The following is a 72,089-nucleotide window of genomic DNA, read 5'->3' as shown; positions in this document are numbered from 1 at the left end:
TGTGTTTAAGTCTAGCTCTTGCAATTCTAAGATTCAGGTAAAGGGTTGGGGGTAACATTTTCCAACCTATATTTTGTTTCCCAATCAAACCCCAATAAAATCCAACTAGAACATTATTAAAGAGAACAAGAGAACTTTAATATGATGATTGAGATATAAAGTATAAAGGACTAACTAGACATAATCAATGCCACCACCAATCATTAAAGCTAATGGCCATTTTGGGGAACAGTCCACCTGGAGGGTCAAGAGGAGGACACACTTTTACAAATGCTCTTCCCATTGGGTCTTAGGACTTACTGGGTTTGACAGCTTTTGCGGGAGCTCAAGCCTCATAGGGCTTTTTGGCTGGTGGTGTTGGTAGCCCATGCTTCAGTGGCAGGAAGCTGAGGTCATAATTGACCAGGTAGCCATCATTGTAGACATACAACTTGTGATCTAAGGAGCAGTAATTGATGCCCTGCAGCGTTTCCAGCATCTTATCCAGCAGGATGCTGAGATGGTGCTCCTTCCCAGTGGCAGTATCAAAAGCATAGAAGATCTCCTCTTGGCGGGTGCTCAGTGAGCGTAAGGCATAGAGCACCCCACAGGCCATGAAGGCCCCTGAGAGGGCTGGTTTGTATTGGCTGGTGCGCCAGGTTTCTTCCACATCGAGGGTGCTGGGATTGAGGCGACTCACAACCAGGTTGCCCTTACTCTCTTCTGTAGCATAGAGCACCCACAGCCCCTTCTCATCACTAGCAAAATCTATGTCCTTCCAGGGCACACCAGCATAGGAGAAGCGGTTGTTGTAGGTGGCACCAGGCAATGGGCGCCGCAGAACCAGGCTGTTGGAAGAAAGGTCCACCTTGGCTATTTCACCTGTGCCATAGTAGTTAAAGTACATGGAGTTCTTGTACACAGTATTGCCACTGCCATCACCAAAGCCCATCTTCCGCTGCTCATAGTTCTTCAGCAGTACCAGGTCATCATAAGACTTGTACAGTCGGTAGTAGTCAAAGTACCTAGGCCAACAACCATACCAGAATCGTCAGATGACAGGAAGAAGCAGGGTAACAAAATGGTATTGAAAATGATCAGGCTGGCATTCTAATTAATAGTGAGGGACTTTGGACTCAAGCAGAATTGATTTTTAATATTTTCCTTTTTACTTACAATATGCTATGAGAATGAATAACTGAAAAAAATAACAGTAATTATAATAACATCAACAGCAGCAATGCCCAATAGGCACTGTACATGCATTATCTCATTTAATTATAACAAAGTTACTTTTGAATAGGTTTTATCCCCACAGGCCAGGCGACTAGGTCTCAGGAAGGTTAAGTAATTGGTTCCAGGTTAATCAACTCAAAAATAAAATTTGTTTAAAAAATTTACCTTCTTGTCAGGAGTAAGATGGTGCAAATAATATAATTACTAGAGTATTCATCTCAAAGTAAGCAATCAACAAGTGATAGCTATTACTTTTTCTTCTTTATAGATAATCTCCTTTGCTTATACTTCTCTGCCTCCCACCTGCTCTTGAGACATAGGTGTTCTGTAATAGGACAGAGTTCTGAAGCTGGGTTCAGGAAGATTTATGCCCAGAAGGTCACATTGGAAAAGTCCTTTACATTATTCCCGACTTATCAGTATTGTCATCTCTTAAGATTGGCCAGTAAGTCCTGACTTACAGAGATTTTGAGACAATTTAACAAACAAAGCATGCTCTGTCTACTGGAAAATAATTGTAGAAATTGTGAGCATTATTATCAGCAGAAAGCTTATCATTCTGAGATAAGCTTCAACTAGGATTCCTCAACCACTGGTTCAGCCCACGTTCAACCCTCCCTCCTATAACTGCCTTCTTAGGTGAGCCTATATCACATTTCTTATATGTGCTGATTTTAAAGATCTTGTCTATGAGCTGTGTCTGTCTTTCTTTCCAAGCTGCCAGTTTATTGAAGGGCTCATTCATCTACTCATTGATTCATTTAGCCATTCTTTCACAAATATTTATCTGCAACTATTATGTTGCCCACACTTTTCTATGTAATCTCATATGATACTCTCATATATTATTTATATTACTCTGATTTTATAGCTGACTGAGAGATTCTGAGATGTTAATTCACAAAGTCACTTATCCTAGCCCTAGCTGGTTTGGCTCAGTGGATAGAGCATCAACCTATAGACTAAAGGGTTCTAGGTTCAATACCAGTCAAGGGTACATGTCTGGGTTGCAGGTTTGATTCCCCAGTAGAGAGCATGCAGGAAGTAGCAAATCAATGATTTTTCTCTCATCATTGATGTTTCTACCTCTCCCTCTCAGCTCTTCTCTGAAATCAATAAAAATATATTTAAAGACAAAACAAAGTCATATATCCTAAGTGGTAGTACTGAGACTCAAACTTGGATATATTTGACTCCACATGTCAAGTTTGGTCAAGTCTATCCTCTGAACTTTTTCTGAGCAGAAGTTAGGATTATGAGGCCCAAATATAGAAGAGTTTGTTGTAGAAATATGATTAAGCTAGGAAGGGAATAAGCTCTAGATTACCAAGGGATTAAAAATTTCAGACAGTGAATTTGTGAAGGAAATTTAGGGCAGTCTGGTCCATCCTTAACCCATGAGAGGAGCACTAGGAAGTAACCTGTCGAGCCTAGACTACATTTGCCCGGGGGTATGTATGAAATAGAAGAATCTGTAATGAGACCACAAAGAGACCTGGTAGGATAGCATAGGGAACATTTGGAATGAACATGGCAGAAGAAGAGAAATCATCTTGGACTCACCTGCCATCTGTACGCAGAGGAGCCACCCAGTAGAGGGAAGAGGATGAGTTAGGTGCTGAGTCTCGGCCCCAGGCTCCTGCCTTGTAAGAGAAGCCTCTCCAATTGAGCTGCACCACAATGGGTCTGCTGACTTTCTGGAGCCCTCCGTGGGCACAAGAACCTAGAAAAGAGAGCAGGCAATATATGAGATAAGTGTGAGGCACATGACCCAGAGAGAGCAGAGTATGAAAGTGTAATAACCATGTGTGCATTTGAGTGTATGGTCATATATAAGCAGATCTGATTGTGCATGAATGGACTAGTGTGTATGTCTGATTATAGGTGTCTTTTCACATCTATGTATCCGGCTATGCCCTTGTGTAAGAGTGTAGCAATCTCGGTATACGTCCCTTAGTGATACACCCATGACAAATAAAAGACTTACTTTATATCAAGATCTTTACTGTCCACCCCTCAGTACACTATAGTCAACCCTACATGCCCAACCCTGTCACTGGGGAAATTCAGTCTGGAGCCTCACCTGGGGGCAGGAGTTTGTCGGGGTTTCTGGAAGTCTCTTCTTGCTCCTTTTCCCTCTCACATTCATTTATACGGCTCTGAAGGACATCCACTTCCTGGCGGAGAGCTCGGAAACTGCGCTGGTCAGAGTCAGCCAGAAGCTTGAGTGTGAGGCTGGCATTAGCCACCTGAGGAAATGAGATGCCAGAGATGTGGGTCACTGAGTGTTCTTAAGCTCCCACAGTTCTCAGCTTAGTCTCCCCCTCCCACCCCCCCAGAATGAAGTGATTTTGGGACACTGTCAAATTCGCAGTTATCTAGAGGCTAGAGAGGAGAGAGAGATTCTTAAATCTACCCACATACCTGGCTCTGGAGCTGATAGAGGATGTCCCCAGCTCTAAGCCTTCCCTTAGCTTTAAGCTGGGCCACCAACTCCTGTGCTCCCTCCAGCTCCAGGCGCAGCAGGTTGAAGGCTGGGGACTCATAGGAGACAGCAGGGGCAATAGGATTTCTGGCCTTCAGGGCGCCATTCACTTCTAGGATCTGGTTGTCATTGTCTTCAATGGTGCGTGCATACTCATTGACCTGGACATGGGAGGGAGGGGGATGGGATGGACAGGCAGTTCCCAAACCTCAACAGCTATGGCTCTTTCCATCTATTTACATGCCTGCCCAGTGCCTCACAGCCTACAAAATTCTCTCATATCCCTCACCTTATTTGCTTCTACTTATAATCCTTGAGGTGAGCATTACCATTATCCCTATTTCACAACTGAAAATAATAACATCCTTTCACTGCAAGAAAAATAAGTCTTTCCTCTACACTACACTGATTCTTTCTTTCCTTTCCTGTTTAGAGCCACACACTCCCATGAATGCTTTAATGTGAGTGAATGAATGACCTGACTTATAGATTCCAGTCTGGCCTAGGAGCTCCACTAATGACTATTCAAAAAAGTACTGCCCACACCACACTGCTGATGTGACATTTCTTCTTACTCATCCTTACTTACAGCATCACTTCCAAGCTCACTAACGTGGCCCACACATCTCTCCACCAATTGCCCCTATTTTAACTCTCCTTCCTCCTTTGCATTAGTCATCCCACATCCAAGCCTTTTCCTGTTCTCTATCCTCTTCCCATCTCCCAGGGAATCCATACTCACTAATTCACCCATTAATGTAGAAAGCACTCCCTATATAAGCCTCTATGTTACTACTCCTGGGATTCCCCAATTTTCCCTTTAAACTAAGGATTTGCCACAAAGATGATGCTGTGCTTCCTTCAGCTCCTTCTTTACCACCAGTGCTCATCCTCATGCTAGGTTCTGGAGAGGCTGCACCTGTGCTACCTCGTGTTCCAGCCCAAGCCACAGCCCCAGCCCCAGCACTCACCCTGAACAGCTCCTGCTCATACTTGCTCAGGAGCTCTTCAGCTGCATCCTGTAGCTGTTCCAACTGTTTCAAGGGGATGATATTGTTGGGCAAGTAAACCACACAATAGCAGAGGCCATCTTGTTCTATGGAGCCTGGCACACGTCTTACCACCTGCAAAATGATAGTTACAGATACATTAAGAATATATATTGGAGCACAATGTGCTTTTAGGCAACATGAGGCAGGAGAAGAAGCTGACCCTGCTCTGGTGTGCCTACGAAGTTGTTCTTGACCCTGCACAAGAGGTTGTTCTTAACTGTCTGGGCATTCTTCTGCCATCAGTTTGAGTGACTCTTTCCTTGACTTCTCATAACAGAAACCACAGTCTTCTCTAGCTCCTATTGCTACGGCCACCATCACCCTACCTCATATACTGGCTTGATCTGCAATTCCCACAACTGGAAGCTGACCTTTCTGGATGTTCTGTGGGACAGAGAAAAGCAACTCTGAAGAGACCTACTAGGGGATCCATTTAGGGGCTGCAGTTCTGGGCAGTGCCCCATTATAAAGATTTAGTAGATCCCCACAATTTTACTTTGTCTTAAAGAAGCAGGTTCAGAGGATTCCAAATTGTCAGATAAAAAAATATTAGCAGCACCACGGGGCACCAGAAACTAGATTGCTTTCACCATTCACAAGAATATGACCAGGTAGAACTTGTTGTCCACGTTTTATAATTTAAAACCCAGAGGTTCTGAGAATTTTTAAAAATAATATGCTGAGTCACATAATTAATAAGTGATCAGGTTGCATGTTGCCCCAAGGTCTCATGCTTATTCTACATCCTGTGCTGATGTACTAGGGAGCTGCAGAGCTCCCAGCTGAATTGGGGTGGGTGAGCAATGCAGGCCAAAAGGATGAGGGTGGTAGGCATTTGCTTTGCCTCAGCTAAACAGAGTGAGGGGAAAGGTTCTAGAAATTAAAAAGACATAATATTGGGGTCTCTTCTCTTTTACCTATTATCTTATTTATAAACCTACTAATTCTAGACCCAGATTGTTTGAATCTGCTACTGGCTCTGTGACATTGTGTGAATTACTTTACTCTCTGTATTCCAGTGCCCTTGTATGAAATGAGAAGATTCATGAAGAACAGTCAACAGCCCAGAATTCTTTCCACTCACTTTCACCCTTGATTTACCCTCTCACCCTATGCTCATCCAACCCCAGGGATCCAGAGCAGGCAGGGTACTTCATCCTTCTTCCATCCATCCCTGTCCACCTTCATTCTCTCCCAGAATCTGGGGTTCTTGAAAAGAATCTAAGCAATGAGGGAGGCCAGTCAAAAACACAGAATCATCTCCCTCCCTCCTTGTGATCCCTCCATCACCTGTACCTGAGACTGTCCTTGGATAACCAGGGGCAGCATCAATAGAGTAATCAGAAGAATTGGAGCCGGTTGCATCTTGCATCAGCTGCCAGGTTAAGACCTCTGAGTTTCCTCAGGCTTTTATCTCTGGTCCAAGTGAATAGTCTCACTAGGAGGAGGCACAGATTTCGACATCTAAACAAACTGAGGTTGGGAGAGGGTGTGGAGAAGGTATGGGAGTAAGGGGTGAGAGAGAAAGGTTGTGACAGACTGGTGCTGTCAAATAGGGGGTGAAAATGAGTTTCTCACTACAACAGGGTCTTTCTCATCCATCCCCATGCTGAGATCTGCCCTTGTCCTGCTTGGACACCCTGTCCAAACAGATTAAGAGGAACCTGATACATTGGGGGGGGGGGGGCTTGGAATGGGTTCCTTTCAGGATGGATTATAGTATTTTCTTCAGTCTTGAGGGAGGAACTACTCTAGGAGGAAATGCAACTCTACCTGCTTCATCTTGAGGATAGAGCCATTAACTTAACCATGTGCCTTTGGATGAGGACCAAGCTATATATCTTGGGGGCTTGCTACATTGTACTGGTTGGTTGATTCTGTTATGTGTCCTGCCTCGACCCTAGAAATCTGTCTCCTCCATGGTTATAGGCTTTTAAACATTTCTATCTTACCCCACTATTTAAATGTAGTCCCTATCCAAGCTCCTGATGCCAGCAGCCAGCAGTTTCTGTCCTTCAAAAAAATTCCCCTCTGGTTCTAAATAGCCATAGGAGCCTGTTGAACTTTCAATCCCCTGGCCCCCCAGCTGGGCTTCCTACAGAAAAGGAAGAGTTTGGGCCCTTGAGTCCTGGATAAGAAGTCACAGATTCATGTCTCTGATGCTGTTATGCCTCCTAAGTATTTCTCACACCTACTCAAATGCCAATGTGGATGTCAGATTTTTCTGTCACCCCTTATTTTTCCATTGGGGAATGTGGTCTTTGTAGCTTCACTGTCCAAATCCTGTGTTACTTTCCAACTTCTTCCTGCAGCCCCAACTTCAGATATTAAGGGCATTCAGCATAAAGGCCCTTGCTTACTCATCCCATGCTTTAGGGTCCCTTGCCCAGCATGCAATACCTGGTAGGGAAAGGCATATGAAACCTACACTTCTTTTAGGGAAAGGGTCAGAGAGCTTAGGTGAATATATGACTCCAGGGAGACATGCCCTGTGCTTTGCTGGGAAATAATTAATGAGATATTATACCTAATCTTGCTTTACATATTTGCACCCTCTGATTTCCTGCCCAAGACAAGGGATTTATTCTCTAATTCCTCTGGCCTGGTATGGCTTTAAAATCTGGGGTCTGGAAGAACCACATAGATCAAGGAGGAAAGAAATGAGTTGGAAACCTAAGCTGCATGAAATTGACTTCTATTCAGATTCCGTGTCTAGGTGGTTGCTACTAGAACTTAAGGGTAGAGGGTATGGGGGGAAGGATGGTGGGAAAACAGATTGAACATGAAACATAAAAACTGGTGCTGGGGTCATCTTCCTATTATTTGGAATGTGAAACTAGCTAGTGGTACTAATTGGAAAAGCAGGAGAAGGCTCAGTGTCTGAGCTAAGTGGGGAAGTATTTCAAGGAGCCAGCCATGGTATTATCCACTGCCTTTCCTTCCAGAACCAACAGCTCTCCCCTATTTAAGTATTAACTACCCATGTCAGAAACCAGATCAGTTTCTAGAGCTTTGCTCTATTTTATTCACATTTCCCCAGACCCTTCTGTCTTCATCCCTTCAGCAAACATGGAGTCCCTGCTTAGTGTCACACAATACTTTCTCCCATCTGCCCCTATCCTCTGACATCCTTCCCACTCCCGCCCCCACCCAGCTTTGATGTACCATAGCTCTGTGCACCTGAGTCATAGCCTGGCTGGTGTTGCTCAGTGGTTGAGTGTGACCTGTGAACCAGGAGGTCACAGTTTGATCACCAGTTAGGGTATATGCCCAGGTTACAGGCTTGAACCCCTGTGTGGGCTATGCAAGAGGAAGTCGATCAATTATTCTCTCTCATCATTGATGTTTCTTTCTCTCTCTTTCTCCCTTTCTCTCTGAAATCAATAAAAAAAATATTCTAAAAATAATCTTAATTCCTCCATTTACCAGTATAGATATCCATGTCCTGACTCAACTTGGTAGCTCTTTTCATTCTGTCTTTTGTCCATGGGAAAACTATTGGATTATGCAGAACTCAGTCTTGGAAAGTTCTGATTCCACTGAGAGTACAACAGAGCATCCAGTTTAGGCTGCAATAGAAGCAACTGGGTTCAGTTTAGATGCCACAGGAACAGAGCAATTGGTGTTCAGGTCAAAATGGTGGAGGCAGGAGGACCTTACCTATCCGAGTTTAAGTGGGTGAAAAGCAACCTAGAAGAAGGCTTTTTATGCTCCACCTAAAGACCACAGTTATGTCCTTGAACTTCATGAGATACAACATCTGGTATTTTAACCTGGTCCTGGGCACTGAGGAATCTGGGGAAGGTGAACAGAGAATAAGGTCTCTGGCTCTGGGTGATGCTACAAGCTTCTGTGTGTGCTCTAGCTTTCTCTGTGGCACTGCTTCTGGGCCTTCTCTCACATCCCTACACTTCAACTCTTTGCAGAGTAGGGTCAGATAATAAGCCAGGCTAGACTTTTCTATAATACATGGGAGTCTTGTTGGTTTAGAAACCAGAGCTTCCTTCTGAAGGATGAGGCTTCACCAAGTCATGGGGCCACTCTCACAATGGGATCCCTTGTGGGCTCCTTTGAAGCTTGAGAACATTCTGTCAGGACCACAGGGCGGGCTCAGCCTTTACAAAAGAAGGAGGATGTGTCAAATCCCTGAGAGCCTGAGAACATCTCTCCCAAAACCACAGGGCAAGCACAATGTACAGGGGCCTGGTAAGAAAGTTCTGTACTCAGGATGAGGGCCTTTTAGCACACTTCCTCTTGGCAAATTTCCAGGAACAACTCCCCGTTTCCCCCATGTTCTCAGCCCCCACCTCTGCTCTTTCCATTTCCTCCCATAGGCTAAATGACAGGGAGGAGAAAGAATCCAGGACCCATTTCCCACCTTCCAGCCTTAGCCTCTGTTCTGTGTTTGATTCTCTATAGGCGCAGCTGCACCCTTCTCATCGTCCACTTGCCTGCTTTGCTGTCCTTGCCCGCCCAGTCCTTCACCTCATCTCCAAGGTCAACATGGCCCAGCTTCTTCTGTATGTCAGGAGTTCAGCAAAGGACACATTGAGGGAGAAGTAAGGTGGGCTCTCTGGTCTCCCTGAGCTCCCAGGCACAGGACTGTCTCTGAGCTGTGTCTGGAGTCCTGAAGCTTCTCCGCGGTGCTGGTGTACTTCAAGGGTATCACACTATCGTGTACCCATGTCTATTGTCTATGATCAGGTAACTGATGTACAGAACAGATAGGGTCACATAGGGATGGGACCAGGAACAAGAGCTCCTAGATCCCAGCCCAGGACTAGTTCCTCTCCTGGAATTTTTGCCTAACTCCTAAATCAACAACAATTTTCTTCTTGACAGGAGAAGCTGCCTTTATAGCTCACACCGATTTGGCAGCTCTATTTGGCCTTGAGTTTCCACTCCCACTCTGAGGGAGCCCTCATTCTAGACTCCATTCATACTTCTTCTTCCTGATATGAGCTTTTGGAGCCACTGTAGTATACAGAACTGAATGAACCAGTCATAGACGGGGACTTGTCTCCCACCATCTGCTACCTCCTTTCCCTGGGGTTACAAGCCAGAGTTCATCACCTCCCTCTTCTTTTTTCATTGATCCTTCTCAGGGGACTGATCTCTGGCTCCTCAGAGACATTCTACTCAGAATGGCTCACATATTGTATCCTGCTTAAGGGACCTGAGGGAGAAGGTGTTTCCTTGAGGAAAGAGTAGAACATCAAAGGACATGTTAAATGCACCAGGAAGCATTATGGAGGGAGAAAAAAAAGGCCAAGAAATAAACTCAGCCAGGCCAGTGTGACTCAGTGGTTTAATATCAACTTATGAACCAGGCTGTCACAATTTGATTCACAGTCAGGGCACATGGCAAAATTCCACGAACAGCTCCCTGTTTCCCCATGTTCACAGCCCCCACTTCTGGCCCTGGGTGATGTTCAATGATTCTCTTTCATCATTGATGTTTCTATCTCTCTCTCCTTCTCCTTTCCTCTCTGAAATCAATAAAAGTATATTTTAAAACAAAAATGAACTCAGCAATATGGATTTGTTATATTATTTCGAATAAAATAGATTAATCATTTTAAACTTTAATTTAAACAGAATATGTGGCTGAAACCGGTTTGGCTCAGTGGATAGAGCTTCAGCCTGTGGACTGAAGGGTCCTGGGTTCAATTCCGATCAAGGGCATGTACCTTGATTGCGGGCCCATCCCCAGTAGAAGGTGTGCAAGAGGCAGCTGGTTGATGTTTCTCTCTCATCAATGTTTCTAACTCTCTATCCCTCTTCCTTCCTCTCTGTAAAAAAAATCAATAAAATATATATTTTTAAATAAAAATAACAAAATAAATAAATAAATAAATAAATAAATAAATAAAATAAACAGAATATGTGGTTCCCACCTTGATTTTGGAGGAGGAGGAAGGTGTGAGAGGGAAACGTAGTTCAAGGTTATATTTTTCTTGTTTCTGTTTATTCTCCCTTAAGCACAGGGGTTAAGATCCAGAGCAGGCTCTGAAGACTGATTATCAAGGTTGAAATCCTATTTCTGCTACACATAAATTGTGTGACTTTAGACAAGATACTCAGTTTCTCTATGCCTCAAATTCCTTATCTCTAAATTCAGGATAATAATAAATATGCCTACTTTATAGGAATATTATAAGGATAAATAAAATAAAGTATGTAAAGCATGAGAAGAACTCATCTAAAGGTTTTTCTCTACATATTTACAGAGATATGTATATCTATATTTTTTAACCAATGCTTGCCTTCTGCAGAAAAAATGAGCTAATGTGATTGTACTGTGAATCTTCACTCACTCTTGTGTATATCCTCCAAAATTAAGAGTTGGAAATAAAATAGTAAAAAGCATAAATAAATAAATAGCCAATGTGAATATACAGTCATATCACATTCTTAAATTAAATACTATCAGAATATTATTTTTATATCCATCTGTCTGCCTCTTATACCTATATTACAACTAGTTTGCAACAAGAAGTAGAGAATGTGTAATTAATTATTAGCTTTCAAGTGCCAACAATTGCATCAAGCCATACAATTTACAGACCTTATCTACTGATATTTTGGTCAGTTCCCTACATCCACTAAAGACTAGTTTTTGAGCTCCCACGTTTCTCACTGACCAACCCATGCAACCCCCTGAACAATCCCATCATCACTAGAAATGGTTTCCCCCATCAGTTTGGACTTGCAGATCTTTGAAACACTTGGTTTCTCACCCAGTCTCAGGCAAATACCCTCTGGTGACAGGTTCTGTTCCCCCTATTCTTGGAGCTCAGTTGTTGTGCTATTCTAGATAATCACAGAAATGAACTCCTCCTGTAAGCTTTCCTTGACTCCAAGAAGTGGTTGATTAGGCTTCAATTGAGCTTCCCTAATATTCTACCCCAGTCACTGCAAACTTAAAATAATCTGAACAAATCTACATATAAATTTATTTGTTTAGCCCCTCCTGGGGCTAAACTATAAACCTCTTGATTGTTCCCAGTATGTGTATTCACTTTAAATCTCTACATCCATGTGTGTGTTTTCTTTTATATAACAGGTGCTTTGTGAATGCTCCTAGACTAAAATTATGACATAAATTATTTGTAAATTTATTTTAGTAATATAAGCTCAAAAAAAGGCAGAAAGTCATTAAAAAAACTACAACTGCCTTTTTCTTCGAAGGCAAGTGTTATAAATCTGTTTTGATACTCACTTTAAATACCCTTACGTTATTCTCCTGAACTCAATAACTATATCTAATTGTCATTAGCATATGACATTAAGAATCTATGCAATAACAGGTCTAGGTACAAAGTACAAGTATCTGGCCAAGATGGGGCAAATGAGTTGTCAGAGTGAATGTGGCTAAAGATCTAAAGAAGGGTTAGATGTAGAAAATCTAGAAGAATATGAGGAACATATTCATGATCACTATTTTTTATAGAGTTAGTTCTAAATTCTTGGGATGGGGAGATAAGTCAATTCTCTTATTGATAGGATATATCTTACTAGCTTATATCTAATATAAAAGATGTGGATTCACAACAAGGAAAAGATATAAGATGAGGCAATTTATGTGTGAGAACATTACCTGCTGAATGTGGTATAATTATTCCTTTTGAATCTGAACCAAAACATGTAATTTCATTCACGATCTAACAATGGGACAGAATATTTGCAACCAGTCACACCAGAAAGAGTCATTGGAAGCTATTGTAGTAAACTTAAACTTGAAGGAAGAACATAAATAGTAAAGGGGAGGGAGAACTTTATTTTATTTTATTAGTTTTTTCAATTACATTTGACACTCAATATTAATTTTAGGTGTACAACATAGTGAGTAGATGTATACAACTTACACCGGTCACCTTGATCAATCTAGTGGATACCATACATAGTTATTGCAATATTATTGACTTACTCCCTATGTTGTGGAGTAGGAGAGTTTAAATGATAATGATGGCTCAGATATACTAGTAAATGTGATGTGTCCTAGATGAGAATAACAGCTGTAATTAGTAAATATACTAACATAACAACTAACATTGGAATCACATTTTCAAATCTGCAAAGCATATTCATCTACAGTGGTGTGTTTTATAATCCTAGTACCAACTCCCTAAGGTAGGAAAGCAGGTAATGAAATTTAGAATGAAGATCATATATAAAAACTGAGATATAGTTACCAGCCAAGAGTACATAAACCAGAGAAATAAATAAACTCTCCTGGGAAAGGTAGAAAAATAATAACAGATAACTGGGCCAAAGACAGGGGTTGGAGAAGGGAGTGGAGACAGTGCAAGAGATAATCCCTTCCTTTGTTGTTGTTTTTAGGTATAAGCTTTGATGGAAGTCATTGATGCATGTCAGTGAATAATCATGGGTTTGTGTTTCTACCAGAATGAAAGATGTATGTACTTTTAAATTATCTTGGTCCAAACTCTATTTACTTATTATGCCTTCAATAAACTTTAAACATATCAGCTATTGGCCAATTCACATTCTCAGCAAAATGGAAATAACCACAAGAGAATAAGCGATAATCTCTTTGGATATTTGTGAGTATTTTTAGCAAGTTGGCACAGAAGGCAGAATCCTTGGTCAGTCAAATGTGGCTTAATTTAAGATGACTAGAGCTCACAAGGACAGTAAGAAAACAGGCTCTGGTATTTTTTTTTCCTTCATGTATACACAGGAAGTGAGTGAGGCAGCATTCAATGGGAAGGAATATCACTGTACTAGGGGGTAAGAGATTCTATTCTGTCTAATTCCACATGTAAGACTTCTTACCGTGTGCCTAGAAAAGCTATTATTAATTCTGTGTTCTTCAGTTTCCTCTTCCAAGAATGAGATTTGAGTGATTCCATTCCCACAAGATGTGGCCCTGTTCCTCCTCACCCCTCATCTCATATTCCCATCTCACACATATCCAGACACATCAGCCTCTTCTGTCCTTCATTCATGTCACCTGTTTCCAGCCCAGGGCCTCTGCATTCCCTAGTCTCACTGTCATTCTTATTCTCATCCAGATTTATTCACCACTTTACTCAGTTTTATTTTTTATTGGTTATGTTACTATTTTAAAACAATGAATATTTATATTCTCTCTTCTTATTTGGTACACTTCCCAGAATATAAGCTCCATAGAAGCAGGAAAGATCCCTTTTCATTATTATTGACCTCATATTCTTAATCCTTAGAATAATGTTTGGAATATAGTATCTGCTCAATAAATTATATATATTTTTATATACTTTTTTTATCACAGCATATAGTATTTGCTCACTTATTTGCTCACTTCTAATGCTTGTGACATTTATATGCACCTGACCATGAATGTTATTTTATTATAATCTGGCCCTCTACATCCCCTTTCTCACTGCAGAAGTGTGTCTTCTAATTGATTTTCTCTTGCAATCTAGAAAATACATTCTATACATAAGAGCTCCACTAGTCCTATGGACAATGAAGTGCATTTTTAACCTCAGTGTTCAAATGAACTTTCTGGAAGTCTCATCTATGTATAATGAGGAAGGAGGCCATGGTTTTTTAAGCACCCACAATGATACATCCAGTTCTTTGCCTAGCTCTTCAACTATTTTATATCCTACTGGGGAGCTCATTTCCTCAATGTGTCTTGGAGCCTAGAAACTACTCTACTCTTCCAGCACCAGTGCCAGTAGCCCTGGCATTGATAACTATGCCACTTTTCTCATTTCCATTATAAGACTACTGATAGAAATCACAGTTTATAGCATAGTTTTACTAAAAATATTTTGTGTACAGGGATGGGACATTTAAAGGCATTTACAATGAAGCATAACATGGAAACTAATTAGAATAAAATATTATTATAAATGTTCTATGTCCATCGACTAACCCCTAAATAAGAATTTCTGATTGGTATTTTTACTTTTAGTCTCTGTTCTTCTGTGTCTCTATCTCACTTAACACATTTTCTTTCTCCAAAACTGTAAGTCTCAATTTTCAATTTTTTTTTTCATTTGGAATAACTCAGCTCTCTATTTTCATCTCCTTTTTCCTGATCAGACACAGTAAAATTTCTATGAGCAAACAACTCATCAGGTAATTTTTCTACATAGAATCATCTCTCTTATAGAGGTGATACCATTTTTCCTGGTATGCAAAAGTGCCTGCAGGCAGTTCTGACTTTCAATAGTGTTTGCTTTTATCAGTCTTGGTACATTAATACACGATACACTTACCCTAGCTTTTCCATTGTGCATTATTCTATACCTTTGGTAGAAAATAAAAGTATGACCTTATCTCTGATCTGTTTGGTCTTGACTCCATACACAATGGGGTTGAGTGCAGGTGGAATAACTATATAGAGGTTGGCAAACATGATGTGGAAAGTAAGTGAAACATTATGTCCAAAACGATGAGCCAGGATGGAGAAAAAGGCAGGTGTATAAAACATGAGAATGACACAGACATGGGAACCACAAGTGCCAAGTGCCTTCTGCCGGGCAGCTCTGGAAGGGAGGCGAAAAACAGCACAGAGAATAAGAGCGTAAGAAACAGCAATGAGAATCACATCTGAGATGACTGTCATGATGGGAACACAGAAGCCATACCAGATGTTGATGGAGATATCAGCACAGGCAAGCCGGGCAACACCTATGTGTTCACAGTATGTGTGTGGTATGATGCGTGTCCGACAGAAAGGCAGGCGTGTGAGCAAGAATACAACTGGCAAGATGATACAGAAGCTTCGAAAAGAGATGCTCACAGAAATCTTGATGATCATCTTTGGGGTCAAGATAGTGGTGTATCTTAAGGGAGAACAGATGGCCACATAGCGATCAAATGCCATAGTCATCAGGATGGCTGAATCCAGGACAAAGCTATAGTGGAGAAAGAACATTTGTGTCAGGCACCCTGGGAATGTAATTTCTCGAGCCCCAAGCCAAAAGATGCTGAGTGTTTTAGGAACACCAGCTGTGGACAAGATGAGGTCAGTCATAGCCAGCATGGAGAGAAAGAAGAACATGGGCTGGTGAAGGCTACGCTCCACTGCGATGAGGTAGAGAAGGATGCAGTTCCCCACCACAGCCACGATATAGATGATACAGAAAGGAATCCCAATCCACACGTGGGATTGCTCCAGGCCTGGAATCCCCACCAGGATGAAGGGCCCTGTGTTGTAACTGCTCAGGTTGAAAGTGATCATGGCAAATCAAAACGGCCCAGATCCTGAGGACAGAGGGTGACAGAAGATAGTTAAGGGTTACTTGGTTCACTCTCATCTCCAACCATTCATCATTATCAATTCCTAAGGATAAACTGATCATATAATTTGTCATCCAAAATGGAAGTTTTCAAAGTGAATATTGACATCATAATAATGGCAGGTAAAATGCATAAACGACAATCGTCTTAGATGCATTTGGAATATATGATTGTTAATCTACGTAAAGAGAATATCTTCTCTCTTTTTTTCTGCTGATTTAAACAACTTTTCCCAGATAACTTTCCAAACTGGCTACAACCACTCTTTTCATTATACAGTATATTCCTAATACAAATTAACAAACTATAGAATATTCTTTTTCACAGGTTGGTGGATTATAGTTAGCATGACTTTATGGACATTATTGGTTAAGATCTGCTTTTTCTGTCATTGTGGAATATCAATCTCTGCCTCAGGGCAATTATTCATAACTACCTTGTGACTGTGACTTTCAGGTTTGTAAGGTCAACAACACCTTATTGCCATTCAAAAACCTAAGTCAGCTTAAAAAAATACTAGCTGAGTTCCAACAGTATGCTTGACAATCAGGTGTGTTTTGTTTTGTTTTTTCAGTAGTTTAAAAATCATTTATTTAGAATGTGGCATTTTTAAACAAAACAAAATAAAAATAGTCATTCTCAAAAACAAATCTCTTTATAAAGTTAATAAATTGGTGATTTTCTGTGTTCTCCAATTTAGCTTCATGTTGGCCCTCGTGTCCATTTGGGTTCCCAGGCTCATCTATGGTCAACAGCAAAGATCTGAATGGGACATTGAAACCTCTCTTCTGTGCTCCTTATGTATTCCAACAACATATGGCATCAGCCCCTAAAGTTATATACTTTGAATCACAGCACTTCCAGCTTGTCTGAGGTCATCCTTCTTTTATACACATGTAAAGAAAAGTTTTTTCTACCTTTTATATTTTTATGCACTCAGACACAACAGATCTTTATACAGTCATTCAAAAGTACTTACAAACATTCATGGGCACACATTAAGAAAGTTCATCTGAAGCTTATCATTCTACAACAAATTCACAATGTGCAGCAATCTACATGACAGGCTGCTTTTTGCAATAAGTCGATGACATTAAAAAGAGTTGGGGCTTAAATGAGGAAAATGCAATTCCTGACTGGATTCTGATTAAATAAGCTAGGTATAAAAGAAAAAATAGTGTATAATTGGGTAAATTTAAATATGAAGTAGGTATTAGATGATATGAAGTAATTAGTATTACTTTTGTTAAATGTGATTATAATATAATGATATATACACACACACACAAGTTCCCACAGTATCTTAATAAAATATTGGCAAAGAGTATATGCTCTGGAGCCAGAAAAGTAGGTACATAATTGACTAGCTTTGTGAATTTGGAACTTGGGCAAACTTACTTGAACTATATGATCCTTGGGTTCATCATTTTCAAAAAGGGCCCAATATCTTTAATTTTTGCTGTTATTATTAAGATAAAATACGACACTCTTAAAATCACATTTTAGTGTAGTGTCTGGCACATAATAAGCATATAATTTTTACTTATTTTTATTAGATTATATTTTATATCATTAGCATTATTACTAGAAGTCAAACCATGGAGTGAAAAGGAGAATCAAAAGAGACAGATACATAACAACTAAGGGCACCCTTGAGCACACAAAAAATCCACAGACTTATTTCCACTCTTTTTTTTTTTTTTTTAATTAGGAGTCATCTTTATTACGTGCCCGTTCAGAGCAGAATATCTCTGTCAAATTCTGAACAAACAAAAGAAGAAGCATTCTCTTTTTATATCTTTTCAGTTCTTTGTGTACGTTACTTTTTAAAAATATATATTTTATTGATTTTTTACAGAAATGAAGGATAGGGATAGAGAGTTAGAAACATCCATATGAGAGAAACATTGATCAGCTGCCTTAGTTCCACTCTTAAGTTAGGGCTACAGGTTGTCAGATATTTGATTAAAAAATATATATATCACTTACAATGGCCATTCTTAATTATATAATTGTCCACTTATTCTAATCTTTTGAGTCCCATTGACTTGTATTTACAAGTCCCATTGGAGAGCATGACCTGGGCTTATAGTTGGGAGTTTCTCAAGAAAGAAAAGTATAGTACTTAGTTCCTGGCTCCTGGAAAATGTAACACAGAGTTTTTCATTCCCTCCGCATTTCTCTCCAAATCTAAATCCAAACCACATCCCTTGGAACAGCCAGGACTCACCTAATCTTCAATAGAGTCAAATAGAGAGAAGAAAGATTGTTCTGACCAGCACACAGAGGATCTACAAGAGGGGCAGAGCCACAAACAAAGAAATAACTGAAGGGGAGAGGAAGGGACTGATGGGCAGGTGATTCCATGCTCATTTATTTTTTCTGGTAACTGCTCAATGTGGGGAAGAGGTAAATAGTAAGGGCCTGAGGGACCCTGACTCTCAAGAGAAGAATACAAAGAAGCTTATTTTAACCCTGCCCATGATTGAGCATTAACATTGCTTCAGGGTACATTTTTGGTTTTGTATTTGTATGTGAGATGATGTGCCAGTGGGTGTGTAGTTGTGTGTGCATGCATGCCTATCACATTACTAGGTTTTGAGCCCATGCTCTTACTTACTAGATAAAAGATTTTGGACAAGTTTTCTATAAAAACTAGAGGCCCGGTGCATCAAAATTCATGGACTGGAGGGGGGGTCCCTCAGCACAGCCTGCCCTCTCTCAAAGCTTGGGAGCCCTCAGGGGCAGGAGGCAACCTGGTGATCAGGGGAAAGCAGCACACCATCACATCTCTGCTGCTACCACTGCCAGCAGCACAAGCCTTGACCAGCCCAAGAAATCTGAGCCTCGGGCGGCCCTGGGCAGCTGGACAGCCACCATTTGGGGTTTGCCTGTGCCTCAGGCCAGCCCTGCATGGCTAGAGGCCTGAGGAGATTGGAGGACATCATAGGCAGGCATGCTGCAAGGTCTTGCCGTGTGCCTGCCACCCTGGAGGGACTGAGGGGACTGGGCACCACCATCTTGTGGCTGTGGTTGCTACCATCTTTGAGGACATGACAGTCAATTAGCATATTCTCTACTTATTGACTGTGGGTGCTGCCATCATTGAGGGTGGGGCCGTCAATTAGCATACTCCCTCCATATTGTCTGTGAGCACCACCATCTTTGAGGACAGGGCAGTCAATTAGCATATTCCCTCCTTATTGGCTGTGGGTGCTGCCATCTTTGCAATAGCATGAGGGTCAATTAGCATATTCCCTCTTTATTAGGTAGGATGTGATCATCTAATTCCTACCCATCAAGGTTATATAAGGATTGACTAATTAAATAGGATAGAACATTTAATTTGTGAAAATTATTAGCAGTGCACCCTTTAAAATTAAATGTCTCTCTTCAAGATACTGTTAGAGTGAGGCCCCAGGTTTCACACTAATAAGCTCTACAGTGGAGTTTTGCACTATACAGTATTTCCCAAACTTTTGACATATGTGTACCCCTTCTATAATTTTTGTAACACTGAGTACCCCTCGTACTCATGACGTAGAATTAGGCACAGCTAAGCACATTGCAGTGCATATCCCCACCAAACTCCAGTGCAACACATACCCCCACCAGACTCTTCCCATACCCCTGGGGGTATGCATACCACACTTTGTGAAACACTGCAACCCAGTGTATATGTGTATGTAAGCATAAAACATATGCAGTTCAGCCTCCAGCCCACACTTAGGATTTAATGAGGAAAGTGGTTCAAATGTGTTTTTGATCAATACTCAGGTGACCCCTAGTGGAAAAACATAGAATTTGTGTATATTCTAAATTTCAGGTCAAGATAAAAGCAAATAAGCAACTTCATAGCAAGAATTCATTGTTTCTGAGAACATTTAATATAGTACACAAATCTAAAGCTCTACATGAAATCACTTCTATAATTCTCTTAACAACCCTATGATTAATAGGTAAAACATTTATACTGTTTTAAAGATGTAGAAACTGGGGCACAGAGATATTAAGTAGCTTACCAAGGGTCACACAATAAGAAAATAGTAGAGCTGAGGATCAAATGCAAGGAGTCCTAGACTCCTGTGCACTTGACCAAAATTCTCTATAGAGTATGTGGCATGTGGCATGTACATGATATCTTGATAACAAGTGATATAAAATTAAGTCACATAAAGGAAACAGAAAATTGACTACATGAAACAAATTAGCATCATAAAATCAAGCACTTCACTTAGGTTACAATTATATATTGTTTGAACTTCCTAGCACTGAAGTCTTATAAAATAAAATCTGATTATATGTTTCTCACATGGGAAAGATCTAAAACAGACAAACAAGTGTACTTCAGACAATTTTAAATATAAAGGTGGGCTGTAAAACCAACTCGTAGACACAGACAATAGTATGGTGGTTACCAGAAGGAAAGGGATGGGGAATAGTGAAGGGGTAAAGGGGCCAAATATATGACGACAGAGGATGACTTATCTTTGTGTGGTGGGTACTTAGTACAATATACAGATCATGTATCAAAGCAATGTACACTTGAAAATTTTATCATCTGATTAACTAATATCACCTTAATAAATTTAATAAGAATAAATAAATATAAAGGAAGAAGCATAGCAAAGTAAAAATTAGAAAAGGGAAAATTAAACTTGTGGTGACAGGCTCTGTTCCCCTTATTCTTGGAGCTCAGTTGTTGTGCTATTCTACAATAGATAATCCAGAAATGAACTCCTCCAGTAAGCTTTCTTTGACTCCAAGAAGTGGTTGATTAGGCTTCAATTGTGCTTCCCTAATATTCTACCCCAGTCACTGCAAACATAAAATAATCTGAATAAATCTACATGTGGATTTTCTCCTGGGACTAAACTAAAAACCTCTTGATTGTTCACAGTATGTGTATTTGCCTTACATCTCTACACTCACTTGTGTGATTTTCTTTTATATAACAGGTGCTTTGTGAATGCTCCTAGACTAAAATTATGACATAAATTATTTGAAAATTTATTTTAGTAATATAAGCTCAAAAAAATGGCAGATACAAGTCATTAAAAACCTCCAACTGCCTCTTTTCTTCTAAGACAAGTGTTATAAATCTGTTTTGTTACTCATTTTAAATACCCCTACATTATTCTCCTGAACACAATAACTATATCTAATTGTCATTAGCATATGACACTAAGAATCTATGCAATAACAGGTCTAGGTACAAAGTACAACTATCTGGCCAAGATGGGGCAAATGAGTTGTCAGAGTGAATGTGGCTAAAGATCTAAAGAATGGTTAGATGTGGAAAATCTAGAAGAGAGTGTTTGAGAGACATATTCATGATCACTATTTTTTATAAATAGAGTTAGTTCTAAATTCTTGGGATGGGGAGATAAGTCAATTATCTTATTGATAGGGTATATCTTACTAGCTTATATCTAATATAAGAGATGTGGATTCACAATAAGGAAAAGATATAAGATGAGGCAATTTTTGTGTGAGAACATTACCTGCTGAATTTTGTATAATTATTCCTTTTGAATCTGAATCAAAACATGTAATTTCATTCATGATCTAACAATGGGACAGAATATTTGCAACCAGTCACACCAGAAACAGTCATTGGAAGCTGTGGTAGTAAACTTAAACTTGAAGAAAGATCATAAATAATGAAGGGGAGGGAGAACTTTATTTTATTTTATTTTATGTTTTTTCAATTACATTTGACACTCAATATTAATTTTAGGTGTACAGCATAGTGAATAGATGTATACAACTTACACTGATCATCTTGATCAGTATAGTGGATACCATACATAGTTATTGCAATATTATTGACTTACTCCCTATGTTGTGGAGTAGGAGAGTTTAAATGATAATGATGGCTCAGATATACTAGTAAATGTGATGTGTCCTAGATGAGAATAACAGCTGTAATTAGTAAATATGCTAATATAACAACTAACTTTAGAATCCCATTTTCAAATCTGCAAAGCATATTCATCAACAGTGGTGTGTTTTTTAATCTTAGTACCAACTCCTGGAGGTAGGAAAGCAGGTAATGAAATTTAGAATGAAGATCATATATAAAAACTGAGATATAAAGTTACCAGCAAAGAGTCCACAAAGCCAGAGAAATAAACTCTCCTGGGAAGGGTAGAAAAATAATAACAAATAACTGGACCAAAGACAAGGGTTGGAGAAAGAAGTAGAGACAGTGCAAGAGACAATCCCTTCCTTTGTTGTTTTTTTAGGTATAAGCTTTGATGGAAGTCATTGGTGCATGTCAGTGAATAATCATGGGTTTGAGTTTCTACCAGAATGAAAGATGTATGTACTTTTAAATTATCTCGGTCCAGACTCTATTTATGTATTATGCCTTCAGTAAACTTTAAAAATATCAGCTGTTGGCCAATTCACATTCTCAGCAAAATGGAAATAACCACAAGAGAATAAGCGATAATCTCTTTGGATATTTGTGAGTATTTTTAGAAAGTTGGCACAGAAGGCAGAATCCTTGGTTAGACAAATGTGGCTTAATTTAAGATGACTAGAGCTCACAAAAACAGTAAAAAAAACAGGCTCTTGTATTTTTTTTCCTTCCTGGATAGTCTGGTTTCACAGGAAGTGAGTGAGGAGGCATTCAATGGGAAGGAATATTACTGCACTAGGGAATAAGAGATTCTATTATGTCTAACTCCACATGTAAGACTTCTTACTGTGTGCCTAGAAAAGCCATTATTAATTCTGTGTGCTTCAGTTTCCTCTTCCAAGAATGAGATTTGGCTGATTCCATTCTCACAAGATATGGCCCTGATCCTCCTCACCCCTCATCTCATATTCCCATCTCACACATATCCAGACACATCAGCCTCTTCTGTCCTTCATTTATGTCACCTGTTTCCAGCCCAGGGCCTCTGCATTCCCTATTCTCTCTGTCATTGTTATTCTCAACCAGTTTTATTCACCACTTCACTCAGCTTTATTTCTTATTGGTTATATTACTATTTTAAAACAATGAATATTTATATTCTCTCTTCTTATTTGGTACACTTCCCAGAATATAAGCTCCATAGAAGCAGGAAAGATCCTTTTTCATTATTATTGACCTCATATTCTGAATCCTTAGAATAATGTTTGGAATATATTACCTACTCAATAAATAATTTTTAAATCATATATATATATATATATATATATATATATATATATATGCAGTATTCTACATCTTTTTTATCACAGCATATAGTATTTGCTCGCTTCTAATGCTTGTGACATTTATATGCATCTGACCATGAATGTTATTTTATTATAATCTGGTCCTCTTCATCCCCTTTCTCACTGCCGAAGTGTGTCTTCTAATTGACTTTTCTTGCAATCTAGAAAATACATTCTATACATAAGAGCTCCACTAGTCCTATGGACAATGAAGTGCATTTTTAACTTCAGTGTTCAAATGAACTTTCTGGAAGTCTCATCTATGTATAATGAGGAAGGGAGCCAAGGTTTTTTAAGCACTCACAATGATACATCCATCCAGTGCTTTGCCTAGCTCTTCAACTATTTTATATCCTACTGGGGAGCTCATTTCCTCAATGTGTCTTGGAGCCTGGAAACTACTCTACTCTCCCAGCACCAGTGCCAATAGCCCTGGCATTGATAAATATACTATTTTTCTCATTTCCATTACAACACTGCTGATAGAAATCATAGTTTATAGCATAGTTTTACTAAAAATATTTTGTGTACAGGGATGGGACATTTAAAGGCATTTACAATGAAGCATAACATGAAGAGTAATTAGAATAAAATATTATTATAAATGTCTTATGTTCATCTACTAATCTCCTCAATAATAATTTCTGATTGATATTTTTACTTTTAGTCTCTGTTCTTCTATATCTCTAATTCAACACATTTTCTTTCTCCAAAGTCTCAATTTTCAATTTTTTTTTCATTTGGAATAACTTAGCTCTCTATTTTCATCTCCTTTTTCCTGATCAGACACAGTAAAATTTCCATGAGCAAACAACTCATCAGGTAATTTTTCTACATAGAATCATCTCTCTTATAGAGGTGATACCATTTTTCCTGGTATGCAAAAGTGCCTGCAGGCAGTTCTGACTTTCAATAGTGTTTGCTTTTATCAGTCTTGGTACATTAATACACTATACACTTACCCTAGCTTTTCCATTGTGCATTATTCTATACCTTTGGTAGAAAATAAAAGTATGACCTTATCTCTGATCTGTTTGGTCTTGACTCCATACACAATGGGGTTGAGTGCAGGTGGAATAACTATATAGAGGTTGGCAAACATGATGTGGAAAGTAAGTGAAACATTATGTCCAAAACGATGAGCCAGGATGGAGAAAAAGGCAGGTGTATAAAACATGAGAATGACACAGACATGGGAACCACAAGTGCCAAGTGCCTTCTGCCGGGCAGCTCTGGAAGGGAGGTGAAAAACAGCACAGAGAATAAGAGCGTAAGAAACAGCAATGAGAATCACATCTGAGATGACTGTCATGATGGGAACACAGAAGCCATACCAGATGTTGATGGAGATATCAGCACAGGCAAGCCGGGCAACACCTATGTGTTCACAGTATGTGTGTGGTATGATGCGTGTCCGACAGAAAGGCAGACGTGTGAGCAGGAATACATCTGGCAAGATGATACAGAAGCTTCGAAAAGAGATGCCCATGGCAATCTTGATGATCATCTTTGGGGTCAAGATAGTGGTGTATCTTAAGGGAGAACAGATGGCCACATAGCGATCAAATGCCATAGTCATCAGGATGGCTGAATCCAGGACAAAGCTATAGTGGAGGAAGAACATTTGTGTCAGGCACCCTGGGAATGTAATTTCTCGAGCCCCAAGCCAAAAGATGCTGAGTGTCTTAGGAACACCAGCTGTGGACAAGATGAGGTCAGTCATAGCCAGCATGGAGAGAAAGAAGAACATGGGCTGGTGAAGGCTACGCTCCACTGCGATGAGGTAGAGAAGGATGCAGTTCCCCACCACAGCCACGATATAGATGATACAGAAAGGAATCCCAATCCACACGTGGGATTGCTCCAGGCCTGGAATCCCCACCAGGATGAAGGGCCCTGTGTTGTAACTGCTCAGGTTGAAAGTGATCATGGCAGATCAAAACGGCCCAGATCCTGAGGACAGAGGGTGATAGAAGATAGTTAAGGGTTACTTGGTTCACTCTCATCTCCAACCATTCATCATTATCGATTCCTAAGGATAAACTGATCATATAATTTATTAATCCAAAATAGGAATTTTCAAAGTGAATAAAGATTGATATCATAATAATGGCAGGGAACATGCATAAACGACAATCGTCTCAGATGTATTTGCAATGTATGATTGTTAGTCTAAGTAAAAAGAATATCTTCTCTCTTTTTTCTGCTGATTTAAACAACTTTTCCCAAATAACCTTCCAAATTGGCTACAATCACTCTTTTCATTGTACAGTATATTCCTAATACAAATTAGCAAACTATAGAAAACTCAGTTATAACTAACTTATAACTCAGTTTAAAATTAGAAATGTTTTCTATAGCTATTGCAAAATAATAAAAATTAAAAATTGTGCCGGAACCGGTTTGGCTCAGTGGTAGAGCGTTGGTCTGCGGACTGAAAGGTCCCAGGTTTGATTGCGGTCAGGGGCATGTATGTTGGTTGCGGGCATATCCCCAGTGGGGGGGGTGCAGGAGGCAGCTGGTCGATGTTTCTCTCTCATCGACACTTCTAGCTCTCTAACTCTCTCCCTTCCTCTCTGTAAAAAAATCAATAAAATACATTTTTTTAAATTAAAAATTGTTTTCCAGAACCCTATATGCTATACAGCTGTATAACAATCTAATCTTTTGGACTTACTGGCACTATTAGTCAAGATTGCTGTCGAAAAGAAAATTTTTTCCTTGTCAACACGTATTCTTGAAATAGACAATAGACTCCCAGTACACATACTTTCTCAGATACAGGCACACACTTAATACTTACAAGCTCAAATATACTCTGAACTATATTTACATTCTTTCATTCATCTTACCATCATATATTTACCTTACATTATCTTACACAAACATAACCCTCCCTCTCTCCCTCTCTTCCTCCCTCCCTCTCTCTCTCACACTGAACTTATACATTCATGCACACATACACACACATATGCACACACCAGACACCTATGCACTACACATATGCACACCAATGAAATCACACGAGACATATATGCACTGCACACACACAACAATTAAATCATAAACAAAATATTCTATGATTGGATTGATTTTGGCACTTCCATTATTATATAACTGCCCAAAACCTTTACTTGAAAAATTTCTTTTTTAAAGACTAGGCTCCAATACCTGCTTCCTTCTCCAGTAATGTGTAATCTACAGATAACAAACTACACCAAGGCCAGGGATTCCCAAGGTCACAACTAAGAGGAAGTATATGATGGCCATATGCCTCAGGTTCCAAACCTGACAAGGACATAACTCACCTTCAATCTTATCTTTACCCCTACTTTAAATCTCATTCTTAGGTCCAGCTCACCAAACCTTCCATCTCCCAGACCAATACTTAATTTATCCAGTCTTCTGCTTTTGCCAAATGAGGAACAGAATGCTCTCTTCTTTTTTTTATGACCATCCCTTATCTATAAATAAAAACACTTTCTTACAGCAACTCAAAACCTTCCTCCACTGTGTCTTCATAATCCAGAGCCTGTAGGTTCTGAGAACACAGCTCAGAGTTCAGGCTGTGGGCCAGGCAGTCCAGCCCCATCTGCTGAGTATCTGTGTTCTCCAATTTAGCTTCATGTTGGCTCTTTTGTCCATTTGGGTTCCCAGGCTCATCTATTGTCAACAGCAAAGATCTGATTGGGACATTGAAACCTCTCTTCTGTGCTCCTTATGTATTCCAACAACATATGGCATCAGCCCCTAAAATTATATACTTTGAATCATAGCTCTTCCAGCTTGACTGAGGTCATCCTTCCTTTATACAAATGTGAACAAAAGTTTTTTCTAGCTTTTATATTTTTATGCACTCAGACACAACAGATGTTTATACAGTCATTCAAAAGTGCTTACAAATATACATGGGCACACATTAAGAAAGTTCATCTAGCCAAAACTGGTTTGGTTCAGTGGATAGAGCATCGGTCTGTGGACTGAAAGGTCCCGGGTTTGATTCCGGTCAAGGGCATATACGTTGGTTGTGGGCACATCCCCAGTAGGGAGTGTGCAAGAGGCAGCTGATCAATGATTCTCTCTCATCGATGTTTCTAACTCTCTATACCTCTCTCTTCCTCTCTATATAAAAAAACCACAATAAAATATATTTTAAAAAAAGAAAGTTCATCTAAAGCTTATCATTCTACAATAAATTCACAATGTGCAGCAATCTACATGACAGGCTGCTTTTTGCAATAAGTCGATGACATTAAAAAGAGTTGGGGCTTAAATGAGGAAAATGCAATTCCTGACTGGATTCTGATTAAATAAGCCAGGTATAAATGAAAAATAGTGTATAATTGGGTAAATTTTAATATGAAGTAGGTATTACATGATATGAAGTAATTAGTATTACTTTTATTAAATGTGATTATAATATTATGATATAGACACACATACACAAGTGCCCACAGTATCTTAACAAAATGTTGGCAAAGAGTATATGCTCTGGAGCCAGAAAAGTAGGCACTTCAATACCACTTCTATAATTAACTAGCTGTGTGAACTTGGAACTTGGGCAAGCTTACTTAACTATACGATTCTAGACTTCATCATTTTCAAAATGGGCCCAATAGCTCTAATTTTTACTGTTATTATTAAGATAAAATAAGACAATCTCAAAAGCCACATTTTAGTGTAGTGTCTGGCACATAATAAGCATATAATTGTTTACATACTTATTTTTATTAAATTATATTTTATATCTTCAACATTATTACTAGAAGTCAAACCACGGAGTGAAAAAGAGAATCAAAAAAGGCAGATGCATAAAAACTAAGGGCACCCCTGGGCATACACAAACACACAGACTTCATTCCACTCTTAAATTAGGGCTACAGGTCCTTGTCAGATATTTGATTTTTTTAAAATATATATCACTTACAATGGCCATTCTTAACTCAACTATATAATTGTCCACTTATTCTAATCTTTTGAGTCCCATTGATGGAGCAAATACAAGTCCCATTGGAGAGCATGACCTGGGCTTATAGTTGGGAGTTTCTCAAGAAAGAAAAGTCTAGTACTTAGTTCCTGGCTTCTGGAAAATGAAACACAGAGTTTTTCATTCCCTCCGCATTTCTCTCCAAATCTGAGTCCAAACCACATCCCTTGGAACAGCCAGGACTCACCTAATCTTCAGTAGAGCCAAATAGAGAGAAGAAAGATTGTTCTGACCAGCACACAGAGGATCTACAAGAGGGGCAGAGCCACAAACAAAGAAATAACTGAACGGGAGAGGAAGGGACTAATCGGTAGGTGATTCCATGCTCATTTATTTTTTCTGGTAACTGCTCAATGTGGGGAAGAGGTAGATAGTAAGGGCTTGAGGGACCCTGACTCTCAAGGGAAGAGTATAAAGAAGCTTATTTTAACCCTGCCCATGATTGAGCATTAACATTGCCTCAGGGTACATTTTTTGTTTTGTATTTGTATGTGAGGTGATGTGCCAGTGGGTGTGTAGTTGTGTATTTATGTGTGCCTATCACATCACTAGGTTTTGAGCCCATGCTCTGATTTACTAGTTAAAAGATTTTGGACAAGTTTTCTATAAAAACTAGAGGCCCAGTGCATGAAAATTCATGGACTGGAGTGGGGAGGGGTCCCTCAGCCCAGCCTGCCCCCTCTCACAGCTTGGGAGCCCTCAGGGGTGGGAGGTGACCTGGAAATCAGGGGAAAGCAACACACTATCACACCTCTGCTGCTTCCACTGCCTGCAATGCAAGCCTTGGTCGGCCCTGGTTACCTCAGGTGGCCCTGGAGCAGCTGGGCCTGTCTGGGAGCAGACTCAGCCTTGCCACACACCTGCCACTCTGGTGGGGCTGATGGGGTTGGGTGCCACCATCTTGTGGCTGTGAGTGATGTAATATTTGAGGGTGGGCAGTCAATTAGCATATTCCCTCATTATTGACTGTGGCTGCAGCCATCTTTGTGATAGCATGAGGGTCAATTAGCATATTCCCTCTTTTTTAAATAGGATGTGAACATCTAATTCTTGCCCATCAAGGTTATATAAGGATTGACAGATTAAATAGGACAGAACATGTGAAAATCGTTAAAATTATTAAATGTCCCATTTCAAGATAATCTATAGATGGGATATAAAACAAACCCATATTAGTCTAATACTGTTTTTCAGAGTGAGGTCCCAGGTTTCACACTAATAAGCTCTACAGTGGAGTTTTGCACTGTTTATGTTTCCCTAGAAAACCAGTGTATATGTGTATGTAAGCATAAAGCATATGCAGCTCAGCCTCCAGCCCACACTTAGGGTTTAATGAGGAAAGTGGTTCAAATGTGTTTTTGATCAATACTCAGGTGACCCCTAGTGGAAAAATATAAAATTTGTGCATATTCTAAATTTCAGGTCAAGATAAAAGCAAATAAGCAACCTTCATAGCAAGAGTTCATTGTTTCTGAGAACATTTAATATAGTACACAAATATAAAGCTCTACATGAAATCACTTCTATAATTCTCTTAACAACCCTATGAAATAGGTAAAACATTTATATAATTTTAAAGATGTAGAAACTTGGGCAGAGAGATATTAAGTAGCTTACCAAGGATCACACAATAAGAAAATAGTAGAGCTGAGGATCAAATGCAAGGAGTCCTAGACTCCTGTGCACATAACGAAAATTCTCTATACAGTATGTGGCACATGGCATGTACATGATATCTTATAGCAAGTGATATGAAGGAAACATAGAAAATTGACTACATGAAACAAATGAGCATCATAAAATCAAGCACCTCACTTAGGATACAACTATATATTGTTTGAACTTCCTAGCACTGAAGTCTTATAAAATAAAATCTGATTATATGTTGCTCACATGGGAAAGATCTAAAACAGACAGACAAGTGTATTTCAGACAATTTTAAATATAAAGGTGGGATGTAAAACCAACTCATAGACACAGACAACAGTACAATGGTTACCAGAAGGAAAGGGATGGGGAATATTAAAGGGTAAAGCATCATATATGATGACAGAAGATGACTTGACTTTGGGTGGTGGGTACATAGTACAATATACAGATCATGTATCATAAAAAAATACACTTCAAAAGTATATCATCTGATTAATATTATCCCAATTAGTTTAATAAAAATAAATAAATATAAAGGAAGAAACCTAGCAAAGTAAAAATCAGAAAAGGGAAAATTAAAAATATTAAATCAAGCAAAAGATACTTTGTATTATTAAAAGAAACACACCTAATGAACATGTTGTCATATTCAGATGTCTCTTCTTGGCACTCTGATTTTAAATAAATAAGTTCATAAATAAATAAATTTTCCTCTTTTTAAAAAATATTTTTCCACAGGCCTCCTTCTAATTCTCTTGATTCTTTGAAAACATATATCTAGCTATAACAAGATTGACAAACTGTCACCCACCTATTCAAAACTTTTTCCTCAAGGAGCACAAAATCCTGAGTGATGTCATTTTGTTACTGAAAGTCAGCCATCTAATTCCAGGGCCATATCTTGAAGGCACTGTAACCCAAAATTGGCTAACCTCATAACTCACACAGTTAGACATTTTACTTTGGATTTATCCAATTGTATGGTTCAACTATTTCTAATTTATTCTTCAACAACCTCGAGCTCCCTAGGGAAGTGAATTTTCCATTATTCATTCCGTGCTCAGGTGTCTTTGCATTCCTCTTTATCTAAGTTAAAGATAATTCATCTTTTCCACTCTTCCTTAATATATACTTGTTTTACCAACTTCCTACCCTATATGTGAGATAAAACTCAGTTCCTAGATTAATCAACCTAATGTCCCACAGCTAATGAGTGGAAGAGCACCCTGGTCATGAACTATTCAACTTAGTTTTAAACATTTCCGTGAGCAACTCCCACTTCATTAATATCTACATGGATTGAGCACATCAATCACTATCTCCTGGCACTAATATTATCCCATGATGTTCCAGGTTCCTCAGCATCTCATGGGTTTTCTCTCCTACCCAACATCCTAGGGAATTTGGCTCCAATCTTTTCTTGGGGAGTGAAGTGCAGAAAGGACATGTGAGCTGCAGTATCACATATCCCATTCTAATCTGGTCTCTTCCACTAATTAGCTGTGAGACTTTGGGACACACCTCACAAGTTTACAAATTTCTTTAACTCCCTGGAGGAATTCTTTCTTCTATGATATTTTTGAAAATTAATTTGTATAGATATACTCTCTATGTATCTATACATATATATATATATATATATATATATATATATTTACATGTGTGTATATATATATATATTGTGTGTTTGTTTGTATAAATATAAGTGTGCATGTACATACCTTTCGCAGGATGAGTACTTTTCTTTTAATTCTACTGAAACAAGTTATTACCCCTCTATATCTTGACTTGGGTTCCGTGTAGTAGCTGCCTTAATTTATGTGTGCTTCTCCCAGAAAAGTTCCTTTACTATCCTGGGTGAGTCTATTCCTCATCAAAATTTCAAACAAATTTTAAAAGTAAAGAAAATAAAAGGGCGTTGTACAGTATATAGAATGTAATACTCATATCTATCTTTTCAGCACAAGGACAAACTCTGAACACCAAAAGACTGTCCCTAATAGGAATGGCTGTCCCTATACATGGCTCCCTCTGTTGGACAGATCTTGGGAACTCATATATTTGCTTTTTTTTCTGACTTATTTCCAGTAAAGGGCCTTAAAACAGTCCCAGCCTCGATGTAAAAAGATCTGTGACACAAGCCTGGGACTGGAGTAATCTTGACATCAGAGTCTGGGAACTTGACAAATTAGCTTCAGTAGAATCATTTTCTCTTCCTCTGAAGGGCACACATCCATTATACAGGACACTGACACCGCTCATACTTTTTTGAGATCATGAGAGCACACATTTATTACATTGTTGCAGAACCCTTAAGTAGGTGCTTTACATTGAGTGACAGTTTCACAAAAAATATCTTTAAGAGTTAGATGCAATTTATAAACCAATTTTTATTTTATAAGAAGAAACAAAAATATAATCCATCGTTACACACCTTGTAAGAGAAGAGACAGGATTTAAACTCAAACACCTGAACATAAAATGTTTACTCTGGGTACATATATTACATTTGCCCCCCCACCTCCCCCCCCCCACACACACATACACACAACCTCTCTGGACAACCTGCTGTATGTTGGGCAACAAATAGATGTACACTCAAATACCACTTAGTTGTGGGATGATTATGGATTGTCCTAAGGTCATGGTTATTATCTCTTCAAGTTAGGGTTAAAGGAAAATGTGGAAAAATAGGAGGGTAGAGAAATTATACTTTTCTGTTGATAGGAGGATTTACATACCTTTTGCTAATAATATAGAAAAGGGTGAGTAAATAAGCTTCTCTTCTAACCTCAGAATTAATAAATGTTCTACAGAAGGAAAACAGCAAGGAAGAGAAGTTCTGAATGGAGCAGTGAGCTCAGATGCAGGAGATGAGCCCAAGACAAGGGTCACTACACAGAATTGGGTGAGGGAAGGAGAGTATGTTCAGGAGCTCGGTGGGCACAGAGTAATGGGAACTGGGCAATTCCAAGGATTGAAATAGGGATAAACAGTCTGAGAAAAGTGACATTTAGAGAATTTGTAGATAAGTGACCCATGATTTGTGACATTAAAAAACGTGACAGTGCTTGCTTCCTGGTCTAGGAAAATGCCAACTCGATGAGGAGGAACAGCGATGAAAAGAGTCAAGATATTGGGATCAGTGGTGGAAGAGTCCTCAAAGGCATTGTACTCAGATTGATTCTGTAACCCTACAACCCAGTAGCCATTTTCAGGTCTGAATCTGGAGTAAGCATTTGAATAATTTGGTTTTGGGGTAAAAACAAACCCAGAGCTTTTATTTCTATTGAGATTGCTTGTTTTACTGTATACCCCCAGAATCCAGGCAACTTTCCCAGACACATCAACTTCCCAGTAATATTTCCCTGAAGAGAAATTTTGACTGCTCTGTACATCAAAAGCAAAAAAGTTACGTGGGTATACATTCCGAAACATAAAATCACTCCCAATAGTCACTTGTCTGTGATCCTCAGAAACGACAACATTCGATAGATCATTGAATGGATTCAGCGTCAAGTCCACTGTAGAAAAAAATTACATAGTCAGGTGAATTAAATATGGCATGTATCTTGTGACATTTTGAGAAGGAATTTGGGAATTGACTGCGAAGAACATGAGTTAATGGGTCAGGAAGGAGTAGATCAGTTAAGAACTGCTGTATGTCTATCTGTTTGGGTAGAACACAAGTAACTGAGACCATGGGACCTAAGATTAAGCACAACTTCTGAAAAGGGATCAGAACATGAAGATTTGAAGAACCTGTAATTTCTTACCCCAGTGGCTTTGGGCTTCCGCCAGCTCTGAAATGACAAAAGTATCAATGTTGTTGTTAGAAGCAAAGGAGGAACCTCTGACACCTATCCTCGCTCTTGAGTGGGAGGGAAAGCCTCTTGAGGTTGTCAACTGGTGAAGGAGGACACCTGGCCATTCCCACTTGGATGTGTTCACAACTTCAGCACAGGGTATCTATGTCTTCTTGTGAGGCCTACCTCCTCCCTTTTGTCCTCATATAGAAATAGCATCCATTTCTCCATGTGCTCTGGTACTTTAAGAATCTCATACACCCTTTGGCTTTCCTCACCTTTAAACGCTTTCAGCATCCCATTCAGATCTGGAAATCGGAATGTACTCAGTTTCTTGGAAACAATTTTTGGCTTCTTCAAGGTCCAGACCTCGCTCCTAAATAAGACAAAATTGATCCCTCACACTTCTTACCTTTTGTCTCCCAAAACCATTGTCTCTCTTATCTTTCATTCTATAATATTGATGCCTTATCACTTGAGTCATCTTCCATGAAGAGCCTGAGGGGGGCACGGGTGAGAGCCCTGACACTGCAACCAGAAGGAATGTCTTCATGTCTAACTTTCTATCTTCCCTCTGTGTGACCTTGGAAAGAACTTCTCATGAAGCTCATGTTCGTCCTTCCAAAATGAAAAAGAAAAAAAATTAACTCCATACTTTCTACCTCTTAAAATAATACACTATTAGATGTAATGGAGGTACCTTTAAAAGTTGTCTGGTGTCTCTAATAAAAAGCATTTCACATATGAAAGAGTTACTGCCATCTCAGTGGTTCCTCCAGGAAGAGGAAGGTCCCTATGCAGATGCTTAGTGGAGAGGCTCTAGAACTTGGCTAATGAGAGCTTTATTAGCAAGTGTGGAGCTTCTGTATTGAAAGTCTGACGTGTTTTCTAAGTCTATTAACCCAATACAGATGCTGAGCATAAAATAGAATGTCACTTTCTCTGGGGAGTCATTACAAATATTTGAAATAGGAGAACTTCATATATTAAAATTAATAGTGGTCTGAATTTCACGTGCTTGATGCTGCCAAGTATGTGTTCAACTTTAGACAAGTAAAGCCACTTCCCTACAAGTTGCTAATATGTGTAAACAAAAAGAGATTTATTATTGACAACAGGACTAAAAGCCATTATTCCCCGAGACTTGAATCTTCCTCTTCCTTCCTTCCTTCCTTCCTCTCTTTCTTTTTTTCTTTCTTTCTTTCTCTCTCTCTCTCTCTTTCTTTCTTTTTTCTTTCTTTCTTCCTTTCTTTCTTTCTTTCATCTTCCTTTATTTCACCTATTTTTTTTTAATCTTTCTTTTTATTTATTCTTCCTAAACAAGACTCTTTAATATTTCAAGTAGTACTACAATAGTTTGGTGATGATGAATGCATTTAGCTTTTTCTTATTTGGGAAGCACTTTACCTGACCTTTAACTCTAAATAATAACCTTGCTAGGTAGACTAATCTTGTCTGTAGGTCCTCAGTTTCCATCACTTTGAATATTTCATGGCACTTCCTTCTGGTTGGCAAAGTTTCTATTGAGAAATCAGCTGAAAGACTTAATGGGAATCCTCTTGTAGGTAAGTAACTACTTTTCTCTTGTTGCTTTTTAGATTCTTGTTTTGTCTTTAATCTATAACATTTTTAGAAATGTAATATACAATATTTTTTATTATTGACAGTATTACAGATGTCCCCCATTTTATACACTTTACCCCCGCTCTATCCATTGCAGGCCTCCCCCACACTATTGTATGTGTCCATGGGCTATGCATATAAGTATGTAAGTTATTTGGTTTATCTCTTCTTCTCATCCCCCACCTTCCAAGAGATGTCAATGTGGTCCAAGTCTCCATGCCTTGGTTCTTATTTTGATGGTCAATTCATTTTGTTCCTTAGCACTCACAAATAAGTGAAATCATGTGATATCTGTTTTGCTCTTATTAGCTTATTTCACTTAGCGTAATAGTTTCCAGGTAGCATTTTAATTAAGATGTGTGTTTGTGTAGGCCTCTTATTTGGGACTCTTATTTCTAATGCTTCTATTATCCCTAACTCTGTGACTTCCCACCACCCAAATTCCATACCATTACACAGTGTCACCGGTCATCAGCAGGTGAAATAATGTAATAACCAAGTTTTCCATATCTATGATTGTTTAAAATTATGATTTATTCAAGATTACTCATAGTTATAATTCTGTCATCACACAAAAAGGACCATGCCTGGTCTCACACACACACATACCTTCTTATGACGTTAATTATGTCCTGGGGAGAAGAAAAAAAACACACATATAAATCAAGAGTAAAGTTGACAGATTTAGAAAATTAAAATGGCTAGTTAAAATTTAATTTTGAAAATATCACAAATATGTTTTAGTATAAACATGGGCTCTATAATATTTAAGATACTCTTCTGCTAAAAAATAATGTGTTATCTGCAATTCAAATTTAACTATGCATCCCTTATTTTGTCTGGGAACCCTTAAAGGAGTGATAAGCCCTCCTACCTATAAAGTTTTACTCACTTTCTTCCTCATACTCCTAGTACCTTTAATATAGCTTGAATAAATAGATAGTCAGAATAAATAGGGGGGGGGGGGATGGGGGGACTTATAGAGATAAGACCCAAATCAACCATCCTCGAGGACTCGTGAGGATGTTAGAAAGGTGTTTCTAAGATCTGGAGATGGAATATATTTAAAAGGCAGAGAGGGGAGCAGAGGAAGCCAGGAGTGCAGGCACACAAACACCAAGACTGACCTAGACACCATTCCAGACGTGTGCAGGGGGCCACTTGCCAGCTGTAATCCATGTGGGACCACCACTGAGCCCTGGAAATGAGTGGTGCAGTACCATCATGCGGACTTCCAGATGTCTGCAGTGAATGCTCACCACAGAGACCTCCTACACTGTGAGGCAAGCAGGGGAACTCTGTGCCCCAGCCCCATTCAGGCCTCAGGTCTTCACTGTTTTAACCCAGAGCCACCAGCTGTGTGTCCCTCCTGGGCCCCCAGGACCATGCTGCTGGTGTGACATGGAGACACCTGGCATGCTCAGCCTCGAGTCACAGGACCACCTTGCCAGAGTGAGCTGAAGCAACCTGGCACTCAGACCAGGCCTTAGGACAACACTGCAAGTGAGCTGCTGCAGAGAGACTAGGGCACCATGCTGCCACTGTTGCTAGGTCTGTACATGTCAGAGGGATCTGGGTCCTCACAGGGAGTCGCACACAAGAGGAACTGTGCACACACCCCTGCCCACCCTGAGCACCTGCAGCAGACATCAGAGGGTCCACATCCATGAGAGAATGGAGTACAACTCAGAGCAAAGACAATAAAGATGTAAGACTCATGGCAAGTCCGGCCTCTGAGCTAAGAAATCCACGACCATCGGACCACTAGGGGCTTCAACCTCTCAGACCCAAGCAGGGTGCTCAGGGGCAGAAAGAGTAAGAAAAAATGGGGAAGCAAAGAAACAATCCACCAAAGGAAAGAAAAAGAGGAATCAACGGAAAAAGAAATAAATACAATGGAGGCCAATAATATGTCATGGAAAGAATTCAGGTTAATGATTATAAGGATATTCAATTGTCTACATGAAAAATTCATCAACATTTGTAAGAATCAAGAAGAAATGAAGAATGACATATCTGCAATAAAGAACACCATGAAAAGCTTCAACAGTAGACTTGCAGAAGTAGAGGACTGAAACAGAGAGTTAGATGACAAGATTAATAAAAACACCCAATCTGAACAGCAATTGGGGAAAAAATTAAAAAGTGGGAGAGATAAAGGGAGCTTTGGGGCAGCATGAAACAAAAAAACAAACAAACAAATCTGCATAATAAGGGTGTCAGAAGGATAAGAATCAGAACAAACCTATTGGAAGGAACAATGACAGAAAATTTCCTTGACTTGTGGAAGAAAAAAGTCACATAAGCACAGAGTTCCAAACAAGATGAACCCCAAAAGACCCACACCAAGACACATTGTAATTATAATGGCAAATGTTAACAATAAAGAAACATCGTAAGGGCTGCAAGAGAAAGTTACCTACAAGGAATCTCCCACTAGACTATCAAATGATTTCTCAACAGAAACACACCATGCCAGAAGGGAATGGAATGAAATATACAAAATGATGCAAAACAAGGGACTGAATCCAAGAATACTCTATCCAGCAAGGCTATTAGTCAAAATTGAAGGTGAAATCAGGACCTTCACAGGCAAGAAAAGGCTAAGGGAGTTTATTACCACCAAGCCAGCAATGCAAGAAATGTTAAAGAGATGGTCGTAAAAATATGAAATATAAAGGGAATAAGAAACACAGGCATAAAGAATTTTTAAAAAGGCAACAAACCAATAGCTATCAATAATAACCTTAAAAGTAAATATATGAAATGCCCCAATTAAAAGACATGGGGTAACTTAATGTATAAGAAAATATGACCCATATTTATGCTATCTACAAGAGACCCACCACAGAATAAAGGACTCACACAGACAGAAAGTGAAGTGATGGGAAAAATATTTCAGGCAAATGGAAAAGAAAAGAAAAAAATCTGGGGTAGCAATTCTTATATCTGACAAAATAAATCTCAAAGTGGAAACCATAATAACAAATAAGGAAGGCCATTTTATAATACTAAAGAGATCAATTCAACAAGATGATATAATTCTGTTAAATATATATGTACCTAATACAGGAGCACCCAAATACATAAAAATATTTCTAGAAGATATCAAGAAGGAGAATGATAGCAATACAAAATAGTAGGGGATTTGAATACCACATTTACATCACTGGATAAATCTTCTAGACAAAAATCAATAAAGAAACAGCAATCCTAAACAACTCACTAGAGCAGATGGAACTAATTGACATCTTCAAAACATTTCACCACAAAGCCATGTAATATATATTCTTCTCAAGTGCACGTGGGTGATTTTCAAAGATAAATCACATATTAAGACAGTCTCTAAAAATTCAAGGAGACTGAAATCATATCAATCATCTTCTTAGATCACAATGTCATAAAATTAAAAATAGACTACAGTAAAAATAATAAAAAACAATCAAACTCTTGGAACCTAAATAGCATTCTATTAAACAATGGTTGGTTACCAAAGAGATCAAAGAATAAATAAAAAACATTTTGAAAAATAAATGATAATGAAAACACAACAGTCCAAAATCTATCAGACACAGTGAAAACAATCTTGAAAGGGAATTTCATAGCACTACAGGTTTACCTCTAAAAATAAGAAAAGCGGGTGACAAATTATCTAACCCTACAACTTAATGAATTACAAAGAGAGCAACAAGAAAATCCCAGAATAAGTAGAAGAAAGGAAATAATAAAGATTAGAGCAGAAATAAATTATGAAGAGACAAAAAAAAAAAAAAAAAAAACGATGAATAGAACCAAGAGCTGGTTCTTTGAAAGGATAAACAGGATTGATGTACCTTTAGCCAGGCTCATCAAGAAGCAAAGAGAGAGGACCCACATAAACAAAATAAGAAATGAAAGAGGTGATGTAACAATTGACTTCACAGAAATACAAAGGATTGTAAAAAAAATAATAAATAAATAAATACTCTGAACAACTCTATTCCAACAATTGGGCAACCTAAGTGAAATGGATGTATTCCTAGAAAAACAAAATCTTCCCAAATGCTATCAGGAAGAATAAGAAAAACCTGAATAGACCAATAACTACTGATCAAATTGAAGCAGTAATCAACAAATTTCCAGCAACAAAAGCCCTGATCTGGATGGCTTTACAGGGGTGTTTTACCAAACATTCAAACAAGAGCTAGCACCTACAGACTATTATAAAAAATTGAAGAGGAAGGAATACTTCCAAGTTCTTTCTCTAAAGGCAGGAATTACCCTAATTCCAAAACCAGAAAAGTACACTACAAAAAAAGAGAATTACTGGCCAATATCTGTGATGAGCATAGATGATAAAATCTTCAACAAATATTAGAAAATTACAGCCAGCAATACATTAAAAAGATCATATCCCATGACCAATTGGGATTTATCCCAGTGATGCAAGGCTGGAACAATAATTGCAAATCAATAAACATGATACATCACATAAACAAATTGAAAGACAAAAACCACATGATTATTACCAACTGATACATAAAAAGCATTTGACAAAATCCAAAACCTTTTCTTGATACAAAAAACCCTCATCAAAATGGGAATAGAAGGATCATACCTCAACATAATAAAAGCCGTATATGATGCAACATACTCAATGGACATAAACTAAAACCATTTCCCCTAAGAAGAGGAGCAAGACAGGGATGCCCACTCTCACCACTCCTGTTTGATATAGTACTGGAAGTGCTAGCTATAGTGATCAGGCAAGAAGAAGACATAAAAGGCATCTGAATTAGAAAAGAACTGAAATTGTCATTATTTGCTAATGACATGATATTGTACATAGAAAACCCTAAAGATTCCATAAAAAAAAAACTACTAAATTTAATAAATGAATTTGGCAGTGTAGCAGGATACAAAATTAACACCCAGAAATCTATGGCATTTTTATATACCAATAATGAACTCACAGAAAAAAAAACTAAAAAACAATCCAATTTACCATTGGGGAAAAAAATAAGATGCCTAGGAATAAACATAATTAAGGAGGTAAAGACCTGTACTCAGAATACAGGATGTTGAAAAAAGAGATAGAGGAAGACATAAAAAAGTGGAAGAATTCACTGTGTTCAGCATCATTGAAATGTCCATACCACCCAAAGCAATCTTATTGTAAATTCAATGCAATCCCCATTAAAATACCAACAGCATAGAACAAACTCTCCAGAAATTTATATAGAATTAAAAACAAAACAAAACAAATAGCTACAGTGATCCTGAGAAAAAAAGAACAAAGTTGGAAGGATCACAATACCAGACATCAAGTTATATTACAAAGCCATTGTTTTCAAAACAGCCTGGTCCAGGAGCAAGAGCAGACATATAGACCAATGGAATAGAATGGAGAACCGAGAAATTGGCCCAAACCAATATGCTCAATTAATATTTGAGAAAGGAGGCAAAAGCATACAATGGAGTCAAGGCAGTCTCTTCAATAAATGGTGTTGGGAAAATTGGACAGACAAATGCAAAAAAACAAAAATGGAACTTGACCACCAATTTACACCATATATAAAACAAAACAAACAAACAAACAAAAAAACTCAAAGTGGATAAATGACTTAAATGTAAGATGGGAAACCATAAAAATCTTAGAAGAATCCAGAGACGGCAAAATATCAGACATATCTCATAGAAATTTGTTTACTACTACATCTCCTAAGACAATGAAAACTAAGAAGAAAATACATTGGATTACCTCAAAATAAAATGCTTCTGCACAGCAAAAGAAACTATCAACAAAATAACAAGAGAGTCCATTGCATGGGAGAACATTTTTGCTAATGTTTGGGTTAAGTTGGGGGGGGGGGGGGCGGGGGCGGGGAGATTAACTAAGGAACTTGTGATAAGGGTTTAAGGGTTTAATCCCTAAAATTTATAGGGAAGTCATACAATTTAACAAAAGAAAGATAAACAATACAATTTTTAAAAATAGGCAAAGGACCTAAATTGATACTTCTTGAAAGTCAATATACAGAAGGTCAAAGACATGAAAAAAAAATCACTAATCAAAACAACAATGAAATATCACCTCACACCAGTCAGAATGACTATCAACAAATCAACAAATCAACAAATGACAAGTGCTGGGGAGGATGAGGAGAATAGGGAACCAACCCTCCGGCACTGCTGGTGGGAAAGCAGACTGGTCCAGCCTTTGCTGAAAACAGTATGGAGTTTTCTCAAAAAATTGAAAATGGAACTCTCATTTGACCCAGTGCTAGGAACATATCCCAAGAAATCAGAAACACCAGTCAGAAAGAATATATGCACCCCGATGTTCATAGTTGTGTAATTTACAAAAGCTAAGATTTGGAAACAGCCTAAGTGCCTATCAGCAGATGAGTAGATTAAAAAGCTGTGGTACTTTTACACAATGAAATACTACACTGCTATAAAAAAGAAAGAACTCTTACTACTTGCAACAGCATGGATGGACCTGGAGAGCATTATGCTAAGTGAAATAAGCCAGTCAGAGAAAAATAAGTATCACACGATTTCACTCATTTGTGGAATATAATGTACAACCTAAACTGATGAATAAAAATAGATCCAGAGACATAGAATCATTGAACAGGCTGTCGTGCCTCAGAGAGAAGGTAGGGGAGAGTGGGCGGGAATTGCGGGGGGAGGGGAGAGAGGAAGGGAAGAAGGAGGGCGGGGGGAGATTAACTAAAGAACTTGTTTGCATATAATCATAACCAATAATCAATAGACATAGACAGTGGGGTGTGAAGGCATGGACTGGCAGGGTCAGGGAAGGCTGGGAGAGACAATGGGGAAAAGGGGGACATATGTAATAATTTCAACAATAAAGAATTAAATTAAGAAATAAAAATAAAAATCATAAAGGAGGCCTACTATTTCTTTTAAAATATTCATGAGAGCACCTCTTAATTCATTATGATTTCATGTAGTTGAGTGACAAAAGGGAAATCTATTTTGTAGACATAATTCCACGCTCTACAGAATAAAATATGAATACTTAATAATTACATTTTTTAGAATGGATATTTTATTTTGCTTTAGGGGCAAGCAAACTAGCACATCAAGAAAATGTTTTTCTCCAGCCTTCCTCTACTCACTCTATGTACATTCATCAATGTATAAGTGTGAAATAAGCCACAGAAACCAGCAGCAGAGAAAGTCTAAAATGTAATTGACTGTTTCCCAGATATTTACATTCCATTTTCCAGAATGGTATTAATATCCACTTCATCACTGTCTTAAAAAGTATACCTTACCCTGAATTCCAATATTGTATTAAGCCAACCCAGTCCATATGCTAAGCTTCTTTTAGCCATCTTCTCTTCCCTGTCATAATATTATTTGCCTTATTTCTTTAAACATGAATTCACCAACAATTTGGTTTCCCGCTTTAGTCTAAACTCTTTCATATAAGCAAATCCCTGGCCTCTAGTTGGCTATACTCCCTCAAAAATTTTTTTTACTCTCTATATTATGTTTTTTATTGTTATTGTATATAACAAAAGCCTAGCTAAAACTAGCTTAAATTTAAAAGGAAAAAAGAGAAACTCAGGGGGGCAAGCAGAACTTTTGCATTAGCTAGATTTCTAAGAAAAATCTTCTCAGGACCAGTTCTTTCTTCTCAAAATTCTATTTTCTACTTGCTTATATGAACTTTCTTTTCATTCTCTATATGGTATCAAGTTCAGCATCCTGGTTTAAATAATAATCTTTAATATATCACATAGTGGAAAAGAGAATTTTTCTTTCTAGTCATAACAATAACCTTCTAAGACATACAAATCATTGCCCTGAATAGGTCAGGTGCATATCTTAAAATAATCACTGCATCTTTGGTAAACCTATAGAAATTAAATATGCTGATGTACCTAGAACTGAGAAACATATACATCCCTGATGCTATTAATAGTGGTTTTATCAATTCTAACCAATTACATGAACTGAAATTACTCAATAAGTAATTCAAAAGGTGGTTATACCCCCCCCCCAAAAAAAAACAAAACAAAAAACTGTCCAATGGGGTCTGCCCTGTGGTTTGTTGTGGATGAGTAGCATCTTTGGCCTCTATCCACTAGATGGCAGTAGAATTTTCATGATCCCTGGGGCAGAGGTGCTTCAATCTTAAGAGATATTCCGACTTAAAATAGAATTGTTTTTGAAATAGAATTGAATTGCTTTTATGGGGGGGGGGGGTTGTTTTGAAATTAAATTTAATAGAATTGTTTCACTAATCCAAAAATATAATAGAGCAAAATTATTTTTGACAAAGATGCCACAATAATTCCGTGGAAGAAGGGAAAGATTTTTTTCAAAAGTGTTGAACTTGTTTGGACACAGTTTAACAATTCAATATATTTACTAAAAATATTTGAGTTGTATATTTACAAAGGGTATATTTTTAATGCAATTTGTACTTCAAAAATGTTTTTTTGAGGAATAAGTAAAGACCCAGCAGATGGAAATTGGTTACTTCGCTATTGAAACCAAAGTTAAGAAATTCCTGTTCAACTAGCAAAAAAGAATGGCAAGAAGTCAAGCAGAGAAAATTTGAAATTTCCTCAGCTTCCCAATATGTTTCCTAGCTTAAGATTAGGCATGCAGCTAATTCCATGGAAAAGAATAACTTAGGTACAATTTCTTTATCAAAATGCTATATTTATCCCATCTTTCTCTAGCCAACACACACACACACACACACACACACACACACACACACACAAATGCACATGCACAAGCACATACACATGGTCATATATTCTCATCCCTCACACAGGTATCACATTTGCTACCACTTAACAAAATAACAAAACCTAACATAGAGATATGAGTTGCTTGAGTAAGCTGAGCGAAGAAATGCCTTACAAATGCTAGATGATAATAGAATATAACAAGAAATCCTCTCTCAAATTTTTGCATGGCACTTTATAAAATAATAATGTGTTTCCCTTGTCATTTGTACATTGAATTTTCCTAATGACCCATAAAATGAATGACAGAGAAGGAGCATTTAAGGGTCAAAGGAACTTTTCAATGAGGAAGAAAGTGCAGGGACCCAGAGGGAAAAGAAGCATAATCTCTATGATTCCCCCAAATCTCATATGTAGAATCTCCATCCTAAGTCTTACCTGCAGCGTGTCCACTGATGCTTCACACATATGACGTTGGAGATCTGAGATGAGCTCTCTCATGTACTGGCTCTGCTGAGCCATCTGGTCTTTAGCCACTGCCAAGTTATCCAGCACATGCACTTCGTTGTCATCCAGCTTTTGCAGCTCCCTTTTCTCTTCTCTGTCCAGGATGCCTCTCATTTCTTCGAACCCCTTTAGAATCCTCTCTCTTTCAGTCTGCATACAATTCTTTAAGGATGAGAATAAAAAGAGGCAGTCAGAAAGTCTAGCTGAGGACCTACTTTTTATGCGCCTTGGAAAGCCAATGCAATAATCTCCTCAGGCACTTACAAGGAAAAACGAAGGGAGCCATTTCAGGAAAAGGCATTTTTCCTACTGTTTTCCTTGAGCTGTTCCCAAAGCAATTCATTCAAGTCTACTTTCTCATGGCCCACCAGGAAATACATGTGCTACCTGGATGAGGCTTGGATAATTATGCCACACTTTATATGGAACTCCTCCACCCATATCTCCAAAAATAGGGAATCCTTGGCCTTCCTTAACATTTCTTCTGGCAGTATCAGAACCACAAACTTGATTATAGAAATGGGACATGGATGCGTGAATCACTTTTACATCGGTTCTCTCTTTCTTTGCCTCCAAATAGTCGTTTTCATTTGGGAGTGTCTACTCTGTAATTCCCAACCCTCAATAGGAAAGGAATTGAATGAGGACTAAGCACAAGTCTTCTGGACTCACTAATTCTGAGGTAACAAGGAGGAAAGGGCCCCTTGTGATTGGATAAGGTGCTGCCCATTTTGATGTTTCAGAACTGCCTCAGGAATAATGTGTTTTTACCTTCCAGGTATCTCTCTCTTCATTGATGACACCTTCCAACTTCTCAGCTTCCTGCTGCTCCTGTGTCAGCCTGTACACAGCCACCTGGAATTTCTCCTGTGAAAAAGGAACCACCAAAGTCAAACGATGAGCTTTCTAAGCACCTGGATAGAGGATAAATGGAAAAATCAGGGTCATCTTAGAAGAGACTAGAATTTCAGAACTGAAGCTAGGCAACAGGACTGAGAAGGCAGACAGAAATCTCAGGAAGTATGTGTGTCCTTTATCCCAGGATGATGCAAGTTTCCATCTCTGTATCAAGTAGTTCAGATTTCTCTTTTCCTAGAGAAAGAACTGATCCTGCAGCAAGCAAAGTCCTTTCTCCTCAAGAACACTCTTCCCAGATCTAACCATGTTCCCAAAAATCCCATCTGTTCACGGGGCAACCAGAACTTATCTTGAGAAGTAACTCACTCATAGAACTTCTCTTTGACGTGCATATTATTGAAGAAAATGAATGAATGCACAACCATATCCCTCAGGCCTCAGAAGCTGAACCAAAGATATCAAAGAGAAAGCAGCACTCAGTTCTATGATGACAAGGGAAAGAAATAGGATTAAGCAGTAAAGATTTCACTTCAAGTGATATTCTGCCCAGTGTTTTTACACCCTGGGGCCTACCTGACATTCCTTGACCACCTCCTCCACGCTATATATTTGGTGGCCTTGGTGCTGCTCCTGGACACAAAAGCTGCAAATGGCCTTCCCATCCTCCTTACAGAAGAGATGGCAATTTTCCCCATGGTGCTCACAGAGATCTCTCCTCTGCTGCTGGTGGGATGACATGTTGGCTTCTCTGATTTTCTTCACTCTGTCGGTCAACTGCTGATTAGGCAGGAGGTTCCAAGGGTCATATGGGCTCTGGCACACAGGACAGCGGCATTGCCCTCCAAAGAAGCTCTCTGACTCATTGGCAGAGATGCAGGCTTGGCAGAAGTTGTGGCCACAGTTCAGACTCAGGGGCTCTGTCAGTAGCTGATGGCAGATGCGGCAGATCACCTCCTCGTGTATGCTCCCCTGTGATGAAAAATCCATTGCTGTGCTCCTCTAGCTGCTTCCTGTCCTGACTCCAGAGGCTCTTGCTCACAGACTACTGCAAGGCTGGGAATATTAAAGAGGGCAGGATAAGAAAGACAGGAATAGAAAGGATACTGGTTGGGCAGACATTTAGAGCAGCACAAAACTTTAATATTCAGTAAAAAAAGGAAAAGAGACGAAGAAGAAGAGTAGTCAGTGACAAAATGAAGAAGTCCCTTTGTAATAATTTCAAACACTTTATCTTAGTTTATGTCACATGACAAATTTCACCCTGTCAAGGCAATACTTGGCTGTTTTCTCTTCTTCTACTGGATGGAGGTCAACTTGAGGCCCTTCCTACCAAGAGCTTTATGTTACGCATCCATTAGTCTCGTCTATTATTTCTCACCTGCAAACACATCCAACAGGTTAGATACACTAACCCAGTTGTCAGCAAACTGCGGCTCTCGAGCCACATGTGACTCTTTGGCCCTTTGAGAGTGGCTCTTCCACAAAAATACCATGGCTTGGGTGAGTCTAGTTTGAAGAAGTAGCATTAGAAGTTTAAATTTTAAAAAAATTTGGCTCTCAAAAGAAATTACAATCGTTGTACTATTGATAATTGGCTCTGTTGACTAATGAGTTCGCCAACCACTGCACTAACCCCACTGCAGCCCTCTGGCCTTTTACACTTGCATGACTTACTATATTTGAACAGTTTTATTGAGTTATATTTACATTGATGCATTTATTTTAAGAGTACAAAAGTTTCTAATACATTTATTAAACAGAATAACTATCACCACAATCTAATTTTAGAACATTTCTATTGCTTGGAAACAAGCTTAATGCCATTAGCAGTCACTCCCATTCTGACCCCGAGCCTTAATGTCTTTACAAAATTTCTTTTTCTGATTAATTCTTAACAGCAAAAAATATAATATACTAGAGGCCCAGTGCATGAAATTTGTGCATGTGAGGGGGGTTTTCCTCAGCCCAACCCACGCCCTCTTATAATCCAGGACCCCTGGAGTATGGTCCCTAGGCCTGGCTGGTAATCAGGGCCTATGGGGGCTTTTCCCCCCCTGGTTGCCAGCAGCTGACCCACCCCCCCACCACTGCCACTGCTTGCCACCTGTGTGGCACTGCCCCCTCTCCCCACCACTGGTCGCCTTCCTCTGCAGGTGACAAGTGTGTGATGTGATCTCTTGGCTGGCCTGGGCCTCCTGCTGTGGAGTGATCACTGGCCAGCTCTGCACACCCACCACAGCATTGCTAGCTGGTGGCATGGGCCTTTCCTCTGTGGGCGATTGATCATGGGGCCCCCAGACTGATCACCCCACAGAGGGAGGCCACCCACCACAGTGCTGCCAGCCGGGTGACCTGGGCCCCCCTCTGTGGCCACCAGCCGGGTGGCCTTGGTCACCCTCTTTGGGGAAATCAAACGCTGAACTCCCCCATCAGTCACCCCACAGAGGCTGGCCTGGCCTCCTCCTGCTGTGCGATCCTGGGGCAAGGGCAGGGCCTCCTGACCAATGGCATTGCACCCACCTTAGTTGGCCTGGTGCCCCAGTATGTGTCATAGTGTGGTCATCCAGGAGGTCGTCTGGATGGTCATTCTGCTGTTCAGTCATTCGGTTGATTTGCATATTATGTTTTTATTATTATAGATGATCCTTTTGAGTCTGAACTCCCTCACTTCACAGGCAGTCATTGAGGTTCATCTCTCCTGCCTTTCTTTCTCATAATAAAAACGTGTTTTTGATATTAAAAGTATCAAATCCACTGCTGCCTCTCAGATTTTACACTTGCTTTTAGATCATCTCTAAATGGAATGATCTCCCTGATGTCAGCATGACTCCTTCTTACATTTTATTCTGTCTTCCACCTCACATGTCTCTTATCAGAATGGCATGCTCTAACTTATCTATTATAAACCACCAATACTATTGCTAGCTGTACCCTTGATATGTTTTTCTTGTTTTTATTACCTAACATATAACTTATTTCTTTTGTTCACTGATGTACTCAGTACCTCACACAAGAACACAATGTTTGGTGAATATATAAAACTAGAAGTTCCCCATTCCCCATCTCTCTATAGATAATTAGACATTTTCTTATCAGCTTTCATTTTTATTCCCATTAATTAGCAGTTCTCCAATTCTTGAGAAGTGTTTATCTGCTAACACTCCTGAATTGCACAGAGCCTTCCCATACCGTCAAACTCATTCCCCAAAGACACCTACAGAAACATCAAAGACATAATATTGAGGTCATTTCATCACTAACAATTTTATAACCAGTTATAATTTAGAAATCACATTGAACTATTTATTTCTTATATATGTATTTTTTATACTATTACTCCATTCTTGAATTAAAAAGTACACATTGGTAGTCACAAAATGGTCATGGAAATATAAAAATACAGCATAGAGTATATAGTCAATAATATTTTAATAACTATATATGATACAGAAGGGTATGATTAGGAAGAAAACACTTTTTAGTTTATATGATTGTCTAAACAGGGCTCCACCTCACAGGTTAGATGCTGTATACCAGAAAATAATACAAAATGATATTGAATATTAACTGTAATTGAAAAATAATAAAGAAAGAAGCCGAAATTGGTTTGGCTCAGTGGATAGAGCAACGGTCTGCAGACTGAAAGATCCTGGGTTTGATTCCAGTCAAGGGCATGTACCTTGGTTGTGGGCACATCCCCAGTAGGGGGTGTACAAGAGGCAGCTGGTCGATGATTCTCTCTCATCTATGTTTCTAACTCTCTATCCCTCTCTCTTCCTCTCTGTAAAAAATAAATAAAATATATTTATTTAAATAATAATAATAAAACAAAGAAAGAAAAAGAAATTTAAAAAATAAAAAGTACTTTTTCCTTCAGATGTGTAAATAAAATAAATGACTTACAGAGGTCAATGTCATTTTTAAAATAGGTAGAATTGCTAAGAAACATATTGCCTTCAATATTGCCATTATTGTTCTCTCCACTACTGCACAGATTTATAAAGACAAAAACAAAAATAGGGAGAGGTTGCAAGAAGTAGATTATAACCAATATTATTGGAATGCACTGAGGTAACAGTGAGATGTGGCTCTCAGTGGAGAGAAAATTCTCTGTTCTTGAACTTTCAGAGAGACAAGTGATCACATGGGAGCTACAGAGATGGGCAACAACCTGATCATCCATCCTTGTTCACCAGCCTGCCAAAGGACTGTACAGTTATCAGGAAGATTGTGCACAACTTCCCAAAAGTTACCAAGAGTAAAAGAATCAGATCATGGGAAAGGGCAGCAGATGTCATTTCTAGTCTTAAAGATGGCAAAAACAAAAACAAAACAAAACACACACACAAAAACACAAACAAAAAGTCTCTAAAGCAGCCCAAGAAGCAGGCCAAGGAGATGAAAGAGGAAGCTATGTCATTCAAGCAGAAAGAAAAAAAAGAGAGAGAGAATTAAAAAACCCAAGAAATGAGGAACTGGGAGCAAAGGCCAAGGGGAAAGGCCCCCAGGACACTTGGGTGACTAAGACATCTGGCCAGAAATGAGCTGCTTCTAATGGAATTTAGGATCAACATTGTAACTGGGACAATGTTGATCCTAAATTCCATTCCTGTTTTTACTTCTGAATTCCTTGTCACAATGTCTGTTGCCAACTACAGCTAGATGAAGCTTGTTGTCTGAAAGCTTGTTGTACTTTTAAGAAAAAGTTTTTATTAAAAAATAATAATAATGATAATTTAACAAACAAGTACGAGGACCAGTTTCAAGAGATCCTATCCTTTCCCACACGCATCTGGACAAGGGTTCTCACCCCTGCTGGCCTCACCAGGGCTTTATGAAAAGGAAAAACAAAACAAAACAAAACAAAACAAACAAACAAACAAAAAAAAAACAGAGCTCCATCTCACAGGTTTCACTGGAGAATGGGAGGAAGAGATTTTCTCTCTGGGGAGAAAAAATATTCTGGATCAATTTGGCAAGGTAGAGAGTCAAAAAATCAGAATAGGAAGAAAATGAGGGTAACTCAGCCTGGAGAAATAACAGTCCCTCCGAGAAATAAACAAGACTCTGCTCTTTTAAACCTCCCTTCTTTAAAAGTCACTCTTCCCCCAGACACAGTGTTCATTTTTTTTCTGCCAGCTCAAGCAGAGACACCCACTAGCAGAGCAGCCTCAGAACCACAATTTAAGACACCAAACACATTCAGTCTGCTCCCCCAGGAAACTGCCCCACTTACTTTCAGGAGTGGAGAAGATATAGTGTACGTCTGGTCAAGATCCACTCATCAATCCAGAAATGAGTTCTCCACCGAGGAGTGTCTCCACACAGCAGAGTGAGAAATGGAAGTTAAATTCATCGGAGTGGAAACGAAACTAAGCAGAACAAAAACTTAACAATAACAATGGGGCGCCACCCTGTGGAACTCTTGGGAAAGTTAATGCTTCAGTATGTTCTAGGACCTATTCCAGCGTGGCACTCAATCACCGTGTTTTTATCCCTTTCTCAGATTGTTCTAGCAAGAATATTTGAATAAGAAGAATGTGAAATCCAATTATACATTCCTCAGCTTGCCTGAATACTCAGAATTTCAATTCATTTCTACACCTACTAGTTAAATGTATCCTATAGTCATGTACTAAACTACTTACTATGGATAAAATCATCATCCACAAAGTCTGGGTACCTGCACTTTGTAATGCAGAGTATGATGGGGAAAATTATCAGTGTTAGAACTCAGTTCATTTGAGCTGAGAGATAGTAGCTATTATCCATATACTAGGGGCCCTGTGCATGAATTCATGCACCTTGAAAGGAACTGTGGGCCGAGAGGCAGGGGTGGACATAAGGACAAGTCTCGGCCCATCCTTGTGCCCCCCGCCCAGCCCCTCCCACTGCGGCCCCTGGTCCCCTGTCTGCCAGGAGCCCCACTCCCACCACTGCCACTTCCATGCACTGACAATACCTACCCTGCTCACACCCACTGATGGTATGAAGTGATTGGGGCCAGCCCTAGCAGTGGGTACAAACAAGATCAGTGCTATTAGCAGGTGCGAGTGGTGGCTGCTGCCCCAATCACCCTTCGGTTGTTCAGTTTTAAAACCCTAATATGCAAATAGACTGAATAGCAGAAACACCAATTTAACAACTGGTCGCTATGACGTGCGCTGACCACCAGGGGGTGCACGTGGAACATGGCAGGCATTGGCAGCAAGTGGCAGAGTGCAGAACATGGCAGGTGTCAGCTGGAGCAGGATGGTGAAGCAGCTGAGTGGGGTCACTAAACCAAGGTGAGGTGCCGGTCGAGGTCATCGAGACAAGCCTCTGGTGGTTACAGAAAATTCTTTGCCCCCATGCACCGTGGTCCTGCCCAGTGCTCTCACCCACTACTGGCACCAGAGCTGCTGCTCTCACCTGCTGCTGGCATCTGGCTCTGACCCCAATCACTTGGCACTGTCAGTCAGTACAAACAGTGGCTATTGGCCCTGATAGCCCCTCAGGGCTTCCCCACCTCCCCTTGCTCCTGAGGAGTGATCAGGGCAGCAGCTGCAGCTCATACCCACTGTACTCTACACCATCAGCAGATACAAAGGGGGCCAGCACCATCAGTGCATGGAAATGGTGGCAGCAAGAGTGGGGCTGCCAGCAGACAGGGAACTGGAGGCCACGGTGGGAGGGGCCAGGCAGGGTCATGGAGGATGGGTCTTAGCCAAGACCCATCCCTGTACCCACCCCTGCCTTGTGGCCCACAATTCCTTTCAAGGTGCATGCATTTGTGCACTGGGCCCCTAGTTGTGAAATACAAAAATAAAATTTTATAAAAGATTCAAAATTGAGAAAATTTTTCTACACCATTGAATCGTAGGGTTCTATCTGTTAATTACCAGTTTTCATTCTGACCTAGACAGGCCTTCCAGTCATAATGTGATACATCTCTGTCAGTGACACGTTACCAGCAACTCAGGGGCAGGAAGATCATGAAAGTTAACACATAATGCTCTTCAAGTGGAGTCTTTCTCTGTGCAACACTTACACCTCCATAATCGTGCACTTTCCCCATTTCCTGGGGGAAACATTTGGTCCTTTTTACACCATCAATCAAAAGTAGAACTGAAAAAAAGATTTAAAAAAATAAAAAATAATAAATTAAAAAGAATGCACAACTAAGGCATGCCATAGTACTCAAATAAAAGTAGAATAACAGTTAAATAAAAGTAAGTATAAGTTTTTTAAAAGAAGAACTGAAACATTTCTGTTTCCTCTACATGTGTTTGTACCGTTACTGATCATCTTTTTCTGAGAACATGTTTCTGAGCTTCCAACCACTTGTGGGTGGAAGCTCCAGACAAGGGCCCCTGCCTGACAAAACTGCAGAGCTTGGCAGTCTTCCAATATTAACGTATATGAGACAGGGAAGGTGACTGTAACATCAACCATTTTTCTAATTAAAGCACAGATATTTTGGTATTGGTTATAATCCAGGGAAGATTAAGCAATTTTACCTTATAAATTCTTACTGATTTACATATATCTATGAGGCAGGAACTGGAATTTATGTAGGCATAATTGTTGAGGCACATTGACAGTTTCAGTTTCAAGGATATGAATAAAATTATTTTAAACAGCAAATAAAGTCATGATGCTCTGCAAGTACAATGACAAACATGTAAATTTTGTACAAATTACATTCTGAAATCTGACATTTTTTTCTTTTATCATCTCTGTCATTATATAATACTATCATTGAGCATCCCTCTACATCCAGCCCTGCACCAAATAAGAGTAAGATTTATGAAGGCAGGAAGGAACCTCCTTTAAGTTATTCCTCATTGTATCAGATTTACATACAAGATACTGTATATGGGGAGTGAGATGTAAATAGAAAAACATACAGTTATATTGCTATGAATATAATTTTAATTATATTGAACTTGCTGGTGATAATTGTGATTCTGTTCTGTTGGTGGTATTGAGGTCAACATAATTACTGTGGTCATAATCAAATTCTGGTATTATTAGCATTTATGTAAATTCTTTTGACAAATTTTAAACAATTCTTCTTATGTTCTGTTTTGTTCCTAAGATATATTCAGATACCTGAATGTCTGTTGTTTATATATACCAAACATGTCAAACTCACGGCCCTCGGGCCACATGTGGCCCACAACAAATATTTTTGCAGCCCAGCCAATGTAATGGTATGTAAGAATGTTTTAATAAAAATGTCATAACTTGTTTTTCTAATATCCTAGTATACATAATTATTAATAATAAACTACAACGTTTGCTAATGACTGATTACTACAATCATGTTGCATTCATTTCCCTTACACACCTTACTCAAAGGTGCACCATTTCTCTCCACTAATACTAGCAGCGAATATTTTAGCAGCCAATTGCCACATCTATTAGTCTTGTACTGATTTGTTTGGTGTGCAGAACAGGAAATATTTTGCTTATGGACAAGAAAAATAGGTTTGTTTGCATTACACTTGTTAATTTGTGTAGTTATTCAGTGTCTGATAAATAAATGTTCAAGAAATATTAATTTTTATTAAAATGGTCTATTATTTTATATGAATGATTATTCATTTATTTCAGTCCTTTGTACTCAGTTTGTCTCTATCAAAATAAACTACATTTCTATGAAAATTCAAGTTTTTGGGTTTTATTGTGGCCCACATAAACTTAAACCCTGTTTATTTGGCCCCTGTTAGCCTTTGAGTTTGACATGTTTGATCTACACCACTACACTCTAACACATTATTTCCTGTGCCCTGTGTTTTTTTAGTCCAGAAACAATTAAAAAAATCATAGATCCAAAGTCAGAGAACTTCTCCCCAACAGGAGATGTAGGGACTAAAGGAAACACAGAGCCCTGAGGAGAATGTATTATTCCCTGGGCCTCGGAACATAATATGCTGGGAAGTAGACCACAGCAATGTGCTTAGCTCTGGAGATGGACTTAAAGTGATGGGAGAAGGATGATGGATCATTCTGGTTTCCCATTGGCCCACACTTCCGATTGGCCTTACAAGCTCCGATTTGCTCACTGGTGTCTCTCCACCTTAAATTTGATGTCTCAGAGGAAGACATACCAGCACCATTTCCCTTGTTCTCCAAGCCTCTCTTTAAGTTTCTGATTTCCTCAAACATTTTGCAGATTAATATTTTATACTGTATTCATACACAAGCTCAAACACATCAGGTCTTCTCTGTATCTGCTTTTTTTTTTTTTTTTCCAAATTTTGGATTGATCCAACATTTTACAACTCAAAGCAACCCTTCCTCAACCTACTCAAAAATGCATACTCTCTGTTGTAATTTAAGGTTTGAAATAAAAGGATTTCTTGGAGCTAAAGAGAAGAAATCTGATAAATTTATTTAATTTTAATAATAAATAATTAATTATAAAACAAGTATGTATAACAGGATATTTAATTTTAATAAAAAATAATTAATCATAAAATAATTACCGGTATGTATAACAGGATATTATAAAAAAATCTTTATCAGATTTTACACATCTTATTAACAAAAGGATTTCTTTCATCTTATTCCAAAAGCATTGAACCTCATAGAAACATTTCATAGGGTCAGGAAGGAGCACATTAGTTCTCTGGGGCCGAGGATGTGGGTTTAGGTCAGAGAATCAAAGGGAGGCAAGCATAAAACGATGAATATGGGATTTGTGGGAGGCACACATCCTAGCCTGTTTCTGTACATTCCACACACTGAGCCCTCCACTCACCTTCAATTGTCAACAAGTTTTATAGATCAAATATAGACTATACTAAAAAATCACTCTACTGCATATCTCTGCATCTACCAACAGGCCACAAATTATCCCGTTCTTCATTCTCAACTGTTAGAATGAAAACTGAGGCAATAAAATATATATATATATATATATATATATATATATATGGCTGAGTGTTATGACATGAAATACATTGACCCTAAAAACAAAATATCTACTTACACTATTTACTCAAAAGCAATAAATTGCCTATATTTCAGAAGACTGGACATGGGATCGTACCAAGGCCTGCATGAACATTCATTGCAGATTCAACTCCCTTTTCTCACGCTGGGGGTGGGTGGGTGGGTAGAAGAACAGGCTTCTCTTCAGTCCTGGGGACTGGCCATAGGCTTTCAGCCCACCTGGAAGAGTGAGGCCACTTAGGAGAAAACAACTGAAAATAAAAGCAGGCCTGTGAGTACCTGCTTGGGGGGGGGTGGGGGGTGGCGAGTGGGGGTGGGGGGGGGTATCAGAAGCAGAGCTTGAGTAGTCTTGACAGTGGTGTCTAGGACCTGCAAAGTGCTGTATCTAAAAATTTAGGTCTTTTTTTCCCTTGTAACTAGGAACTTCATCTTGAATTGGAGGACTGGGATTCCAGTTACTGAAAACATACGAATGTCCCTGGAATTGATTTTTGTCAATAATTGAAGAGTATTGCTAGTAAGTTATAGCATCAGTCATCATAGTAATGTGGTAAAAGGAAACCAGAGATAAAAGGGAAATTTTATAAGATCAATTTCAAACACACACACACACACACAGAATATTCACCTTGCAATCCTTTGTTACATCAAAGATCATCCAAAGTGAGAAATTTAGAAATTCCTATGGACATACAGGGATCAGAACAGATAATAATTGACAAGACAGCCCATTTTATTTGTTTGTTTGTTTGTTTGTTTGTTTAAAGTTTTACTTCTGGGGACAGATTTGAGAATAAAAATGCCAAAAGACAAGGAGATTTAACAAGTTCTGAATTGGTGGGAATATCCATTGTAGATATAATGTCTCTGCTATCTCATTGGAGGGGAAGAACTGACAGGTTATTTTGGTTATTAGATTCCATGATTCTTTCATCATGTTATCTTATTTCTCGGGGGGGGGGGGGGCCACAAGAATAATAAAGTTGAAAGTAAACTAATATATATTCTTAAAATCATTTATTTCAGTCACAGTGAGGGGCAAACAAAAAAAAAATGAATAGACAGCATATTTGATGATTGTGTGCTGGCAATGACAGAAGTTAATGAAAACAAGCTGTTGTTTAATTTTCACAATAACAAATCAGATAAGTTTTATATATTTTTTTTACAAATGTGAAACTAACTCCTCTAGAATATAGTTTATTGGCTCAGGGCTAATATGCAGTAACACCAGACTTATAATACAATTTCTTCTGTCACACACACACACACACACACACACACACACACATCAGCACATCCCCTACCCAAGACATTGCAGCCCCGAGGGCAGCCCAAAATACCACTATGCCATCATCAGTTTCTCCCTGACTACCAAGTAAGCCAGGAAGAAGATAGAACACAACAATACATTTATGTCAAAGCCAGCATGTGCCAGATCAAATGGGCTATGAAGAAACTCTGTGTCATGGAGTAGTCAAAGCCAACACCCTGATCAGGCCTGATGAAGAAAAGAAAGCATATGTTTGACTGGCTGCCCACTCTGTTGTTTTGAATGATGCAAAAAAAAAAAACTTGGGACATCTAAACTGAATCCAATTGTTGAATTCTAAATATAAAAACTATTAACTGTTAAAAAAAAAAAGAGAAAAAAGAAGTATAAAGTTATAGGCAATGAAATTATTTTTGGTAGGTAAATAGCCTATTCAAGAAACTATCTTGAAAGATGATGTTGAGCTAACATGTTGTCTTCCCCAGTTTGCCTTTTGTTCCTTTACACTTTTACAGATTGAGGCAGTCTGCAGGACAGCATAGAAGAGGGGATTAAGAGGAAAGAACTTAAGGCAAAACTCTGGCTACTGGCTACAAATTACCAACTCCACCATTCTTCATGTGTCCACGTGTACATGGAGATCTTACCTGTATCATAAGTCCTAGGATTGATTGTGATGTATGTAAGTCACTTTGCAAATTGTTTGGGACATCACATGACAGTCAGCTTTTTAATTTTTATCTTCCTCTAGATACTATGCAACAGATCCTGTGGATGCAGATATGGCTAACATGATTTTTTACTATCCTCAATGAAATCACTGATTAGTGGGAAAAACACTCACGGAAGTAGGCAATTCCAGTACAGAGAGACAAGAAATAGGAAAACAACAACAACAAAAACAAACAAACAAACAAAACAAAAAACAAGGAGCTGTGAGGACACAGTAGAAGTTACTAATATAGTTAGGAAAGAGAGCAGGATGGTCAGAAAGTTTATACTGCAGCTGTCTTTTAAAGAATAAAAGGGGAGTTTTCAAGGCAAACCATGGTAATAGAAACATGCTAGGCAGAGAGAACATTTCAAATGTGCAGAAGCAAATGAGAACACAGTGAGAGTTGAAGAACTCTCTACACCTTGACATACACACACCCTGGATGTAGATGAGGCTGAGAAGAGGGAAGGAGGACATCAGGAGAGTTTGGTAGGTGAGCAAGAACTTGTTCCTTGTGCCTTGGAATGTGGTTGGTCTTATTCCAAAAGCTAAGGGATGAAGGGGCTAATGGAAGGCTATACTAGAGAGTGTGACAGAGTGAAACATATTAGAAAGTTAATTCTGGCTGTCATGAGGACTTACTACTGGAATGAAGTGAGATGCACTTGGAGTAAAGCTTTAGAGACAGAAAAATTAGTTTGAGCACTTTCACTGTAGTGCAGGCAGAGATGACGTGAAACTAAGAATGCTGAACGGTCACAGGAATGAATTAATTAATGCTCCTTCCAGAGCTGAGAATAACGCAAGGCTAGTGAGATGCCTAGGATGCAAAATTAAGGGGGGTATTGGCTCTCAGGGTCTAAGTGCTCCTTAAAGTCTGTGCCCTAGACATCTCTATGGGCTCACTGCTCAGTACATGAATAATCAAGATGTGATTGGCACTGCAGCCGAAAAGGAATGAAGTATTTTCTTGACTCATTTGTCCTTGCCTGCAATTTAGCTGTGGGCAGGACTAGGCACCAAGTCCCTGAGGTCACTCCCTTTGGATTTTGCAGGAGCAATAAGTATTCTCAGGCTCATTATGTACTGTGGGAGTCTCCCTTTTGTGGCCGAGGGAATGGAAGCCGGTGAGTGAGCTAGGCTGCACACATAGCTGGAGGAACATTTCCAGAGAACTTAGACACACAGACACAGAACAGTTACTGTCACCACGCAGACTGCAAAAAGGCATCCCTGTGTCTGTGGACTGGTCATGTGGTCAGGAGGTAAAGTGTACTTTTTTGACTACCCTTCCCCATGCTTCTCATTCTCTGGATCTGCATCCCCCCTGTACCCTCTGCAGTTATTTCCCCCCTCCCCTAGGTTCATCTTTCATGTGCTCTTTCCCAAGAATAATGTCCACTTCTGCACCTTACCCTCTCAGTGGTATTTTGCAGCTGTGATGATCTCATTCTAGTTTCCTACTCACAGATACACATATGAGGAGAACATCAGCAGTCTGGGACCCCTGTATGAAATAGGCTTTTTAAATTAAATTTATCTTTATTGTTGAAAGTATTACAGATATCTCCTTTGTTTTTGTTATATTTTTCCCATTGACCCCCTCCTCCTCACACTCAACCCCTCCCAAGACTTCACCACAATAGAATCTATTTCAAGAAAGTGTTCTAATCTTTTATTTTTTTCAATTCTCACTAGAGGATTTTTCCCATTGATTTTTAGAGAGAGAAGAAGAGAGAGGGAAAGACAGAGAAATATTGATGTAAGAGAAACACATTGACTTGGTTGCCTCCTGCACACTCCCTGACAGGGCAGGGCAGAGAAGAATCTGCAACTGAGGTATGTGCCCTTGACTGCAATCAAATCCAGGACCCTTAGGTCCTAAAGCTCCATCCACTGAGTCAAACCTGCTAGGATAGAACTGCTGCTCTGAGATATGCCTGGGTGGGGAAAAGGAGCTCCCCATAGGTTAGGGAAGTTAGGGATGCTGTGGGTGCTCCTCAAATCTTCTCTCTGTGGGTGGCTAACTCCTGACTTTAACTCGTTAGTTTCTTATTAAGTCTGGGCTGATACACATCGCTTCTTCTACTTTAAAAGCTTGAGACACCACATCAGAGATGTTTTATTTGTTTTTTGTCCAACCAGTTAATCTTTGTAAGAAAAAAAAAAAAAGCCCTATTTTTAACTGTAAGTAATATTAGGAAGATATCTTAATATGAAATATAGAACAAGTATATATTGTTCCATACATACCACTATTCTTTGGTAACTGTATATCCCTTTCCTTTGACAATTTATGGCACCAACAAAGATTTCAAGCGCTAGTAATCAATACCACACTCTTCAGAGGATAACTCCAGATGCTTCATGAACCTGGAGCTAGTCCAACAGAAAATTAAATTAGTGTGGATTAGAGAGAATATTGCGTACATTCCTTTAAGGATTGGTGATATAAATTAAATAACTTCTCATGAAAGTCCAAATTTTTGGCACTCAATTTAATAATGAAACAAACTTCAACAAATTATTGTCATGTATTTGACAATAGTAAAATATTTTTCCACCATTTATTCTAAGATAAAGTGATTCATTAGTTCAATACCCAGATGTAATAGTTATATTTCTATTTTTATCTACTACACATCCTACCTATGAAAATATGTTTATACATCATTGCTATTTGTTCCACACTGACACCAAGCATACATGTTTTTGTGATCTCATTTTTATTTAATAATAAATGGTAAATTTTAAACAGCATTTATTTGTGTAGGTCTGTCTTTCCTGGTACTGAATAAAAAGTGTACGGTTGTTTTTGTTAATAAGAAAATTAATTTACTTTGTAATGAAGATTATTTATTAATTTGTAGGCTATTTCAAAGTTGGAATTTTTGTTTCTATTTTCTTTAAAGTGTGTAGTTTGTTTCATAAGTTCCTTTTTCAGTGATGAAACCCATTTAAGCATGAGGTAGGAGGGTTTCACAAAAATTTCTGGGAGGGGAGATTTGAGGAGATCAACTATACTGTGTTCTCTGGACAAAAATTCTTTGCTTACTAATTTTATTCAAATTTAATCCTGGTGTGCACGAACACAAACTTTAAAAAGTTAAAAATATAGCTTCAGTTTATAGCTCCAGAGACATGGATACAAGGAACAGCCTGAAAGATCTAAGAGGAGAGGGGAGTGATGGGACAGGAAGAGATTAACCAAAGAACATATATGCGTATATGCGTAGCCCACAGACAATAGTGTGATGAAGGCCTGGGATGGGGTCCAGGGTAAGGGGGTTGAATGAATGGGTAAATGAGGGGGGAATGTGGGACATCAATAATACTGTCAACAATTTTAAAAATTAAATTAAAAATCAATAAAGAAATATCAAATCTATTTTAAGAAGAGTTTAAATTAGTTGTATCCACTTTTATTTATGATCTAATTTTTGAGTTGCTCAAGTTACTTATTTCTGATCATGCTTTTTTAAAATAATAAAGTTGGGATATATTAATAAAGAAAACTCGGGGATATAAATGTAATATTTTTGCATAATCTGGGTAAACCTTAGTACAGAAAATCATCCCAAGTTTCAGAGCAAGTACTCACAAAGTGCTACACTGAAACTCCACGCATTCTCAAGTAGCAGCATCCCTAACCATAGTGGTAATGCTAATGAAACTTCAAAAATATGTCTGTAATCAACAGGTAATAATTCAGAAAACATAGAAACAGAAAACACTTATACTGACACCTTTATTCACATAGACTATAATTCTATATGCAAGATACTTATTTTATAGGCTTTGAGATTTTTTTCCCCTTTTATGTACAGGTTGATGTATTTTTGTACACATGGCAGGTGATCAATAGATACTTAGTAATTACAGATCAATAGTTGATTAGGCAACCATGAAAAATGAGATGGAATTCTTAGAATTAGAGCAAGATCCACTTTTGGATCCTTCTTTAGGCAACGTTGTGCCTCAGTTTTCACAGACATGAAATATAGGTAATAGGTTGCTATGAGGTTCATCTGAGATTATTATGAAAGCACCTTGTAAATGGTAAAATGTCAGGAATTAGTATTATTTATTATTAATTAAATTACTATTATTTACCTTTTCACTTAAATTATAAAACATTTCTGAAACATTCCATTTATGATCTATATAGTTATTTAAGTTTAACAAACATAATTTATTAGCCTTTTGAATATATTACTAGTAAATGCCTAATTAAAGAAAAAGGAATAACAATTTAAAAAGGGGAAAAGGTAAAAGAAAAGTAAAAAAACAACAACAGTTTATTAGATAAGTGTGTATGCTGGACCACAGAACTGTTGTTTAGTTCAATAAGAAAAAACCTTTGTGTTTCTATTCATTTTTTATGTTCTTTATAAAAATTAATCATTTTTTCTTATCTTAAAATGTTTAGTCAGAAAAAAATTGATTATCATGACTTTTACCATTTTATATGATTACCAGTTTTTTAAATTTTTTTAATTAAATTATAATCTTTGTACATATACCATTGCCCTCCCCCTCCTATAGATGCTCTCCCTCCCCAGAGTTCTGCGTCCATTGGTTGTACTTATATGCATGTATACAAGTCCTTCGGTTGATCTCTTATCTCCCACAGATCTCCCCAACCTCCCCGCTATAATTTGGCACTCTGCTTGTTGCTTTACTGTCTCTATATCTACCTTTTGGTTCATCAGTCTATAATGTTCTTTATTATCCATAAATAAGTGAGGTCATGTGGTGTTTCTCTTTCATTGACTGGCTTGTTTCACTCAGCATGATGTTCTCCAATTCCATCCAGGTTGCTGCAAATGATGAGAATTTCTTCTTTTTTATGGCAGCATAATATTCCATTGTGTAGATGTACCATAGTTTTTTGATCCAATCATCTGCTGATGGGCACCTAGGCTGTTTCCAAATCCTAGCTATTGTAAATTTGTGCTGCTATGAACATAGGGGTGCATATATCCTTTCTGATTAGTCTTTCTAGCTTCTTGGGATATATTCCTAGGAGTGGGATTACTGGGTCAAATGGGAGTTCCATTTTCAGTTTTTTGAGGAAACTCCACACTGTTCTCCACAGTGGTTGCACCAGTCTGCATTCCCACCAGCAGTGCACAAGGGTTCCTTTTTCTCCGCAACCTCGCCAACACTTGTCGTTTTTTGATTTGTTGATGTTGGCCATTCTGACAAGTGTGAGATGGTACCTCATTGTTGTTTTGATTTGCATCTCTCGGATAATTAGTGACTTTGAGCATGTTTTCATGTGCCTCTTGGCCTTCCTTCTGTCTTCTTTTGAGAAGATTCTATTTAGATCCATTGCCCATTTTTTAATTGGGTCACTTATTTTCCTTTTATTAAGTTGTATAAGCTGTCTGTAGATGTTGGAGATGAGACCTTTATCAGTGGTAACATTTGCAAATATGTTCTCCAGTACAGTGGGCTTTCTTGTTGTTTTGTTGATGGTTTCTTTTGCTGTAAAAAAGCTTTTTATTTTGATGTAGTCCCATTTGTTTATTTTCTCTTTAGCTTCCATTGCCCTAGGGGCAGTATCAGTAAAGAAATTCTTTTCGCATATGTCTGAGATTTTGCTGCCTGTGGATGCCTCTAGTATTTTTATGGTTTCCCGTCTTATGTTTAAGTCCTGTATCCATTTTCAGTTTATTTTTGTGTATGGTGTAAGTTGGTGATCTAGTTCATTCTTTTGCATGTATCTGTCCAATTTTCCCAACACCATTTATTGAAGAGACTGTCTTGACTCAATTGTATGTTCGTGCCTCCTTTGTCAAATATTAACTGAGCATAGTGATTTGGGTTGATATCTGGGTTCTCAATTCGATTCCATTGATCTATATGTCTGTTCTTGTGCCAGTACCAGGCTGTTTTGAGAACAGTGGCTTTGTAATACAGCTTGAAATCTAGTATTGAGATCCCTCCTACTTTACTCTTCTTTCTCGGGATTGCTGTGACTATTCGGGGTCTTTTGTTGTTCCAAATGAACTTTTGAAGAGTTTTTTCTAGGTCAGTGAAATATGCCGTTGGTATTTTAATGGGGAGTGCATTGAACCTATAGATTGCTTTGGGAAGTATGGACATTTTGATGATGTTGATTCTACCAATCCATGAACATGGTATGTTCTTCCATCTGTTTACATCTTCCTCTACCTCTTTTTTCAGTGTCGGGTAGTTTTCCGCGTATAGGTCTTTTACCTCCTTAGTTAAGGTTATTCCTAGGTATCTTAAATTTTTTGGTGCGATGGTAAATGGGATTGCCTTTTTAGTCTCTGTTTCTGCAAGTTCACTATTGGTGTATAGAAATTCCATAGATTTCTTGGAGTTAATTTTGTATCCTGCTACATTGCCAATTTCATTTTTTAATTCTATTAGTTTTTTTATGGAGTCTTTTGGGTTTTTTATGTACAATATCATGTCATCTGCAAATAAGGATAACTTTACTTCTTTTCCAATTTGGATGCCTTTTATTTCCTCTTCTTGTCTAATTGCAATGGCTAGTACTACACATTTGGGTCTGTAACTAAAACCTCTGCGTAGTTAGAAACTCGTTAACTGAGATTTTCTATAGCAGATCTGAGCTCACTGAGAGTTAAAAAATATACTGATATTTGAGTGTGATAGGCTAGCTCTCTAACTGTCTTTCTCCTTACAGATAAGTGATAAGCATTTCATACCATAATTCAAGCATGTCAGCTTCCAACTATTCCACTGTCAATTACGATATGTTTGTCCTCATTGGCATCCCCGGACTGAGGGAGTTACACACGTGGATCTCCATTCCCTTCTGCCTGATGTACCTGGTGGCCATGGCAGGAAATGGAATCCTGATCTACGTGGTGGCAGTAGAGCACAGTCTTCATGAACCCATGTACCTCTTCCTCTCCTTGCTGGCTTTTTGGGATCTGATCCTATCCACATCTACAGTACCCAAAGCTCTGAGCATCTTCTGGTTTGATGACGTGGACATCTCCTTCGGTGGTTGTGTAACCCAGCTCTTCTTCATGCATTTTGCCTTTGTAGTGGAGTCAGGCATTCTCTTGGCCATGGCTTTTGACCGCTATGTAGCCATCTGCTACCCACTGAGGTATACCACCATTCTTAGCCATGGTGTCATTGGCAAAATAGGGGGCGCTGTAGTGCTCAGGGGTTTTGCAACTGTTTTCCCCATCGTCTTCCTTGTGAAACGCCTGCCCTTCTGCCGGACAAACATCATTGCCCACACATTCTGTGAACACATGGGGCTAGCAAAGCTGGCTTGTGCTGATATCACCGTCAATATTTGGTATGGAATCTCTGTGCCATTGCTCAGTGTTATGCTAGACATGGTGGCAATAGTTGTCTCCTATGGGCTTATTCTGCGGGCAGTCTTCAGGCTGCCATCCCACGATGCTCAGATGAAAGCGCTCAGCACCTGTGGTTCCCATGTCTGTGTCATCCTCATGTTCTACCTTCCAGGGATTTTCACTGTCATTGCTCAGCGCTTTGGCAGAAAAATCCCCAAGCACGTCCACATCCTGCTGGCCAATCTGTATGTTCTTGTTCCTCCCATGATGAACCCAGTTATCTATGGAGTAAAGACTAAACAAATTCGTGAACGAGTGGCCCTTGTATTTTCTTTAAAAGGGAAGTATTACTGAGGTTGACTGGATAGTATTGTGGTTTTTGATAGGCAAAGGACTTGTATGCATGCATATAAGCATAACCAATGGATGCAAGACACTGGGGGTTGGGGTTGAGGGCATGTGCTGAGGGGTAGAGGAGTCTGGAGAAGGTCAATGGGGGAAAAAGGGAGACATATGTACTACTACTTGTAATACTTTAAACAATAAAATTAATTCTTTTAATAGAAAAGAGGAGAAACAGTTGCCATTTAGGGTAGGCTCTACTCACTGTGAAATTAGGCAACAAAATATTTTTTTAGGGATGACCCGAATTGCATGAGTTCCTTATTTCAGAGGTAACTAGGATTTTGAAAATCAGTGTATTAACAAAATTCTATTTTTGCATGCCCATAGGTTTGTGCAATATTTAATAACATAGCATCTCTATTTCTATCAAAAAATTTTTAAAAAACACTGCTCCTTCATCTGCTATTTAAATTTTAGATCTCTGGGTCCTCCCCAACAGCCATGATGGATACAAATTAGAATGGGTGAACACCAACACTGTGTACAAATTGGGGAAACACAGAGGCTCCCCCCACTTCTAGTTCATTTTATTCACAAAAGACCTGAACAGTCTTGGTATACAAATGTGCATGCCTGATAGCACCGTGCACACAGATGAAATGACATTTTCTGCTGTAAGTACATGATTTGAGAAGATTAAAAAAAAAAGAACAAGATAATTAAGTAAAGCGTTTGGAGATGTAATCTGCCTTGGATGCTGAGTGTTCCATAGAGCCCTCCTCTTTTTAATCTTTTTAACTTCTATCTCACAGGGTTGTTGTATGAAGATCCAATAAGAGAGTAGATGCCAATGCACTTTAGAAACTATTGAAAATATAAAATTCTGTGCAAATGTGTTGTGTCACTGTCATTAATGTCATTGTGTTCTCTGATATGAGCTTTCACCCTCCCTATGGTCAAAGGTTAAGAACAAAACAAAGCAAAATCCCTGTCCTTTGTCTACGGCAAAGTCCTTCTAGTCCCTCCTCCTTTCTTTTCCCATCAGGTTTCATCTCCCTACAGTGAAGCAGCCTATCAGAGGTGCATCACCCACTTTAGACAGAGGATGGCACAGGCAGGCACAATTCAGGTGCAGGTACTCCATCCGCACTGCCCACATTTCCAGGCAGTATGGGCCAGCCTTGCACTTCTTATCCTTCAAAATCCCCTATGGAAATTTTCAAAAAGAGTTTTTTACCTTGCTCCATAACCATGGAACTTCTTTCTTTCCAGCTCTCTGCTCAGATTTCTGGCGTTTTGTGGGGTATAGAGAAAATACATTTTTGTGTTTTTCCGAAGTCAGAGTTTCTGAATAAATTTTGTCAAAATCTTGGGATCCTGGGCTAAGACCAAGTCTTGGGAAATTAATGTATAACTATAGTGAATGAGATAACTATAGATAGTGAGAGGACTCCAGAAAGATTAAACTCCAGAAGTATGGAGACGATAGCTGGGTTTTAGAGATAAAGACAATGGTCTTATCTTTTCCCAGAGAGATTTATCTCCCATCAGTTTTCAAAGAAACTTTCTCGGAACAAGGGAAGGTAGGAGCAGTCTCTCTGGATTTTATAAGCAGAAAAATACAGTTCTCATTTCTTGACTTTGTATTTATATGACATTTGACCTGGACTTCATTGTATAGCCCTAGGGCTAAGAATTGGGTGTGAGGGACCACACAATTATTATTTTATATATATATATATATATATATATATATATATATATATTATTGATTTTCCACAGAGAGGAAGGGATAAGGATAAAGAGCTAGAAACGTTGATGAGAGAAAAACATCGACCAGCTGCTTCCTGTACACTCCCTATGGGGATGTGCCTGCAGCCAATGTACACGCCCTTGACCGGAATCAAAGCTGGGACCTTTCAGTCCACAGACTGACGCTCTATTCACTGAGCCAAACCGGTTTCGGCAATTATTTGCTTTTTATGCAAATAATGATAATATGTCCCTGATCCAGAATACTTGTATACATTCAGGATAAAACTGATAACATGAATATTTAAGACCCAACACAGGATCAGTACAAACTTCCAGTATTAATGGTCTTCTCAACCCTCTAATTCTTGGGTGGCTGCTGTACCTATGCCCATCCTTTTCTCTACTTCCCATTCTATTTCCTGTAGCCACATAAATACACATACCTAAAGGAGCTTGTCTAAATCACAATAAAGTAATGTGTTCCTCCCCACTCCCAACAATATTATTAAGCTTAGGAATATGAAGGGTGATTGGGGGGAAAATGATCAGGGGACATAAAAGTCACAGGTCAGAAAAAAGAGCCCAGAAGTGGCTGAAGCTCAAGTTCTAAGTTAAGACATCATGGCCAGGGCCACACCCAGGTCAGTGAGTGGACTTCAAAAGGATGGTAGCCAGTGTGTGCTGGTGAAAGCTTAGTAACTAACTTTTGGGGGTTTGATTTGTGGATTTGCTGAGTCACAAAGTATAGATGCTTCCACTATGACTGATTTCAAGAGACTTCCTGGAAAAATTCCTAAAAAATTAATACTTTGCTCTTATGAGTGAAATATGGTAGCACTCATACTTGGGTAAAAACTGCTGTTTGAATTTTAACCTTGCTATCTGACTTCTACCTTCGATTGCTTGCTTAAACAATAGGGTAGTTACAGGAGATTGACTCCCACTGACTCAGTAGCTTCAGGGGTAGAAACTGTAGATAACCTTTAGTTCTGCTTTTGTATTATGGGCAAGATAGGGCCACATCCAATGTCAAGCAGAGTGTGACTGGGAACCAACCCTGCAGGCCGTCCCCGGTCTTTAGAATTTAGTCCTGAGGGGCCAATCAGGGTTAGCCGAGGCAGTGACATCACCGACCTGAATAAAACTCCTGGACTGGGCGATATTCGCTCTCTTCCGCCATGCTGCCGGCATGAGTGGGATAGCCTATGCTAGCATAGAGATGGCTCTTTTGTTTATTGCATCGGACTCGGCTCCCTGGTGGTCCTTGGGGATCATGACTGGAATCCCCAGCCAGGACCATGAGGGACCCCGGTCCGGAGAGCCTGACTGGCCGCGGTAGGTGTGTGTTTGTCTGTGTTTCTGTGTGAGTGCTCTGGAGGGACTGCCCCTCCATTGGGGCTCTTACCTGGGTGTTTACCGGCTGCTGCGTCAGCCATGGTTTGAGTCCAGATTCGAATCTGTAATAAATTCTAGCATGCTTAATCAAATTGGCTCCGGTGGTCCATCTCTTGGGGACTCGCTTCGTAACATTGAGCCAGAATGAAAAGCTCTAGCACATCACTGATTACAGCTCTTAATAGGCCTAATATACTTGGATTAGGATGAACCTGAAAATTTCAGCATTGGTTTAACTCAGATGTGAAGGACTGAAGTTAGTATAGAGAAAAATCCTGCCTCACTGGGGGGTAGGATTATGAGTGGATAAGAACAAAGATTTTGGAATCAGGCACACTTTTTACTACAATGAACATATTTTTTAACTTCTTTATTAAGGTAAGATTCACAAAATAAATTTCACCATTTCAACCATTTTACATGTTGAACAACTATTGACACTAATTCCAAAACATTTTCGTCACCCTTAAAACAAACCCAATATTCATGAAACACTTTTTTAAAAATACGTTTTTATTTATTTCAGAGAAGAATGGAGAAGGAGAGAGAGAGATAGAAACATCAGTGATGAGAGAGAATCATTGATCGGCTGTGTCTTGCACACTCCACACTGGGGATGGAGCCTCAACCTTGGCATGGGCCCAGACAGGGAATTGGACAATGACTTCTAGGTTCCTAGGTCATCATTCAACCACTGAGCATGCTGGCCAGACCCTCTTTATTTAAACTTCCCCCAATCACCTGGCAATGTTAATTAATTTTCTGTCAGTATGGATGTGCCCATTCTGAACTTTTCACAAAAATATTATAGAACCATACAATATGTCAGCCTTTTGTGATGGCTTTTTTCACTTAACATAATGTAGGGTCAATGCAAGCAATAAATATTTAGCACCAATCATGTGATAAAGGTCTTTGAAGATATGTTAGAATATGGGGGTTTTATTCTAAGCAAAATGAGTAACTGTTCAATGGTGTGCAATAATTTTAAGTAAAGGACTGACATGATCTAGTTGAAGTTTAGAGTAATAGCACTCTAATTTTTTAGTGAAAAATTAAATGGAAGAAAAATAAAATAAAGGTAGCAAATTTTTAAATGAGGCTGCTGAGAAAAATCCAGGACAGAGAGAAAGTAGTGATCACAATTTAATGTGAAACATGAATGAATTTAAGGATATTAAGAAGGCATCATTAATAGTAAATTAAGTTTAAAATAATTAAAGAAAATAAATTTTTTAAAAAACAGATTTTGACATGAGAATCTAGTTGACTTTTGTACCATTTAGTTAACATAGAGAGTTCAAGAGAATGTGTTGAATGTGTTGATCATGAAGAAAGAAAGAGAAACAGATGGTACCTTTTTTTTCATGTAGATTTTTAAAATGGGATAGTCACAAGAAGTTATCAAATAGAAAATTAACTATATGAGACAGAAAGGATTGGGAGTGGGCTATATTTAGACTTTTCACCAGTTTATATTGATGGTTATTGAATTTATGAGTTGACTGTGTGCTAGACAAATTTAACCTCACAACAAGACTATGAATTAAGTACTACCCTTTCTCTTATTTTAAGAAGAGAAAATTGAAACAAGATAAAGGGACCAAAGAAAGAGTAAAAATTTTGTGTATTTATGTTTTTCTTGTATATCCCCTCCTATTGTGGATCAATTGCCATATGCCCTGACTGGGAATTAAACATATGACTTCTTGGTGCATGGGACCAAAGTCACATAGGCCTGACGGAATATGTAGATTTTTAAGGTGAGATATTAAAAATCAACTATAGCTGAAACTGGTTTGGCTCAGTGGATAGAGCGTCCGCCTGAGGACTGAACGGTCAAAGGTTCGATTCCAGTCAAGGGCATGTACCTTGGTTGCGGGCACATCCCGAGTGGGGGGTGTGCAGGAGGCAGCTGTGTATTTATGTTTTTGATGGTAGAAAATTAGGATAATTCCATCTGAAGTCTATCATTTTCTTGAGACTTGAAAAATTCTTTCCTCTCTTTCTTTAATTCTATCAATTATTTTCTCCAAGAGAAATGAAGTCTTGAAATTTATAAACATTGGATCCATTATTGGAGGGGCTTTCTACTAGTGATTTACATAAGAAATTCTATTTTGTTGTCATTGTGGTTTTCTTTTATTTTCAATTACATTCAACATTCAATATTACTTTATATTAGTTTCAGGTGTACAGCATAATGGTTAGGCAATTATATAATTTATGAAGTGATCCCCACCTATAATTCTAGCTGTCTGACATCATGCATAATAATTATAATATTATTGACTGTATTCCCTGTGCTGGTTTCTGCATCCCCAGGACTATTTTTTTAACTACCTATTTATACTTCTTAATCCCATATTTTTCACCAAACTCCCCGCCCCTCTACCATCAAGCAACCAGTTTGTTCTCTGCATCTAATAGTCTGTTTTTGTTTTGTTTATTTATTTTGTTATTTATATTTCACATATAAATGAAATCATATGATATTTGTTTTTCTCTGTCTGACAAATAAGTTATATTAAATAAATATAATTACTTGACTTTCCACAATCTCATGTCCTCAGCCCCAGATCACTGTTCCCTTTAGAAAAGAGTAGAAGGACAACCTTGTCTCTGATCTGCTTTGTTTTTACACCATAAATGATGGGATTGACTGCAGGAGGGATTGCTACGTAGAGATTAGCAAACATGATGTGAAAGGTGCGAGAGATGTTGTGGCCGAAGCGATGTGTAACGGCAGAGAACAAGGCTGATGTGTAGAATATGAGAATGACACTGACATGAGACCCACAGGTGCTGAGAGCTTTCTGGCGGGCATCTCTAGATGGAAGGTGAAAAACAGCACGAAGAATGAGAGTGTAGGAAATACCAATGAAGATCAGGTCTGACATAATAGCCATTAGAGGCATAGTAAAGCCATACCAGATATTGATGGAGATACTAGCACAGGAGAGCCGGGCCACTGCTATGTGCTCACAGTATGTGTGAGGGATGATACGTGTCCTGCAGAAGGGCAAACGCTTCACCAGGAAAACAACAGGCAAAATGATGCTAAAGCTCCGACCAACAATGCCTACCATGATCTTGATCATTGTTCTAGGGGTCAAGACACTGCTGTATCTCAAAGGGGAGCAAATGGCCAGGTAGCGATCAAATGCCATACCCAATAATATGGCTGAGTCCAGGAAAAAGCTGAAGTGGAGAAAGAACAACTGGGTGAGGCAGCCAGAAAATGTGATATTCTGAGCTTTCAACCATAATATGCCAAGCATTTTGGGGACACAGGTGGTGCACAATATGAGGTCCGTAGAGGCCAACATGGAGAGGAAGAAAAACATGGGTTCATGGAGGCTGTGGTCCATAGTGATGAGGTAGAGAAGAATGCCATTACCTGCAAGGGCCACGAGGTAGATGGTACAGAAAGGAATTCCAATCCAGATGTGAAACTGCTCCAGCCCTGGGATCCCCACCAAAATGAAGGATCCTGGATTAAAAGTTGTCAAATTCAATGTTGTCATCATGTTGATTGTCATTCCCTGAGGACAAAATACCACATTTAATTCTGAGATCTGACTGTTCATAAAATCCTTTTTAAGTCTTTTCTGTCACTACAATACCTCTTTGTCCTATCACTTAACAAACACTAGAAGAAAAATGCAATCTACTTCTTCTCACAACTTTTACAACATTTATCAAAAGCTTCCCAAAAATTTCCATTGTTACCCATGTATAGATATTACCTTACCATACTGCACTGTTACTATATTAGAACCATGTCCCAATAGATTTATGACCTAGGGACATATTGGTCCTTTGCTGTCAATTAAAATTCCAAATGTGTCTTGCTCTCACCAAATAACTCAGTTTGAGGTTTCTCAAAGATGTAAGTATTAAATATCCTACTTGACACAAATCTCAAGGATATCCATTTAAATAAATAAGAAGAGCCATATGTGAATTAGCAAATC

At 38.8% G+C, this 72,089-nt stretch overlaps 6 protein-coding genes across 7 annotated transcripts; 1 reads left to right on the top strand and 5 right to left on the bottom strand.

The window, feature by feature from the left end:
* Positions 1–141: 141 nt before the first annotated feature.
* On the bottom strand, positions 142–5,924 carry LOC118713218 (olfactomedin-4-like). Its single transcript, XM_045577902.1, has 6 exons — positions 5,862–5,924; positions 4,672–4,947; positions 3,640–3,861; positions 3,299–3,464; positions 2,779–2,938; positions 142–1,004 (listed from the first exon to the last, which is right to left on the bottom strand). The coding sequence occupies exons 1-6, from the start codon at positions 5,922–5,924 to the stop codon at positions 326–328; spliced, it is 1,566 nt and encodes a 521-aa protein (XP_045433858.1). The 3' UTR covers positions 142–325.
* Positions 5,925–14,998: 9,074 nt separating this feature from the next.
* On the bottom strand, positions 14,999–15,955 carry LOC118713499 (olfactory receptor 52H1). The gene has a single exon (XM_036428128.2). It carries the CDS (start codon positions 15,953–15,955, stop codon positions 15,008–15,010), a length of 948 nt encoding a protein of 315 aa, XP_036284021.1. The 3' UTR covers positions 14,999–15,007.
* An 8,172-nt stretch (positions 15,956–24,127) lies between these two features.
* Positions 24,128–25,168, bottom strand: LOC118713498 (olfactory receptor 52H1). Its single transcript, XM_036428127.2, has one exon. It carries the CDS (start codon positions 25,154–25,156, stop codon positions 24,209–24,211), a length of 948 nt encoding a protein of 315 aa, XP_036284020.1. The 5' UTR covers positions 25,157–25,168; the 3' UTR covers positions 24,128–24,208.
* A 7,065-nt stretch (positions 25,169–32,233) lies between these two features.
* LOC118713483 (E3 ubiquitin-protein ligase TRIM22) lies at positions 32,234–50,743 on the bottom strand. 2 transcript variants are annotated; one of them, XM_036428108.2, is made up of 8 exons: positions 50,611–50,743; positions 45,948–46,427; positions 45,288–45,383; positions 44,448–44,678; positions 35,902–35,924; positions 33,948–34,045; positions 33,640–33,666; positions 32,234–33,387 (listed from the first exon to the last, which is right to left on the bottom strand). In XM_036428108.2, the coding sequence occupies exons 2-8, from the start codon at positions 46,359–46,361 to the stop codon at positions 32,792–32,794; spliced, it is 1,485 nt and encodes a 494-aa protein (XP_036284001.1). In that variant the 5' UTR covers positions 46,362–46,427; positions 50,611–50,743; the 3' UTR covers positions 32,234–32,791. The 2 variants fall into 2 exon arrangements, with proteins under 2 accessions (XP_036284001.1, XP_045433649.1); XM_045577693.1 differs by lacking the exon at positions 33,640–33,666.
* Positions 50,744–64,020: 13,277 nt separating this feature from the next.
* LOC118713217 (olfactory receptor 52B2-like) lies at positions 64,021–64,971 on the top strand. The gene has a single exon (XM_036427618.1). It carries the CDS (start codon positions 64,021–64,023, stop codon positions 64,969–64,971), a length of 951 nt encoding a protein of 316 aa, XP_036283511.1.
* A 5,702-nt stretch (positions 64,972–70,673) lies between these two features.
* Positions 70,674–71,654, bottom strand: LOC118713216 (olfactory receptor 52H1-like). The gene has a single exon (XM_036427617.1). The coding sequence runs from the start codon at positions 71,652–71,654 to the stop codon at positions 70,674–70,676; it is 981 nt and encodes a 326-aa protein (XP_036283510.1).
* Positions 71,655–72,089: the final 435 nt, after the last annotated feature.

The sequence above is a fragment of the Pipistrellus kuhlii genome, unplaced genomic scaffold (assembly GCF_014108245.1).
Source record: "Pipistrellus kuhlii isolate mPipKuh1 unplaced genomic scaffold, mPipKuh1.p scaffold_m20_p_9, whole genome shotgun sequence".
NCBI lineage: Eukaryota > Metazoa > Chordata > Mammalia > Chiroptera > Vespertilionidae > Pipistrellus > Pipistrellus kuhlii.
This window is presented reverse-complemented; position numbering and strand designations above follow the sequence as displayed.

What these genes read in the sequence shown, in the direction of transcription:
- LOC118713498 (XM_036428127.2), bottom strand. Translation starts at nt 25,156, where the DNA reads ATGATCACTTTCAACCTGAGCAGTTACAACACAGGGCCCTTCATCCTG.
- LOC118713217 (XM_036427618.1), top strand. Translation starts at nt 64,021, where the DNA reads ATGTCAGCTTCCAACTATTCCACTGTCAATTACGATATGTTTGTCCTC.
- LOC118713218 (XM_045577902.1), bottom strand. Translation starts at nt 5,924, where the DNA reads ATGGATGGAAGAAGGATGAAGTACCCTGCCTGCTCTGGATCCCTGGGG. An exon ending in ATGAGCAGGAGCTGTTCAGG is followed by an intron (nt 3,862 to 4,671) that starts GTGAGTGCTGGG and finishes TCCCATGTCCAG; the next exon opens with GTCAATGAGTATGCACGCAC. An exon ending in CCTCTGCGTACAGATGGCAG is followed by an intron (nt 1,005 to 2,778) that starts GTGAGTCCAAGA and finishes TTGTTGGCCTAG; the next exon opens with GTACTTTGACTACTACCGAC.
- LOC118713483 (XM_036428108.2), bottom strand. Translation starts at nt 46,361, where the DNA reads ATGGATTTTTCATCACAGGGGAGCATACACGAGGAGGTGATCTGCCGC. An exon ending in AGGTGGTCAAGGAATGTCAG is followed by an intron (nt 45,384 to 45,947) that starts GTAGGCCCCAGG and finishes CCTTTTTCACAG; the next exon opens with GAGAAATTCCAGGTGGCTGT. An exon ending in GATGCTGAAAGCGTTTAAAG is followed by an intron (nt 33,667 to 33,947) that starts GTGAGGAAAGCC and finishes TTGTCATTTCAG; the next exon opens with AGCTGGCGGAAGCCCAAAGC.
- LOC118713216 (XM_036427617.1), bottom strand. Translation starts at nt 71,654, where the DNA reads ATGACAATCAACATGATGACAACATTGAATTTGACAACTTTTAATCCA.
- LOC118713499 (XM_036428128.2), bottom strand. Translation starts at nt 15,955, where the DNA reads ATGATCACTTTCAACCTGAGCAGTTACAACACAGGGCCCTTCATCCTG.